A 72,089-nucleotide genomic window follows, 5' to 3' on the forward strand; every position below is an offset into this window, starting at 1 on the left:
GATAAGGCATTTGAGACTGTTGTTTCACCATATTGACAATGTTGTTACTTGGCTTGAGTCCCCCAGCTACAAGACCCTGAGTTCCACATCCTAGAAGTTGACTTTACATTGTCACTATATCCCCCACCACCAGCATCCATCTTTTGTTTCTCGTCCACACTCCGTATTGTCTCCTTTGGTGGATGCCGCCTCCCAGATATCATGGTCAATCAGCTCCAGTTCCCCAACCTCCAGCAGCTTACACTATTTGATGCTATTATATCTGAAGAGACCCTGCATGCCATGCTTGAGAGTTGCCCCAAACTTGAGATCTTGCTGATGAAACGCAATGAAGGTTTTCGCTATGTTCAGATCAATTCCCGATCCCTTAAGAGCATAGGTGTTCATACTGATTCGTTTTGAGAAGGTCCCACTATAGAGGAGCTCATTATTGAGGATGCGCCAATACTTGAGAGGCTTATCAGTTTTGAGCGATATAGTAGGTTGCACATATCAGTGATCTCAGCACCAAAGCTGGAAACCCTAGGCTGTACTTTTGATAATAATGACAAGACAATGCTCACTCTTGGATCTACGACTTTTCTGGTAACAGAGCCCTCTCCCAAGTCCCAATGTTCACACACTACTAGAGAATAGGCCTTTGGTCACTTGCCCAAAATGAACAATAATCTTGGCCCAATCACCGTCCGGGACAAAAACATAATTAGTCCCGGTTGGTGAGACCAACCGGGACTAAAAGTCCTCTGCCCAACGGCTATGGTGCCAGAGATCGGCAGAAGGGACCTTTTAGTCCCGGTTGGTCTTCCCAACCGGAACAAAAGCCCAACCTTTAGTCCCGGTTGGTAACACCAACCGGGACTAAAAGTTGTTGTCCCGGTTCGTCTCACCGGCCGGGACTAATGTTGGACTTTAGACCCGGTTTTTAAATGGAACCAGGACTAAATTTCCTTCCCCATATTTGAACTCTTCTTCTTCCCCTGGCCGAGCCCATCGATCTTCACTCTTTTGCTGTGTTCTTCATTTGGAGTTGCTTGTTCTTGCACTCATCTCCGGCTATTGATTCATTTCATCATTTCTACGCCGTCATCGACTTGTTATAGGTGCGCGTTCCATAAACTACCAGCAAACAATACGCATTCGAAAATAACAATAACATAATTGTAAACCCTAAATGGAAAACCAAATGAAAAGAAAAAGAAAAAAGAAAAAGTCTTTAGTCCTGGTTGGTAGCAACAACCGAGACTAAAAGTGGAGACCATGTGGCACACCCTGGCGCACCTTTTAGTCCCGGTTTATGTTACCAACCGGGACTAAAGATGGGACATTTAGTCCCGAAACCTTAGCCCCGGTTCCGTAGCCGGGACTAAAGGCCTTCACTGTACTAGTGACTTACATGTTACTCAAGTTATTTTTGAAAATAATTATGAGCTCCCCCATTGATTTTTATTTAGAGTATTTTATTTTATAACTTTTTGTTTTGATTCACTAACAAAATGTTTTATTTGACCAAGGGAATACATTCTATTGACATGAGAGCAATGGTGCCAATGCATACTGTCAAGGTCTTATCTGTGTTCCCTTTGTCTCTCTGTCTGGATAATGTTCTCAATTTCATTAGATGTTTTCCGTGCCTAGAGAAGCTGTACATCCAGCTGGTAATGTCTCTTACTTCAATATACACAAAGAAAGTTAATTTTGCTCTCCATAATGTCATGGCTAACCTTGTCTGATTTCTTGATCTGAACTAATATTTCACACTCATTTTAACTTGCAGTCTTGTGCACAAGGGCACACGAACCAGTGGCCCCGTAAACACAGGAATCTTATCAAATCGCTTGACCTTTGCCTGAAAACAATAGTGATGATAAATTATCAGGGCACAGCAGAACAATCAGAATTTGTGACATTCTTTGTGGAGAATGCAAGAATGCTTGAGTCTATGAGGTTTGTGGTCCCGAGTTGTTTCTATCATGACAAGAACTGGATAAGAAGCCAGAATAGACAGCTCAAGCTGGACAAGAGCTCTTACAGAGGTGTTTCATTTACTTTCACTGAGAATCAATTCCACCACAATATGATACATGTTTTGCGGGCCAGTGATCTGTCAGCAGCTGATCCGTTTCACTGTAACTGCTGAATCTGGCATTCATATGAAAATTGTCATACACCTAAAATAATCTTGATTGTTACTTTGCTTAAAAACCGCATTGTATTCCTTTTCAGAAAGACACCTTGTAATCTCCTATGCAATTTGCATAAATGATGCTTCAAACTTGTTGTGTTTTCAATGTCAATGCTGTATCTGCATTCAGTCAGTCTGAAATTGGAATTAATTTTGTTATGAAGAAATAGTGTGCCTTGCAATGGTATGTGATGATCTTTGCTTGAGTTGCATATTGTCTCCTACTTTATTTTTCTGTGATGCAAATGGCATGGAGGTGGTACCAGCCTGACTACCAGGCTGGTATCAATATATATCTTAGTTTGTTACTGGCCTTTGCATGTCAAGTGGTTTTACTGGAATTGACATCTTTTAATTTGGAAGTGTGCGTTTACATAGTCTTTATGCACATTTAAAGCTACCACTTTTAAAGTGTGTTCCAGGTGATTTCTTAGCAACCCCATGTGCATGGAAAGCTGATAAGCTTCCATGTATATTTGCTTGAATTGATATTACACATTTCTTGGTATAAGATGTGCTGATATGACTTTTGCTTGCTTTGTTTTGATTTTTTTTCCTTTCTTTATCTTGTTTCTTTAGTTAAATGTGTACTTTGGTTCTTATTCCGTTTAATGCAACCAGCTCTTGTTTTCTAAAAAAATTGCCACTCCATCCAAGCCATGGCAATTGCAATTAATTGGGTTGGCCTCAACAAAGCTAGCTCTTTCCCTTGGAAAATAACTAAAACATACCCTAAAGCCACCAGACTGCGCCTTCTCTCTTGAGAAAGAAAACTAGAAGAGAGTGTCGATCTCATTTTGATTATGAAAGTACCTAGGCTTTCCTTTTCCTTTCTCAAGCTTCAAGTAGTCTCCTCTGTCTCCACTATGCTAGTACATTATTTTCCTTCCATTCCTGGATTAATCTTTTGGATGATACTTTAGAGGCGTTTGGTTCAGGTGAGATGCACTGCTTCTCTGTGACCTGTTCTCTTCTTTTAGACACTAGGTTCTTCGCAAGTTTAGCACGACTTTGTACTGGAATTAGGACGCAGCTCATCACTTTGGTATGTTCTTTTACTGCTTCCTTCTTTGAACTATGATATGATGTAGTTCTCTTCATGTGAGGCTTTTTTGCTTCAACTTTACTTCATTTTATTTGGATGCCAAGCTTGAGATAAACCTTTCCCTTTGTGATGCATGGACTGCAGCAACATTGCCAAGTTGTATGAGTTTTATTGCGACACAAATATATACGCTCATGATATGGCAATTGAGATTTGTACAATATGGAAGTCTATGAAAGAATCCTTGTCTTTCGTGGACTGCAAGAATCTGAATGCACATCTAATTAACGCTGTAAAGCACAGGAGTACAACCGAATAATAGAAACACTTCACTTCCGCTTGATGATCTTCAGTGACTTGTTGATGTTGTTGCTTCCATCATCTTCAATAATTCCTGACAGCCTACAAAATTATCGACATGCCTGGTGGGTCGTGGGCAGCAGGACAAGACTTCAACCTTGAAATAGGTCCTTTTCTGTGGGTTGGTGAAAGAATGTGAATACCGGTATGAATGCTTGTCTTGCATTGGGATCCTTGTCGGTACATATAGAGTGTCTGCCTGCTTACATGCTAGTATGAATGGCTGAGAGCAACCTAACCTATCTATAGCACTAAGACCAAGTACACTAGCCTAACCATAGCACTAAGACTAGGTACACTCTAACATCACCCTGCAGTCACAGCGGGAGCACCACAGACCGTGAGACTAGAGAAGAAGTCAATGGACATCTCCCCGTAGTCACAACTTGGCGCAATGCAGACCCTAGGATGTTCAAGGAATTTCAATGGGGCCTGGTGTTGTATGCACATGTTTGATAACTGTGTATATTAATGGTTTTATGCATTGGATGAGGTTTTCCAAGATAGTTGCTGTTGATATGTAGGAAAAGACATGGAGGAAAATTCATAGGCCATATGGTAAAACAACAATCTCCATCCATGAAACTCAGGGTCAGTTGTGTGCATATACTACTGCTATGTATCGGAGGTATTAGCTTTCCTTCTGGGTCCGAGAAGACTAACAACATTGAAGCATACGATGACCATGCTTGAGATATTTGGACAGAGCACAAATGAGTTTTGTTAGGATCTTTGCGATGTGGAGTATAGAGTGATTGCAGTTCACCTGAAATGGAATTTGATTTTCTTAGCTGGCGAGGACAAAAAACTAATTGCATATGACATGAAACTCAGAAAAGTTCTTGTCCTCGCTACCCACTTCACGCGGAATGGTAGACCTAGCTGCTTGCTAAGTCCGGAAGGACCTCATTATCTTGCTTTTGTTCCCGTGTTCATGGAGTAGGTCGGACAATAGTAAAGTTGCATATGGTGTTCTTTGTCAGGTGTGGAGTTGTTTTGATTTTATATAGAATATAGTTTTTCCTTGGTAACTAAAGCAATTTTATGTTGAATATTAGAAATGCTGCTACTTTGTGCAGGTTGTGGAATCCGAGTGCTTCTAAACGATAGATTTTCCTACAATGGCTAAGGGATGAAGAAGAGGGGTTGCATGGTGCACTGGCTAGAAAGCTGAAGGAAACTTTGCCTTACAAGGAGTGGTAATCTGAAGGAGCAGAGCACATCTACCTCGTCTTTGTTATGTAAGTCAGTAGGGAGCAGAACCTTTATTCTCCTATCTATGTACCGCTCCTGTTAATTCTTGAGTTGACACGGTTGTTATGTTAGTGTCACCTCTTATTATAAAAAGTACTCTTATTGTTGTGGACATGATGAATGGCGTTTAATGTTTACATCTGTATGTTGTGTGTTCAGTAAGTTGTTAAGGCCCTATCTGAATTAGTAAATAAACTATGAAACCGGTTGCAATTCTGTCACCATCGGTTTTATGGGACGTCGTCTGTTTTGTCATCATGCCGTAACGCTTGCCGTTAGTGAAGTAGACAGACGTCTCATGTGGTAGGGATCAATAGTGCACCACACATTCAAATCATACTGCAATGCAACAGTGACCACCAGATGGTTTATACGCTGAAACCGATGGTGATGGCTACCTCAAAACAGATGTTCGGGTGCCAAAGCGACGGTGAATGTGCACTGGACACAATCGGATTATTGGTCCAAACGTCAGTGTTAGTGTACACCAACATAGGTGAGTTGAGTAACAACATGATGGAAATAACGACCTAACTGATCATGGATGATGGCTCATAAGCCAACATGGGGGTGTTAGCATACACTAACACGAGCAGATCATAAGACAATGGGACAATGTTGGCGTACACCAACATAGGCGGGTCATGCTTCAATGGAAGGGAAACAACGACGTGATCAAGGATGGATCATAAACTGACACATTGGTGTAGTATATGCAAACAACACCGGATCGTGCTTCAATGTGACTGAAGTAAGTTTCTTATCACAGACGGATCATAAGCCAAAATAGCGGTGCCGCCTAGTCGGTCCGTGGCTGCATCGCTGATAGCTACGACTTTCACAGCCGCTAAATCACCATCGAGGGCAAAAAGTGACCGCAATGTGGGTTGCAAAATGACCATGAAGGTTGCGAGTATAGTAGTGTGTTTCCTTGGAGGTTATCAACCCTCAAGAAAATTAATTTACTTAGTGGCTGTTGACCCTCAAGAAAACTACCTTCCTTAGTGGTTGCAATATTTCCTTGGCCCTTTAGCAAATTGAGTCTGGTTCTAATTTCGTTGGCGGTTAGCCGAAAAAAAATCATCCTTGAGTGCCAGAGTCGTCAAGGAAACTTATTTTCCTTAGCTTTCTATCCTTGAGTGTGTTTACTTGACAGTTTGTGGTCAAGGATCGTTTTCTTGGTGGTTTAACCTCTTTCAAACGTGTGCTTAGATGTGAAGGTATAACTATATATAGATGCTGCATGTACACGTCGTCCACTAATTTTGTTAAAAAAATTAGTATCTCAAGTTTGTTGAAAACATCCTATTGTCCACACGATTTAATCAGGGCATATAGAAAACATTATATTTTAGATGCTATAATCTAAAATTTCTTTATTAATTATACCGTTCAAACTAGAACATTTATTTTAAGACGACTGGAGTATATATCGGCACCTAGCATTGGCCTGAACCTATGGAGACGAACGAATGTTTAGCATCACTGTCCAACTGTGAGATTTCTATGGACATAGATCTTTGTCTCCTCTTTGGCCTTGCATGCACATAACTTAGACGACGAAGTCACTTGGTGGATACAAGGTGACCAACACTATATATATTATAGTAGTGTGTGCTCAACACCACACACCACCTAGCTTCTCTTTCCAAAACCATGGCGTGCACTGTCCTTTCATTGCTAGACCACATCTTGATCACTGTATTGCTCGTCCTCGCTCGCGACATTATCATAGCCGGTGTTGGCATAGCTCCACCTCCCACTCCTCTACCTCTTCCACGGCTACGTGCACCCTCTCTGACACCTCATCCTCCCAGTCTTGGGTCTCCTCCTCGCACTCCTCTTCATCCTCCCCCTCGGACAAGCGCTCCACCTCTAAATCCTCTTCCTCGTCCATGGTTGAGGGCACCTTCGCCAGGTCCTATTCCTCCACGGCTAGGAGCTCCAACTCGTACTCCTATTCTTCCTTCTCCTAAGGTAGGTGCTCCACCACCTACACCTATTCCTCCTATTCCTCGTTTTGGGGCTCCCTCCCGTGGTCCTATCCTTCCACCCCCTCGAAAGGGTGTTCCACCTTCTACTACTCCACTTCCAGCACCACGATTAGGGGCACCTCTCCCATCCCGTCGTCCTTGTCGTCCACCTAGCGCTCCTATACTTCCTCCTCGTCAGAAAGGCGCTCCACCTTCCACTCCTCCACTTCCTACACCAAAATTAGGGGCACCCCTCCCATCCGCTCCACTTCCTCCACCTCGTGCTCCTGTACTTCCTCCTCGTCAGATGGGCACCCCACCTTCCCCTCCTCCACTACCTGCACCAAGATTAGGGGCACCTCTCCCATCCCCTCTTAAACCTCCATCTCGTGCTCCTGTAGTTCCTCCCCGCCGAAAGCGCAAGCCACCTCCTACACCACGTTCTAAGGCACCCATTCCATCTCCTGTTATTCCGCCCCCTCGAAAGGGCGCTCCACCTTCCCCTCTTCCACGACCCGCACCAAGATTAGGGGCACCCCTCCCATCCCCTCTTAAAGCTCCATCTCGTGCTCCGGTACTTCCTCCCCGGCGAAAGCGCACCCCACCTCCTGCACGACGTTCTAAGGCACCCATTCCACCTCCTGTTGTTCCTCGCCCTCGAAAGGGCAGTCCACCTTCCAGTCCAATTCCTGCACCACGGTTGGGGGTACCCCTTCCATCTCGTCCTCTTCTTCCCCCTCGCGGACCTACTTTTCCTTCACCTCGGAGGGGCACTCCGCCTTCCACTCCTCCACTTCCTACACCTCTTCTTCCTCTAGCTCGTGCTCCTTTATAGAAAATCTTTTGTCTAAGCAATCGTGAAGGCAGCACCAATCTCTTCTGAAACAATAAGATAGCAACAACAACAATATCTTCATTGAACTCGTCAAAATAGTTCTAGAAGCCAAAGATTGAATCTCAGCTGGATGGGTTTGCGTTTGCTACAGTGCCATAGGGTCCCATCGGCCACAAGAAAATCATGTAATAAATACAACTATTTTGTTTGTGGGGTGTGTAATAAATTGGTAAGCCTAGGCTTACCACTCCTATGTATTTCAACACTCCTTGCAATAGGGATTTGATTTGCTCAATTAGCCATCATGGATCTGTTTGCAACTCATCATCCTTCTCTATTTGTCATTGTTTGTTCCTTCCTCGGTGTGTTTTTATTTTAACACATGGGCACACAAAGAAGCTGTCCATTTCTTTTAAAGCAAGAAGAATTTGCAAAACAGCCCCTTAGTTGGAAAAACTTGTACATGACTAAAGTAGTGTAGAGAGATGTTGGAAGATATATTTGTTGGTTCTTTTCCATCAAAATTTTAGTTTCCCATAAAATTAGAAGTATATATGATGTGAATTGTGACTGTGGATTCTTTCTTGGGAGCGCCAAATAACATCCACCTCTCAAACTAATTAACGCAAAGATGTGCTCCAGCCAACGGTGGATTTTTGCCCTAGGCTTGACACAAAACATCTGTTTGCCCTAGCCATCATGCTTGCAATAATCATATCCCGCCACCTGCCCAACAATTAATTAACCATCCGTCTACCCCAATATACAATGCTTGAAGTAATCCCCTAGTGCCGCCAAATTAAGGAACCAAATTGATCAATCGAGGAGTAGAGCGGCGAAATCAAAGGTTGACACCGGCAATAATGTAATTGAAGGGGAGGCTGTCAGTAGGCAGCCTACCAGGTAGTACCGTACCAGCCAATGTTGCCACGTTGCCCACTTATTCGGGAGGCAAGCAGGACAGGTACGGTGCAACATAAGAGCACTCTCAACGCAGAAACCATTGTGGTTTCTATAGATATTAATTGCAGTGTCACCTATGCATTTTGCTGATGTGGCAATGTAGTTATTGAAGAGAGAGAGTAAAAATCATAGAAACTGAGTCTAAGTTAGAAACCATGTCTACACAAAATCCATGACATGAAGTGATATGATTGGCTAAGAATGGAGAGAGAATGAATGTGATTGGACATAAAAATATTCTATATAAACTATCCATTGGGACTATAGTTTCTATATATAGTGTCTATAAAAATTAATAGATATAGAACTATATGTAGTTTCTAGTATTGGGAGTGCCCTAATAGAAATAGGCATGGTACGTGCACGGCTACAACCAGGTTCCTAGAAGGTTACTTATATGGTTTTGTTTATTAATTATGCTGTTAATTGCTATATTTTTCATGTTGTATTTATGCAGTAATTTTGTGGAATTTTAAATTTCACACAATAAACTATACAGCATTGGCTCTAGCGTACAAATTGATCGGCTCTGCCACCATGCGCTGGCTGCAACTGGGCATGCTTGCTAGTGAAGGCACAAATTCCTACTCATGCTCGTTACTGCCGCAGCCATTAATTTACGGTTTAGAGCGACTCTACCGAAATGAAAAAAACTTAATTCTTCCCTATATTTCTTTTATCGGGTATATTTTGAACGCACATAACTCATACACTCTAGACTCACATACACGCGTGCGCCTCTGTATGCATGCAAAGAAAAAACATTTAGTACGACTAAACAAGCAAGCGTGTTTATACCCTAAATTTTCTAGAAAAAAATTAAGAAAAAGGTGCGACACTAGCGTAGCGTCCAACTAGACAGTCCTATGACACGATTACTGGCCCATGCTTTGGTTACGTTCAGGTTTAAAAATAGGCTCGTTGAAGCAGATTCAGAAAATCTTCATCCTTTACTTTAGGCTGTACTGTTTGCTAGTTTATTGTAAGATAAAAATATTGTTAAATTATTAATAGTAGATTGGGCTGATAAGCTCAAGTGACCAATGAATAGGTCATAAGAATTCTCTCTATCCTTTTTTCTCCCTCTCTAATCACGCCACCTACTCGCTAGCTCCGTGAGGCCGCATGATCCCCACATGGAATCTTGGTGTGGCGATGAAAACTTGTGCAGACACTCAATGCTATGGTATGGAACCTGGGTACCTGACTTAAGTGACGGCCTGTATGACACTACATATTTAATTGTTCTCAAGCAAAGTCACCAAAAATGTATGTTGATACAAAGAAGCGATCACACATAACATAATAGCGCTAGAGTAGCAGATCAGTGAGCCCTCGTTGAGAATACATGTACTGGTCAATCCAGTATTGACAAAAACATGCATGCATGACAATCCACCACGACATTCCAATAAACCCTCAACAAGAACCCATGCACATGTTGGACCATCCAGTGTTTCATGCTATGAATTGCACACTGGAAACCTATGAACACCTTCTAGAAAGGACATGTGGGGGAATGAACCTAGAGTTGTTGTAGGATTGGCATATCCAGCTAGAACATCCGCAAACTCTGATCCATCGAGAAGCTTGTAGATGACAATGGATATAGACACCGTACCCAACGAGCTAGCATTTGGAAAAGCTAGGTAGTAATATATTGGTTTTATTTTTTTATTGGATCACTCAATCGGATGACCCTTAATATTTAAAGGGTGGGAGGTCTATCCTAGAGGAGTCTGAATACATCATGAAGAAAACTGACCAAAATCAAACATAAAGAAGAAATTGAATCCAACCTAGACTCAACTAGGGTGCCCACACAGGACCCGTCCGATGTGTGCAATCGGCACATGGCTGTCCAATTTGACTACCAACAGCTAGTAAGCTAGACATTTCATCAACAACATCCTCTAGAATAGTTGTGAATCTAAGAATCAGACCACAGTGCAAATGAGAACTATGCAGGTGGGCTGCCATGGTACAAAAGATGCACTACTACAGAATGACGCATTGGTCGATGCCCAAAATCGCCAAAAGCCTCGGCCCTTTTGCGACCCGAAGCTAAAGACCCCTTTAACAACGGTTTGTAACACGGGCCGATGATAAAGGGGCCTACCCAACGGCTACTGATCAGTGCTGTCGGAGCAGAGACCCTTTAGCACTGATTCGTGTTACCAACCGATGCTAAAGGGTTTATTCATTTGGCCATAGACTAGAGCTACCTTTGATTCCTCAATATTTCTTTCATTAATTACTCCGGATTCCTTCATTTCCATATAAAGATCATTTCCTTCACGAGTCCGTTCCCCTACTCCGCCAAATACGCATACGCCTTTAGCACCGGTCAGTGCCACAGGCCGGGTCAAACCCTTTAGCACCGGTTCAAGGCACAAACCGGTGCTAAAGGGTCACCTTTAGACTGGATTTGTACCTTGAACCGATGCTAAAGGGTCTCGTTTATAGGCCACGACTATCTATCCTCCCCTCTGCAAGGGACATTTAAAATCACCATTGTTGTTGCTAGAGCTTGCATTTGTTCTTCTTGCTTGTTCTTCATCTCCGGCGCCCATCGTTGATCTTCTTGGACTCCGTCATCGTCTCTTCATGCTTGGAGGTGACTATCTTCATCATTCCTTGTCTTTTTCATGTTGTTTTTGGCTTGTGATTTTCCCATCATTTTTTATCTCAAATCCACTTGTTATTTTGAATCCTTCGCTTGAACTAGTATCCATATATATATATATCATATTTCATGGTTGACCTAGTATCTTTTTAAATCTTTTTTCCTTCATATTAGAACATGAGAGGATTGGAATTTAGTTAATGTATATAGTTTACAATAATGATCTTAGATAGTTGGATAGTTCAAATTAATTGGTTTGTTAATATCACTTGATAGGTTTTTATTAGTACATAATATCCATTGTATAATTTCGAAAATTTGTTGAAGTAGCTAGACAAATAAAGGATATTATTAGGTTCTTCTTTTATCATACTTGTTTACTAGAAAATGTGGAATTTGTAATTATTTAAAAATTGAGTATGGATAGTAGATGGCAACCGTGACCGGATCGTCGGTCTCTCAACGGGTTCAAAAGCAATACCGGCTAGAACTCCCTCTCATTACTTGCGGTAAGTGTGGGCAGAAGATTGTGATGGAGTACAAAATGTCGAAGAGGGAGTAAACAAGGGTCTTATATTCTACAAGTGTCCAGATCGTAATGTGAGTTCTTTCCAGACATTTGCTTATATATGTGCCTATTTTTTAATGATGTTACTTAAACTTTTGATTCTCTCTTCTAATTTTAGTGAGACGGTACCGACAGATGTACATGTTAGTACTGGGAGGAAGAATACATTCAACACATCAAGAAATCTTTTGCACAGGCGGTTGAGGCTGAAGGTGATGAGGTAGTCAGCCGGCGAAAGGAGTCCATCGATGTTGATCAAGCTAATGATCTGTCTATTATAGTTGGGATCGGATGTGAACTAATTATGTTGCTTAAGTGCATTTTAGTTTTAGTTTTTTTAGTGCTAGTTGCAATTGTCTTTGTTGTAGCCAGGATTGCTTAAATTATCAACTATGTGTGTTAGACATGTTGTGCAATAAGATGAGAAACTATATGTGCATGGTTTTCATAATATATATGTTATGTATAATGCCGATCGGCGCTCCGAAGAGTTCATTAATGGTGTGCACTATTTCTTAAGTGTGGCCGAGACAAACAAGAGGGACGATTTCATGTGTTGTCCATATGCCGTGTGCAAGAATTTGACGGAATATTCTAACTCAAGGACTCTTTATTCGCACTTATTAAAGATTGGTTTTGTACCAAACTATATTTGTTGGACCAAGCATGGAGAAAGCAGGATTATAATTGATGAAGGTGAAAAAGAAGAAGAAGAATTAGACCTCGCCGACATTATTGCTTAGTATGGTGGCTTCGATGATGTTGCAATGGGGAGAGATGATGAAGAAGAGGTAGCGGCAGAAGATGATCGGGCGATGATGCTTTTGGTGATGCCTCCGTGATGCACAAAGAGAATGTGAAAGTGAGAAAGAGAAGGCTAAGTTCAAGTGCATACTAGAGGACCACAGGAAATCGCTATATCCCACCGCTGAAGAGGGGCAAGAAAAAGCTGGGAACCACACTGGAATCACTGTAATGGAAGGCAAAGAATGATACATCCGACAAGGCATTTGAGAAGTTATTGAAGATCATAAAAAAGATGCTTTCGAAAGGTAATGAATTGCCCACCAATACGTATGAAGCAAAACAGGTTGTCTACCCTTTGGGATTAGAAATCCAAAAGATACACGCATATCCTAATGACTGCATCCTCTACCATGGGGAGGAATACGAGAATTGGATGCATGTCCGGTATGTAAGGCATCACAGAAGATCAGCCGAGATGATCCTGACAATGTTGAGGGTGAAGAACGTCATAGGAAGAAAATTCCTGCCAAAGTTATGTGGTATGCTCCTATAATAACACGATTAAAACGTCTGTTTAGAAATAAGGACAATGCAAAGTTGTTGCGGTGACATAAAGAAGACCGTAAGATAAACAATATGCTGAGACACCTTGTCGATGGATCCCAGTGGAGAGCGATAGACAAAGAATTCCTAAATTTTGCAGATGATGCTAGAAACTTGCGGTTCGCCTTAAGCAAAAATGACAATAGTATTAGGTTCGTTGACACCTATATTGTTTTCAAGGCTCCGCAGGCAGTGTGGACACCATCTTATGAGACAGAAGTCTACACCAATCTTATGAGGTTGTTCGTGAACCAAAAAGAAAAACAAAAAATAGTCTTCTCCTACAACTTCGAGTGAGTTATATAGTTATTAAGTGCATGCACATTTTATTTTACTTATTATTACTTGATCCGGGTTCTATATAGTTATAGGCCTGACTATATGTATATGTGTGTGTAAACATCTTTCACTGGATACTCATGGTCATTGAAATTCCCAAGAACCGGTTGATAATCTATGACTCACTGAGAAAACTGCAAGAAAATTACCAACAAATGGTAAACATTATTCAAAGGTACGTAATGTCGATCTCAGCTAGAAGAATATCATGATATGACTCTGTAATTATTAATTGATGATCCACAATGGCTGGTGTAGGGTTTGGGAAAGATTTATGACCGTGAACATCTCATTGGTTGTAGAGCGCCGCTTGATATACTCCATCCACAAGTAATAAGTTGTACTAGCTAGCAAACTTTTGCTAACATTTAGCTTTCTTATTGTCGTGGTCGTGAATCTTTTTTATATATCGTACAGTGGTGTTTAAGACAAGAAGGGAGAACAGCCTATATGGATATTACAATCTGCAAATTCTTGATGGTACACGTCCACAGACACCCTCCGAGTACGTTACATGTCTATTTTCATTATCTTCTGAATTATATGGAATAACTTAGATAACTAATACCTTTTTCTTTTTATTTCAAATTAAAGATGGAATGGTTAAGGGAAAAGGTCATGTAAAAATACCACATCAAAGCTATTCAAGAGGCGATAGCAGGATTCCTCCGCGATCAAGTGATCAATCCAAACGGCGAGTTTCACTTCAACGATAACGAGACACTTATTCCAACCAACGATGATCATTTGTATCGGCTCAAGAGATTCGGAGAAGAATACTCTATGTATATATATGTTAGGAATGTTGTACTTATAAAACTATATATAAAGCTTGTTACATATCCATCTATTTGATTATTAATGTTGCCTATTCGCTTTATTATAGGCAAAGCTTAATTATAAAGCTAAGCATATAATAATATTTATGCTTAATATACGTGTAATATATATATATATGCATAAATTATGTATTGACAAACCTATTATTATTATGTATAAACAATAAATAGAAATGAATAAATGAACCGAAAACAAAAAGAAAAAAGGACCCCTTTAACACCGGTTATAACCAACCGGTGTTAAAGGGTGCGACTTTAGCCTCGGTGCCCTGAACCGGGACTAAAGGGTGGGCCTTTAGTCCCGGAAGGGCAGCACAGGCTCAGGAACAGGGACAAAAGGCCCTTCCCGACCGATGCTAATGCCTGAACATGTAGCAGTGATTGCTGATAGGACGTGCTTCACAATAAAGAAAGACTTATTGTGCGATACATCATTGGCACAACATCACTAGTAGTCATGATCCAAAGTGGTATAAAACATGAGAGGATCAAGCTAGCATGACTCAAGTCCTCCAAGGTGGCATAAAACACGAGGGTTGAGATGGGTCAGTTGTTCAGTTGTCACAGTTCTAAATCCTACCTCTAGATGTGCGAGTCCTGTTATGATCCTACTGCTAGAGTTGGTGGTAGGCTTATACAAATGCTGATACTGGTTTTTATATTCAAAAATGTTTAACATGTGGAGAAACTAGATGTGCATTTATCTTTGGATGGAGGAAATACTTGTAAAACATATGGACTCTATCATAGATGGAATGGAGAATGATGAATTATAATCCTACTTTGTTTCTATGTGGGCTCTTCTCAAACACTTAGGCTTTGACAGGACTATGTATATGTGGGAGTGTTATGTTGTAATCTCTAATATTCATAAGAATAAGGAATAATCTACCTACCTTGTGTCTGTGTGTTCTAATTTCATCTACCATGATGTTCATGAGAAACAAGAAAGGAAAGATCCTAACCAGTAATGATGTATTTTATAACACATTATTAGCATAACATGCTCTTCATCGACATCGCCATCGGAGCCGCTGCTGCCACCGACACCAATACTGTTACCGATGTCCTGACGCAACTAGTTCGACAATGTCGACATCCTCGATCCGTCATCATCAAGCAAATAGGTGTGCAACAATGCCAAGTCCCTACGTGATATGTACTTATCTACATAATAGCCTCCACTCTACGCGGTATGTGAAGTAGATCAAACTGACTTCCTTCAAAAGATATGAAAAAAACACATCTCGTAGTTTGTGTTTGTCCTCATGACTATTAATTTTCTTAATCGTAGTACATATATGTAATTTTTTTCTACTTGTAGCAGATATATCTAAAAGCAGTACATATAAATGCACATGTAGTACGAGCAATAAGGTGTGCCATATGGACGCATATATGATAGACTCATATAGAGCTTGTTCATCATATACTAGCAAACATGACTGTACAGTGCAATGGATAAAAGTTGTCAAATATTTATGGGGATGACGATATGAATGATATATATGTGTTATTTATGTTTTATTCTTTCTATAAAATTAACAGTTAACTTATTTTCTGATGGATCTGACATCCATAATGTAAGTTAATGTGTCAATAATATAACAATATAATGTATCAAATCAAAATACAAACTTTATACTGCAAGCGCAGTAATATTTAGACTTAGATACATCATAATTTTTTAATAGAAGACATGCATTACTCAAATGAACTCAACAAGAATACATTCAAACAATCAATATTGTATAGTCTCGAAGTTATCATAAAAACAATCTTTCTCATTTCCATGCTAATTTCTCTTAACTAAGTTATTTTTAGTAAGCATGGCCCCTTTATATAGAAATCAAAGAAAAATTTCACCTTTAAAGGTATCTTAATTTTCTATAAGTATATGTTATATATATTGCATAAAATCCTGATTCATCGTAGCACTATACATTGATGCTACTGACAATCATCTATTCTGATAAAGAGATCATACGAATGTACCTGGTTGATTATATAAATGTATATTTGCAAGTCATAAAACTAAATTATGCTAAGAATCAAAGTTTTGACTTACTAATAAAGCTAATCAAAACAAAATGTTTAAGGCTACAGAACTCATGATATCAGCAACGAGATAGCACTTTTCCTTCTCATTATCACTACTACAGAAAAGCGTACTACTGGCGGTTCCCGACCCATTCCTACAGGCGGATTCCAGCGCCGCCTGTGCATTGGGGCCTTTAGAAATAGAACCAAAGCACAGGTGGTAGCCTTGGAACCATTTGTAGAAAATCATTTTTACGGACGGTTCACTTAGCCAACCGCCTGTGTAAATGGTCTATTTGTACAGATCTTGGTTGGCTAAGTGAACCGCTTGTACAAATGATTTTGGGTTTTAGGGTATTTTATTAATTATTTTACATTACATTATATATTTCAATTGTAATTATTTTTTGTATATTATTAAATATTTACATTTATATTGATGGTGTTCAAAGCTAGCATGAATATAAATATACATGTAACACCCTAAAATTTACTCCTTTTGAAATATAGATAAAATTATTTAATTTTGTATTTTTGTGCTCATGAAAATATAGGAAAAATAATATTTTTCATTAAATTAAAATTTATCATAAGGCTTAGCAATATTATTATGCGTACATGCTGGTGCATATGTTTTGATGTGATGCTTGTTGCTCCTTTATGTGTTGATAGTAAGAAAAATATTTAAAATGCGTTTAGTAGATCGATCTTCCTTGACCACCAGTACGTCTTTATCTTAATCTATAACCAAATTCCTTGTTTCCCAGCTCAATTTTTTATGAGGACCTTCCTAAAATATTTTCTTTGTCACTCAAAGCACTTCTTTTAGTTCCTCGTCCATCAAGCACTCTCTACAAATTTTTCGGGAATTTTTTCAGCTTCTGTTCTCACTTTTCTGTGAGCATGATCTAATTTTCAGATGCTCCAAACAATCTTCTCATGAGCTCCAAAAGCTTTATTCGGGTTCCCCATGTTCTATAATATCTCTGAGAATTTTTTCTGAATTTTCGAAGCTTTCGGAATATTTTTCATGGCTTAAATCATAATTCTGGACTTTTCTAGGATTATTTTATTCGCCAAATTAATTAATTTCGAAAATAATAAAATCTTTCATTTTATCTCAAGCTCAGGCCCATGATCTCAATGGTCAATGTCTTTATTTACAAATGGACTTTAATAATTAATTAGACCTATTAGTAAAGATGAAGGTTGCAAATCAATTAGTACCATATCGCTAGTTGACGTGGAGGTGGGGAGTTTTTCTCCCTATATATATGTACCAATCCCTTAGGCAAAGCACATCAAAGACTATTATATGGGAAGTCTCTAATTTGAGAATTCTTAAGGTAGTAAAATAAAATTTATTTTCTTCTCTACAACGTGATCGCCATCGTCTCGCCTACACACGACATCTACGAACGGTCGGTTGCTCCGGCGTTGCTGTAGCTCCAAGAAAGCGTCACTGTCGGTGAACCCACTCCCTGTCCACCAATGTAAGTCCCAATCACTTTATCTTTCAGTTTGGAAAATACAAACAGCTTGGTTTTAGATTAAAAATCAGTTTGAAAAATACAAACAGCTTGGTTTTAGACTTTCTTTTGGCCATAAAATATTCATTTTAACTCCGATTTGACCCATTCAAATTGCGTTAGGTTCGTTTTAATGAGCTATACATGTTAGTAACATTGTTTTCTCAGTTTAAAACTTTTTATTTCTAATTAATTAATTATTTTTCTAAAGGAAATCTTAGAAAATTCATAACTTTTCCATTTTAGCTCCGATTTTTGTGATCTTTACGTCTATAAAATCGTAGCGATGCGTAGAATCATTTTATAAACTTTTCATACTGTTTTCACATGTTTGGTGTAATGTTCTAATTGTAGTCTTGTTTGCTTCGTGTATGTTTTCTTCGATTGTTTGTGTGATCGATGATCGAGATTAGACGATGAGCAATCCTTGGTGAACCAAAGTGCTTCAGCGATCAAGATCAGAGCCTTGGACAACTAGTAAGACCAGCAAGATCAGCAAGAGCAATTGGATTAAGGCAAGTATAGCATTTAGATTTTATTTCTGTGACCATGATCCTGTGACTAGATTAATGTTAAGTAATAAATAATAAAAATGACTTTTTAACAACTTGATTTATCTGTACGTGATCACCCGGGATAACAGTACAACCATGAGGGCTATAATGGCTCTGGCTTTAGCTCAGTATGAGGATCTTTTTCTAGCTTGTTAGCGGTTACCTTAAATGGCGTAAGAATGGCTAGACACGTTGGGTATAGTGTGGCCTCTGTCCATGTGTATAGGCTGCGGGTTATGTGCCATGGAAGGGGGCTCTATATCTGCCTGCCGAGTGAATCTAATGGCCCTAACTTGTTAGACGAAACCTTTGAAAGGCTTCATAGTGATCCCTGCCGACCTTCCTTGGAAGTGGGTTAAGAGGCTGATCACCTCAGGCGAAAGGGTAAATCATGACTCATGGATAAAGATGTACAACCTCTGCAGAGTGTAAAACTGGTATACTAGCCGAGCTCACGGTCAGTAGCGGCCTTGGGGACATCTACATTAAGGGTGATGAATCTTGTGTGTTAAATATGCTCACTGTTTATTGTTTAATACTCTACATTATCTTTATCACATTGATCATGACATTGTGGGATCTATACAATCTAGTTGCTATACTTGTGGAGTTCGACATGGACTCACTCTTGCTATTCCACACACCCCTCAGGAGAAGTTTTGGGCTTGTGATCAACCAGTCAGTTGGATCCTATAGAGTGAAGTTAATACCCGAAGTTGGAGTTGTCTATCCGCTGTTTGCTGCTTAAGGTTATCTCTGATTTATTATTACGTTATATAACTTATGCATTGTCTTTTGATATTACCCTTTATTTGTAGCTATATGTGAGATTTGGCCTCTAAAACTCACATATGGTGCATATCTGATTTTGTCCTTAAAATCGGGTATTACAATACATCACACATTGTATATAATAAATTTAATTACAAGTGTATATACATCACACACTGTTTAGATCAAAGTTTGTTGCTCTAATAACCCTTCCTAGTAAGGCCTAGCCTACTAATCTCTGTTAGGATCTGGTACTGCAGCAAGGATAATACACTAGTATTATCATGATATTTCCCTTGGCATGGAATGACATGTTTCAAGAGGAATGTGCACATGTCCTCAACCATTTCGTATGAAGTATTTTCGGTGATGTTAGCCGCAATGGGTTCCTTATATTCCTGCAAAGAAAGTTTATAAGCATCATATACTTAAAATATCCGCCTTTAATGTTAGAAGGGAAAGCATCATATACTAATTACCTCGGAAGGGTTGCTGGCGAATCGTCTGGTCTCCCTCATGTGGTGGCACACATAGTATCCACAGAGGACACTTCCGGGTGGTTGCTTGAGGCACTATATAAAGAGAAAGTGATTATTTATAGATGCCACTACGGTCCTATGTTTTGTATTCATAAGAGTAAATTTTCATACGTAACGGCCAGTTATACATTACATCCAATGGCTGCCCATTTTTCTTGGACTCACACTTCCCACATGATAGCTTATACCACCTGTATGCCCTCAGATCTCGAATAGAACGACCATGTTATCTCCAAACACTAATAATGCAAAAAATTATGCATGCATATCTCGACTTACAGCTCTAAGAGTTCAATGAATTTTGCATAACTATTTGGAGGGTAGTCTGAGGAGTCTTGTACTGTACCCGTCCTTGCTTGGGAAAAACACTGAAGCAGATCCAGTGGTCGCTGCACGATTCAAATTCCTGATTCATTTGTGCATTGGAATTATTTAGTTTGATGTATATACACTTGTAATTTACACTTACTCAAAGTTGTATGGAATGACTACCGATTCCCTGTGTTGATACTTTAGCAGGCACTTTCCAATGTCATGGGCAAAGTTAGATTCAAACTTCATCTTCAACTGTTTGAGTTTTGCCGCCAGTTCTTCACCTTCTCAGCCCTGTATTTCTTTGTTGTCCTTCCCGGTTCTGAATGTGTGCCGTTCTTGGCATACTTCCAGTGGGCTCAGATAGGCAACCCTTTGGTTGGGACAATAATCCAAATCAAGACCATAATACATCTTGCTGCTCATATAGCATCCTGTGAGGCACATGCATGTTAGGTATTGAACACTGATGCAACTATATACAATATATGTGTAACTTATATAACTCTTACAATGTGAAGGTCGTTACGATCTGCACATCAAGTCTCTTGAAGTTCATCATCAAACCACACATATTCGAAGTTAAGCATGACTTTATCATATGTACTCTAAAATACCTTGTATTGTATAGATACGTTGATGGTGTCGATGCCAACTGATGAGGCTCTCATGTACCAGTCATGCAGCCTTTTTATATTGGTTGGGACCCTTAAGAGTTTCTCCCACGTGAGTAGAGGCCTTCCAACCAAAAATTCTGCAGGGATGTTCGTGTAATCTTCTTTAGTTGGCACCTTGATCTGGCAGGGAATGGGCTCAGCAAAAGGCCGGCTTCGATAACTTCGAGAGCTCCGACAACTCTTGCACTTCTACTGTGCGTTTTAGTCCAATGCCTTTTAAAAACCTGGCCGTGCCAGCTGATTTTTTCTTTGGCTCATATTCAGAAACCAACTTGGGAACCGAAAATTCCTTCTTCCTTGGCTTTTTAGGTGGCTCGCTTGTTTTCTCAGGATCTTTGGGCTGTGGGGAAGGTGGGGAATTGAGCGGTGCCGGAGATGATGGAGATGGGTTACGAAGAGATTGGGTAGGTGATGGTAGTGGGTTAGGAAGAGGCTAGGAAGGTGATAGTGGTGTTTGAGGAACATGATCGATAGGTGCTGACGACTCCTGAGTGAGTCATATCTCTTGAGAGGATGGTGGTGCCTCCCTTAGCTGAACGTCCCGATGAGGCCAATGGATGAAATTGTTTATAGCCTATCCAAGTTTTTCAATCTCCTTGGGACCGGGGATGACTAGCATCTCGTCCTTGTATCCTAGGACCACTGTCGATACTTGTTGTCAACTGGGTAGTGAGCCTTGTTCCCCGTAGACGTGACACTGCTTGGCATCTCGGTTGGACACGGTGACCTGGCGTGATGACCCAGATGCCAAGAACTTGGTGGTGCAATCCTCGAGTGTTTCCCCATCTAGAATATCCTGCTCCCTTAGCCATGAGGTGAACCGATTCTTGTGTTCCTTCATTATCCATTCGTCTGTGTGCCCATGAATATGTTTTTGAAGCTCTTCAATGTGTAGATTGATCAAAGGCTCCATTATCGAGAGCTGATGTAGGACGTTGTGATGTGCCTCGAGAACTGTATTGTAATATTTTGAGGTTGTAGCTTGCTGCCAAGAGGTGGTACTTCCCATTTTCTAGCCTAGCAGGGTGAAGTTCTTTTTTTATGACTAACTGTACCATGTCCAAGCGTGAATTCAGTCCTTCCTTTGTCTTACCCTTCATGTCCAACAAGGTGCCAATTAGCCTTTCAAACACGTTCTTCTGAACATGCATACCATCGATCGCGTGGCGTACGTCTAACTCTGGCCAGTATTCCAAATACTCGAAGAAAATAGACTTCTTCTTGAATGTAGCCCCTGGAGCTGGTTTGACATTCTTTCTTAGTTTTTCATCTTTTGTCTTCTTCCCAAAAACAAATTTGAGTTTGCTAACTATGCTGAAAACTCTTTTGCCTTTACTGTTACCTGATGGAGCAGTAGACTGTAGTTCACTATTATTGTCAAAGTACTTATCCATTTTTTCTATCGGTACCTGTGTCCTTTTGATAAGAAGCGTTTGTGCCTCATGTACACTATCTTCTTAGATGCAGTAAGGGACACATAAGTGGTGCCATCTATGCATACCACACAACCAAGCTTTCCCTTAAATTATCCTGATAATGTAAAGAGAGCTGGGTAGTCATTGATCGTAACAAAGATAATTGCTCTTAGTGTGAATGATTCTTTGCGGTTCTTGTCCATTTGAACACCTTTTTCCCAAAGTATCTTCATGTCCTACATTAAGGGCTCCAAGAAAACATCCATGTCAACTCCAGGTTGTGTAAGTCCAGAGATAAGAATGGTTAGCAAAAGGTTCTTTCGCTTCTACATCAACCATGGAGGAAGGTTGTAGATGGTGAGGATCACCCCGGCCATGTGCTGTGCTTGCTGCTCCTAACATTCCATCAGTACTCAGTGCAAACCTAACATTCCTTGGTTCCTTAGCAAAGTCCTTGTGGTTTTCATTGAAATCTTTCCACTGTTGGCCATCGGTTGGGTGCTAAAGCTTCCCATCGTCTTTATGCTCATTAGAAGCATGCCAACTCATAAGTTGTGCATCCTCTGGGTTAGCGAACAAACACCTCAATAGATCGACCATAGGAAGGTACCACATCACCAAAGCAGAAATATTTTTCTGCGCATAATAGTCTTTTTCTTCCTTTTCTTTTCTAGTGGGTTTTGAACTACACTTCTAGGTCTTTTGTTGGGTCCTCTTTCTCTTACTTCCCTTAGACACAGAGGCAGCACACTCTTGCTCTCTGTTATCTTTATTCGTCTTGTACCTACTTGCACCACACTTGGGACACCTGAACAAGTCCTTATTATCATCACCTCGATATAAGATACAATAATTTCTACACGCGTGGATCTTCTCAACACCCATTGTTAGTGGACTGATTAGCTTCTTTGCATAGTATGTGATAGCAGGCACTTTGTTCTCTTTTGGAAGCATGTTTGTGAAAATTCTCAAGAAAGCATCAAGGCCAACATCAGAAAGACCATATCTAGCTTTGCACACCAATAACTTTTGCACAGACTGTAGTGTCGTGAACTCCTTGGTGCAACCCTTAGACCCATTGTACAAAGGCTCTTCTGCTACCTTCATCAGTGCCTCCATACCTTTCATGAAGAACATTGATGGATCTTCTGCATGATGACACAACATTGCCTCTAGGAATTCTGCATCATCCGCAGCCATATTAGTTCTGCCGCCTTCATTTCCTCCGGTGGAACCATGATCCAGAACATTTGGCACAACATGTTCAACTTCTACACCATTGGCTTCAGGTTGTTGTGTCTCGTGTATAAACTCAAACCCTTCAAAAACCATATCTGGACCATCGGTGTCGATGTTTGTAGGGTTTACAGTTGCATAAGACGCAGAGCTACCCTCTTCATGCTTTGTTCTAATCAAGTAATCCATCATAAATCCTTGGCGTAGCAGATGAGAAATGATTTGTTGAGTGTCAACAAATAGAACCACATTTTTGCAGTCTACGCATGGACAATGTATGTGTGTCATCTTCTTTGTTCTCGAAGCGTGGTTCTTAGCAGCATCAATAAACTTCTAGACCTCGAGTATGTATGATGGATCTAGTCTTGATAAATCATACATCCCGACTGACCTCTCCATTACTATTTGTAAAAAAATACATTGAATTGATTGTTAAATAATGCAAAACATGTTACCATGCATATCTAGGGATTATTAATTAGCTAGGGTTTAGGGTTCAAGTGGGGTTTTAGCAATGGTTTAGGTAGGGTTTAGCTAGGGATTAAAGTATATAACTTAAATAGCATAATTAAAAAACCTAATAACCGTAATTAAAAACATTGCATTCATGAAACATACATACATGTGGATAAATAAATTGACAAATTTATAAAGAGAGATATAAATTAAAAAACCTAAGTATAGCATAGCTATATAAACACAACATTCATTAGAAATAGATAGATGATGTGGAAGGTGATAATAAAAAACCTAACATATAATTAAAAAATAAAAAATCAACAAATCTCTCTCTACATAAATATACAAGAACACACAATTGGTTTAATCTTGTAAAAACTAGCTAAATTGAGAAGGAAAGCAAGTAAAGGGAGAGAAGAGAGGCATTATCCAACCATTTTGAGCAACCCCATCTAACCATATCATCAAATAAAGACAAGAAGCTAGCTATTCTTCTCTCTCACTTATGGTGAAACCCTATATCCAAAAAGTGGCTCAAATTGAGCTAGAATGAGCAAATTGAGGCAATAGGGACATAAACTAACCTTTTTAGCAACCTCCTTCCCATAAATGAAGATCAAAACCTCCCCCCTTGTATTTTGAGAAATCTGGACCTCCAAAATCACCGTGGGTGCGAGATACTATTCTGGTCAGAGAGGAAGAAGGAGTATTTATATAGAAGATACCACAGGCGGTTGCTTAAGTCAACCGCCTGTGGGAACCGTTTTCCACAGGCGGCTGGCTTAACTCAACCGCCTGTGTAAATGCTCCATTTACACGAGCGGTTGACTTAAGCCAGCCGCCTGTGCAAACGGATTATCACAGGCGGTTGGCTTATAAGTCAACCACCTGTGTAAATGGAGCATTTACACTGGCGGTTGGCTTAAGCCAACTGCCTGTGACAATCCATTTGCACAGGCGGCTGGGAGCTCTGACACCGCCCCTTTTATACCACAGGCACGTTGTAACTAGAACCGCATGTGGTATAAAAAGGGGGCGCCAGCTATGAGCCCAATTCTACTAGTGTACTATATAAATTTAGATATTGCTCTTTTAAGGTAGACATGCCTAACCACTTATCTTCTTAGAATCTAACTGTTGGTATTTGTTAGCGTCACTTAGAGGGGTTATCAGTCCCCACACTAAAAATACATGACGACGGTTTTGCAGAGTAGGAGGGATTCCACAAGCGCACAAAACTATTGTGTAGCACTTCACCTAGGAGTACCAGGTGTCAAATTTATTTGATTCCCACAAGAAGGCAAGGTAGGTGGATCCTTGGGATGAATGTGACGTATTAGTGGGTGAAAGGTATACATATAGTAAAAGGGATAACTAAAGATAACTAAGATAATTAAAGGGATGAGATCACTGCACAGCTCTAGAGGGAGAGAAGGCTGTAATCTAGGTAATTAAGATAGGTGAGTAAATAGAAAGACCTTATCTCGTAAATATGTGTGCACACTCCTGATTTAACTAGACACAACGCACAATGAGCCTTATGATTTAATAACTAAATCCAACATGGTGGAATACATAGGGCTGTCACCACCAGCCACTACCACACTATCTGCGGGCCTAGCCGTAACTGAAGGTAAGTTATAGCCTAAGCACCTCACTTAATCTATAAGTGTACTATCTCTACTTGAGTTAGAAGAAAAGACACTTTAACCATACCATGGAGCAATACTAGATATGAGTGAACTAATACAAAGATGACTTAAAGAACCTATACCTATAACAAGAGTCAAGTCTCACTACTAATAAATAGAAGTAAGAATAAGACTGGAATGTAGAGGCGTAAAGCAAATACTTAGTAAGTACTAGAAGTAAAGTACTTGTATTAAGTAAGAACTGTATTATTACAAAGGAGCTATACCAGACTTGAAGATTCAGGAAGACTCTTCCAGACTTCGAGGCAGAATCTCCACCCGACTCTTCTCCTCTTGCTAAGGTAGAAAGAGCTTCTAAGGGCACTCACAATGTAGACTCTATCATAGAGTCTAAAGTTATTTATTACCTCGAACAATGTGGACTTAGATTCTAAATAAGACTTGGAGTCTTATTTTTTCTACCTTTTTCTTCAATAAATATGCTGCCACATTAGAAAAATACCATAAATAATATGTAATTAATTGTCTTGGACTCTGGGATAGAGTTTTGCATTGTGAGTTCCCTAAGCTAGGCTAGAGCTGGAGCTAGCACGCTAGAGCAAAAGAGTAATTGAACTACTGAGCTTCTCTAGTGTCTACTCTTGTATATCTTGTGTGATCTGTATTTTCGAGGGCCAAAATACTGCTTTTATAACAGCAGGGGCACCAGGGGATACTTGTAGGTGTCGAGGGTGGTTGGCAGCCGTCGAGAGGTGGCGGATGCTGTGGTGGGGCGACGGCCGCTGCCCAATTCCACTGCCTTAGCATCCTACGATGATGGATGGCTCCCCTAAGTCGGTCGCGTGGTAGGTAAGTCAGTTTTGCATGTTGAAAAGTCGGTTTAGGTGCTCCAAGTGGATGATGGTGGACCCATGGATCCATGACACTTCCATCGAGCGTCATTGGATCAAACCAACTTTGCTGGATGGTGTGGAGGCCATGGGGAGTCATTCCCACGGATCACTGATGTGGCAGGCCATAGGGGGGCAGCGAGTGCCACCAAGTGGCGGCGAGCGCCGTGCCACTTGGCCTCCCCGCTGCCCTATCATAGCCCACGTGTCACATATGTTCCATTTTTGCCTGTTTTTACTATTTTTCCTACATACAAATAAAATTCCAAGTACAAGTGGAACTAGGTAAAATTCAAAGCATATTTATATTATTTTTTATTGAATTACCTTACTTTTGGGTGAAATATTGATGGTCAAATAGGTTGTTAGTGACCATCAACAATCCCCCAAGCTACCCTTTTGCTTGTCCTCGAGCAAAACATGTGGGTTGAGCATGGAGATTGTCAGATTAGAAGCATCTTCAATGTAACACTCCGCAAAAACTTATATACAACCCAATGCTATCCTCAAATTGAACATAATTAGAAATCTATCTTAAGTCTACTTTATGGGGCTTATTGGCTTTTTCACCTTGTAATATGCATAAGATAATGTAACAAGTATAAAATTTGTCCCTCGCTTTGGGTTAGCTAAGACTTTGTCTAGAGTGTTTTAGAGTTTTGAATTGAAAATATTCCATTAGGTTCCTCAGATGGTACACTCAACCTCACGATGGTGTTTAGAAAACATCTCCAATGCTGAGGATTAACAGCCTGCTTGAATCTCATACTAAGGCTTAATTCATAGGTGGGGAAAACATGAGCAGACTTGTGTTGCATATGTTGCCAAGCTAGACACTTAGATCAAATGGAGTAACAAGTCATGTAGAAGGTCAAGAAATGCAAGTGTGTGGGTATTTGGTGGAACTCCTTAAGACTTACTGCTAGTAAGTGGAGGGAGCATGGCTACTTGTATATTATATATATATACACACACACACACAAGTAGCAATCCTCCCACTTACAAGAAGTCTCAAGGAGTCATTATATACTCAATCCATCCCAAATTATATGATGTTTGACTTTTTGACACCAAGTTTGACCACTAGTCGTCTTATTCAAAAATTTATGCAAAATATTACTTCTTTTGTCATGGCTTGGTTTATAATTAAAATTCTTCAAGAATGACTTAAATTTGACTATGTTTGCATAAATTTTTTGAATAAGATGAGTGGTCAAACTTGGGGTCAAAAAAGTCAAACATCTTATAATTTAGGATGTAAGGAGTATATATATAATATATATATAATAATATATAATGTATAATGTATAATGTATAATATATATCTATATATATATACACACACACACATCAACGTACTCATTGCATGTTTTCTCTCACAAAGGGAATGATTATCCCCCCTTTATTTAGAAGTAAACCATTCCCTTCTCTTCGTAGGAAAACTCTCTATATACAAAAGTCTCTTTGATTGATGGAGCTTGTTGCTTATGTCCGTTGTGGAAATAGCAAGGGGATGCATGAGGTATTTATTGGTTGCATACTTCTAGTGTAGAAGTAGCAAAGGGGTGCATGTGTATCAGTGTATGTGATATTTCTTGCATATTTTTATTGGTTGTTTATGTTTGTTTTTTCTTTTGATTAAAAAGACTTACCCTAAATGCACAAAAATATATGAGTATTTTACTATTTAAATTAAATATAATCCTATCTACTAATGATGCATGCTTGAAAGTGGGAAATATGCTAATTTATAAAATGTATTAAATTCATACCTTGAGATTCACTATTTCTCTTCCTTGTGCGGGAGTTATTCCTTCTTTAGAATTTCTTTATCTTCCTTCTTTATCAGCTTTTCTCACTACTTCCGTCGGTTTTCGTGATGATGTAGTGGATGACAGCTCTCCTTTCTTGTGCCATGTTGTTGGCTCTTGCTTTTCTTGGTCAGGTTTCTTCGTGTCCTCAACTACTTTCGGCTTCCTCACTCCTTTCTTCCTGAGTCGTCTCTTATTTGCCTATATTGCATTCGAAGGGGGCGATCCACAAGAAAAAGCGAATCTCTCTTTCTTTCCAGCAAAGTGGAAATGAATTTGTCCAGAATCCACAAATATACAAGCATCAAGAGTAGGAAAGGACGGGCTAGAATGAGGGCCGTATCTTCTCTATTTCCTGTGTCTAGAATCATGAATTTTGTAGGCACAAAGTGTAACATCTTTGATGTTATGGACACTAAAACATGCCATGTCATCATGTGCACTGCAAAGCATACATGTGTAGTACACTAAGATGCATCAACTAAAATAGGTTTATTATCTTAGTTTGTTTGTGCTTAAATGGTTAGTGTGTGGTTTAACTCTTGGAATGATGCTTGTGATGGTTAAGTGATCCCTAAATATGGTGGGATGCAAATTAAGTGCTTATGTGTTAAGGTAAACCCTAATTTAAACCCACTACACCACAACCTTTAAACAGCGATGGACAATCCGTTGTTATAAGGGGTGTGCACCAATGGACAGTCCGTTGCTAAAGGCTATAGCGATGGAGCGCTGCCGTTGCTATTGAAGCCGTCGTTGTATGTATACAGCGACGGACATCATATTTAGCGACGGACAGTTCGACAGTCCAACCTTTAGCAACAGACAGTCTGTTAGAGCTTTTAGCAACAGACAATCCATCGCAATAAGAACTTTTAGCAACGGACAATCCATCGAGCTCAATTAAATAGGTAAAAAAATAAAAGCTGCTCTAAACGTATAGCCGATGATCAAACATTAGCCATACCTTGGTTCACATACACAAAAGTGATGACATTCAAAAGTGATCAAATTATCCATACATTGATTCTTGTATCGACCTAGTACATTATATATGTAATGTCACTTAATATGGAACTAGTCAAAACATGATGAGTATCAATCTGCAGCAACAAGAGGCAAAGGTGATATGCCAGGGTCTTATATACATGTCACTTGCTAATTATATATAATAGTCACTTGCTAATTACCAATTTCATATTACATGTAAACCATAGCTGCCCACAACACTCATCAACCATATAAGATAAGTTATCTCAAGTTTTCATTCAAGCCAACATTACCAAGTCTGCTTGCACAATTCATGACAAGTCACCATTATACAAGGAACAACACACATACAATCTAGCTAAGTCAAATGGCAGGCACAGGTCATATGTTGGCGTGCACAATCTAACTAGTTAGATTCACTACAAAATGCCTCATCTCCATCTTATCAAAAGCAAAATGTCATATGTTTCCTTCCTCCAAGGCCTCCCTCAACCTGTAACATCAAGATGGCATAGAAAAAATTTTAGCAACAAAATGAATACACATGTATCTATATTTGTGTATCCCTGAAAACAGCTAGCTGAAAATTAGACTAGCGAAATGATTTGCATACAATACACCACAATTTGCATACTAATTGTTCCTATTTTTGCATTCACTGACAATTGCAGTTTATTTACTCAAAAAATTAGAATCCATAACAAATTTTCTAAGGATCAATCTAAGTTTCATGTAAGACATCAGGCAGATTTCAATATGAAATAAAAAAATATATCATAAGCAACGACTAGGGAAACAGAAATCTACCAATACAAACAAGTAGAGCTGCTGCCAAGAGCACATTCAAATGCCTTTCCAAGGTGTCCAATTACACGTAGAGCAGCTGCAATTACAATATGATGATGTCAAACTTGGCTGGTATATATCAACAAGTTCAGAGAAAATTGGTACACGACATAGTATATAAGTCTCTAGACTGTAGTCTCTTTGAGTCTCCCAACTTCAATTTATAAGTCACTCTATCAATTAGATTCTCCCAACTTCAGCAGCAACAATCATCACTATTCACACTGATTCACACTAGTAGCAAGCATCAGGCCATTTCAACAGAAAACAGACCGTGAGCATCAGACCATGAGCAACAGGCCGTGAGCAACAGGCCATGAGCAACAAGCATCAGACTTTTCACAAGCATGAGACTTTTCACAACAAAACTGAAATGTGGTCATTTCTCACAAGCATCAGACTTAAGATAGAAAATAATTCAGGTCACAACAATGTATATTTGAAAACTTTGCATCTTGTAACTGAAAACTTTGCATATTGTAACTGAAAACTTTGCATCTTAATGATTTGCATATAATACACCGCAATTGAAATATAAAGACAATGAGACTGATTTTACTAATGCATTACATCTCATAACTATAACTTTGTGCACGAGTGGTGGGCTAGGTCAGACAGACCCTGGAGCCTCTGCGCTAGAGCCCGGAGTTTCCACGCTGGCCAGATCAGAAAAGAATTCAGCACAGCTGGCTATTTGTGGCTGGGATAATTTGAGATGAGTAAGGTAGAATGAGCACTTGGTCGCACCCCAAACCACTATTAGTATCATGAGATCTCCCATGTTAATTCCAGCCTCAGGAACCCCTAAAACTGATGACAGTATCTGATGGAAAGCACAAGATCCAGGCCAAGACCAGCCAGCAGAAAACGGATCTTAACTAGCGCCGTGCACTCGGCAGCTAAAAACCATGCCAAAACCACGACGAAGATCCCATCCCAATCTGCTCGTAGGTATAACTAGACGAGCGATGGGGATTAGAGCAGAATCCAACCCAACCGAGTCTGGATCTCGGAGAGAGGAGGTAGCAAGGATCATCACCCAACCAAATCTTAGCTCTGCCGCCGGTTAATTATTTCCATGTATGTATGCGAAGAGGAAATAGTAGCAGTAGCAGGCAAATCAATCGCGGGAGGAGGGCAAGAGGAGATTTGGGTTGTTGTTACCATGTGAAGAGGAAGAGGATGAGCGCGCAGGCACGAGAGCCTCCTGGCTTGAGCCCGCGGCCGCAGCAGAAGCAGCGGCTGGCGACCATGAGCACGACCTGCCCAACGGCTAGGAGGAGCAGCGTGCCGACGTCGTAGCCCGTGGCGATGTTGGAATCGTAGACGCAGAAGTCATACTCCTTACCGCTAGTGAGGGAGCGGACTCGGCGGACTGGATCTGTGCGCTGGTGATGGCTTCCCTCTCGGCGAGGATGGCGACAGCGAGGAGGGCACCTACGGTGGCGATGATGGCAGTGGCTGTGGGCAGCCGTGGCGGCAAGGACGGCAACCACGATAGCAACTCAGCCCCCAGCGAGCAGCAATGGTGGAGATCGGGAGAGTCATGAGTTTTGTCTTGGAGAAACCTTGGAGCCTGGCGGCGGCGGCTGGGGGATGGGTGGTTGGTGTCCTCACTGCTTAGGATAGGGTTTCAGATGTTATGTATGACAGGTGGGCCACAAAAATTACTTTGTGCAAGAGTGGGCTGGGTCAGACAGACATTGGAGCCTCGCTGGTCAGATTGTAATGCTTCAAAAAATTTAATAAAATATTTTATGACTTCTCACAATATACCATTTGTTATATGATAATAGTAAATTGCTTATTATGACATGGTAAATAATGTCACGATATTCCATTACACTAGCATTAAGACATTTTTATGACATAAATTAATTAAAGTCACTAAGCTAAGTTGGCTCCACAAAAAAAGTCATGAATATCAATGTCCAAGACTTATCTAAGGTTTATCTTAATTAATTTAAGCCACTGCTTGGAATTTAATCATACACATAAATTAAACCCATAATTTGTGACACTGTTTAATCATTCATCACAAATTATTATCAGCTAAGGTACAAAATGTCACAGAATAGGGCCTTGTTTAGTTCCAAAAAATTTTGCAAAATAGGAATAGTACCATTTTCGTTTGTATTTGACAAATATTATCCAATCATGTACTAACTAGACTCAAAAGATTCGTCTCGTCAATTTCGACCAAACTGTGTAATTAGTTTTTATTTTCATCTATATTTAATATTTCATGCATGCGTCTAAAGATTTGATGTGATGAGGAATCTGAAAAATTTTTGCAAATTTTTTTAGGAACTAAACAAGGCCTACAGCTTTTCCGATTGTTTCTTATAGCGTCACTTAGGGTATTCCTGCGGTAACTTAGGTTTACAGGTCGTTTTGGGCCAAAATTTTTGAGGGGGTAGCCAAAAAACATTGCATAAATGCTATAATTTGTTTAGCAACGGACATTCTGACTCTGTTATTGATATATAGCAACTGATCGTTCAATGCAAAATCAAAATATGTTTAGCAACAGACCATCCATCGTTGTATTTGATTTTAGCGACGGACAGTCTATGGATAATCTTTAGCAACAGACCATTCAACGCTAATTTTTAACTTTAGCAACAGACGTCAGTTGCTGTTTTAGTGTTGTGGTGTAGTGACCCTAGAAATTACCCCTTTGTGCAATTCAAAACCTAAGCGAAATCTAGAGTTGAGCCTAAAAGCAAAGTTGTAGATCTAGTTGAGATGTACAACTTTAGTGCTTTGAGTTTTTAAAGTTTCTATGCAAAGTTCAAAGTAATTTTGAAAATACAGATTTCTAGAAAGTGTCCCCCTTTGATTTTAAACTTGTATTTCAAAATTTGTTTAGAACTTTGAAATGTTGTCAAAAGCGAAGTTGTAGAACTTTTCAAAATAAACAACTTTTATTTTGGGAATTTTTAAGTTGTTGAGTAAATTTGAAACTAATTTTGAAATTCAGAACAGTCCCCAATTTAAATTGACTTGCCCCTAAATTTGAATTTGAATTCTTATGATGTTTCACTCAAACTCACCTTCTTCCAGTCCAAACTAGCTTTGGGTACTTAAATATGTTTTGTAGAACTTTTTATGATGAACAAATCATATTTTGGCCAAAATTCATGTTATATTTGAATTTTTGAACTAATTTTAAAAATGAGAAGGAGGGATAAGTCTGAGCTATAGTGCCATGACCAATGGGCCACCGCCAGTGCCGTCTGCCGCTCGCCGTCGACGCCTCCCGCATGTGCTCCACACAGCTGCAAGCCTGCTTAGCTCCACGCGCTCATGCTGATCCTCTCGCGGTGCTCTCCTCCTGGCCTATAAAGGCCGGAGCCGGCAGCCATCCCTCTCTTTCCCCCAACCTCAGGTGCCACGCCAGCAACCACGTGGCAGCCACGTCAGCTGCCAGCGTGGCAAATGCCGTTTGGCAGCCTAACGGGACGACGTACTATGACAAAAAAGTACACACCGATGACGAAAACAATACGTCATAGATTGAATCCACTGTTCTGTGACGATAACATGTTTCGTCATAGAATGAATGCACATCTATGACGAAAATGTCCATTTCGTCACTGTAGGCAAAATGTGACGCGCGTTCCATGACAAAAGCCGTTTCGTCACAAAAACATCACAAAATATTTTATGTGACGTTTCTGGAATCTTCAGTGACGAAAGAGTAGCGTCATTGTTGAGCACATCCCTACTAGTGCTCGCCATTGGTCGCCACCACCCGTCGCTCAAATTCGCCTCCACCACTCCACTGGCAGCCTCCTGCTTCTGCTTATAGTTTCATTGTGTCCTTGTGCCTCTAGTGACCTCGCTCACATGACCCCGGAGTGTCCCAACCACTGGTAAAGTCGTCTTCCTCCTCGCTGTCTAGAGCACCGTCGTGGCCCAGTTAATCAGGGATTTAAAACTTTTTGCTATCCTTATGGAGGCCACTCCTTCAATTGCCAGCTTTATACGCGCCCGTACGTTTTTGCCCCACGTAACAGTAAGTGTCCTAAGTTTTTGCCTTTTTTGCTGATCTACCATGCTAGATGAGCATGACAGCGTGGATCCGAGCCTAGAAGCCCTAACTGGTCGAGGCAAATGACCATCCTACTCCTCCTTCATTTCTTTGCCCCCAACCGGCCTTGTTCTGGGGAAAGACCCATCCAGCCGCAATCCACTCCCATCCCGAGCCATGCCCCTCTTCGCTCCCACTGTCTTCCACAGCGACGGCGACGGCCACTATGACTGCGACAGCGGCTGCCCCTCTCCCGTGTGCACTGGCCCCCATGACTCAGAGAATGGAGCCAAGGTACTGCCTGCACTCTCTCTGAACCCTATTCCCCAGCTTCCTTCCCAAATCTCGTATACTAGGGTTTCGATTTCACTGGTGGTTTCGTCGATTTGATTGTAGTTCCGCTCTGCGGTATCCATTGTTGTTGATGCTTATGCGCTAAGATGAAGTCGAGTGACTGCCATCCTTGGTAAGTTTGTGTGCTGCAGTTTGGTAACCAGTAGTGTTTTGGAGTTGGATGTCTGCCTAACTCCTCGTTCATGTGTTTATGATTATGTCAGGATGATCTTGGCAATGCTTTTAGAATCCATGTTAGTGTTGATAAGTACACAGTCAAATCTGATTATGATGGTTGTGTCGAAATGGCTAGCCAGGAGCATGATGTTTGGCTTGATCTTACTGGTAGTTGCTCTCTCTCTCTAAGTTTCTTGATGAAATGTCTAGAAAGATCATTTGGGGTAGCGAGCAGCAGGTAATTGTTTGGGGTCTTGACAAAGATAGTGGGACAGAATGGAAGGTGACTAGTGATGAGCAATTTGGGGAAATGATAGAGGCTAGATGGGATGAGAAGGAAATGGATGTCAGCTGTGAAGTGATTGACAAGGACAAGGACTCATCCAGACAGGCTAGATGGGATGCAGGAAAGGCAAATGTAACAAATGAGCAAACTGTTCATGGCACATCAGGTGTAACAGCTGAGCAGTCAAATTTTGAATGCATAGATGATGCTTGTAGCAGTCCTGAACATTCTAAGTCAGATGATGTTGTCATTGATTGGTCAGCTTACACAATATAGCTTCCTTATTCGTAGACAAAGCGGATTCGGAATTGTCTTTCCTACCTAATGAAGATTTAGATGGTGATGCTACTGTGCTATTGGATGAGGAACAAATATATGAAACCATGGGCTTCAAAGCTGCAGATGAGGGCACAAATGGTGGTGAAGGTACAAAGGAGATTCCAGTCCTAGAGATTTCACCTGAATTGCAAGCAGAAATGGATGCAGCAGCTATCCCTGTCAATAACAATCCTGACATGGCGGTAGGCACATTGTATCCATCAATGCCTGAATTCAGGTTGGCAGTCAAGCAGCATGCTATAGTCAAAGAGTTTGAGCTGGGCACAGAGAAATCTGACAAGCAAAGGTTTAGGGGTTTCTATAAATCAGAAGGATGCAAATGGATTATTAGAGCTAGAACACTAAGGGATAACAGTGTCAGGGTATATTACTAACTTTTTTTGTGTAGAACATGGCACTATTTGGTTTAGCTAACTTGTAGTCATTGTATGTGATACTTCTTAGTTAAATGGACTCTAATTCTTGCTGTTTGTTTTGTATCATTACAGATACAAATAAACTCTTATGTCCATACTTGTGCCTCAAGGAGAAGAGTGCTTAATAAGATGGCATCCCAAGGTTGGATAGCAGAGAGAGCAGTGCCTCTGCTAAAAGACACTACTACAAAAAAAAATTTGGGGGCAAAGGAGATCAGAAAAGAGCTAGAGAAGCAATACAAGATCAAGATAAATTACCAGACTTGCTGGTATGGTAGGCAGAGGGCTGCCGATAAGCTTTTTGGTAAGTGGGATGATTCATTTGATTGGTTATTTAGATTCAAAGCAAAGGTAGAGCTTAGGTCACCTGGTAGTGTTGTTGAGGTAGACACTGTCAAAGTAGGAAACAAGGTTCATTTCAGTAGATTCTTCTGTGCATTCAAGGGTAGTATAGATGGCTTCTTAGAGGGCTGCAGGCCATACATTAGTATAGATTCCACGGCTCTCAATGGGCAGTGGAATGGATACATGCCTATAGCTAATGCTATAGATCGGCACAATTGGATCTTCCCAATAGCAGTTGGTTTCTTTGATTTTGAGACCAAAGAGAATTGGATTTGGTTCATGGAGCAGTTAGGCAAGGCTCTTGGTCGATTAGATAAACTGGAAGTGTGCACAGATGCCTGCAAAGGCCTAGAGGCTGCAGTTAAAGAAGTTTTCCCAATGGCAGAGCAGAGGGAATGCTTTAGACATTTGATGGACAACTTGAAGAAAAGTTTTAATCAAGGGAAAAGCAGTGGTAGCTTACTTGGTCAGTACATGTGGCCTGCAGCTAGAGCTTACACAGAGGAGAAGTACCAGAGGCTCATGGACAAGGTGATTGTAGGATCTGCAGATATCTTACCTTGGCTAAATGAGCATCACAAACTGCTCTGGGCTAGAAGCAAGTTCAGTCCAGACATAAAGTGTGATTATATCAACAACAATCTAGTAGATAGTTGGAATGCTTGGATCAAAGAGCTGAAAGACCTACCACTGGACCCCCTTGCAGATGCAATTAGGATCAAGACATTGGTCTTCTGGGAGAAGAGAAGGAAGATTTCACTAGCTCTATCTAGTGGCATTCCTCCTACTGTCATTCACCAGCTAAATACTGCTAGCAAAGGTCTAGACCATCTGCAGGTGACTAAAGGTAACATGTCTACTGAAGTTACTGTCATGTACAAGGGTGATGAGGTGAGACGGCATGTTGTGTACCTAGAAACAAAAGAATGTACATGTCGGGAATGGTAGGTTAGTGGGAAGCCATGCAGCCATGCCCTTGCGGTCATTACCACTGAAAGGCAGCCTGACATGGAGAAATATGTGCATAAGTATTACTCTGTAAAGAAGTTGCAAGCAGCTTATGCAGGTGAGATACCCAATATAACAGACAAACAACAATGGCCTGTTGTTGACAAGGGCTTCAAAGTGTATCCACCAGTGGCCAAGAAAAAGAAAGGATCTGGGAGACAGAAGAAGAACAGGATTCTCAGCTGTCCGGAAAGAACAGGGAAGGCAACCAGGCAAGTGACATGTAAGACTTGTGGTGAGCTAGGCCATAGGGCAACTAGTTGGAGGTGTCCTGTAACAAGGACCAAAAAAAGGTATGTTTAGTATGCAATTTCTTTTTTTTTTGTAACTAGACTTGTGTATTTTAGTTACTAAGTAACTCATGTATAGAAAAAGGACCAAGAAGGTAGGAAGAAAGAAGCAGGCTGGGACGAAGGAAGAACCAACACCTGCCAACACTAATGCAGCAACCAAAAAACCAGCAAGGAAAAAAAAGAATACGGCCGAAGAACAACCACCAGAGGGAGTAGCACCGATGGAGGCAACAACTCCAACGACCCCAAGACCCAGGGCTGCAGCATCAATAGAGGCAACAACTCCAAAGACCCCAAGAACCAGGTCTGTAGTAAGAAAGGAGGCAGCAGCAGTGCAAGCATAGGCAGCAGCACAGGAAGCAGAGGCTGCAGCACCAAGTAGCAAGAGGTTTGTTGCAACCTTTTACTTAAACCCATTTGCCCCTCTAGAAAGTAACACAATGTATTTTTTGAGATGCAGGAGGTTGGATTTAGAGGAACCACAACCACTAGAGGTTATACCAGCAGAGGAAGCAGAAGCAAGACCACCTAAAAAAATGACCCCAAGGAAGAAGCAACTTGCAACCAAAGTGAAAAAGACCACACCGACAAAGGATGGGAACTAAAGCATTCTGCAGTTCTGAGTGACTGTTTTTCTAGGATGTAATTCTTTTGTGTATGGACCAGTATTATGTATGAACTTGTATGTGGCCTGACCGGCTATTATGTATGGACCAGTTTGTAGGAGCGGTGTTTTTTATGGAACTGATGGAACTGATGGTTGTGTGGGATTATGTATGGAACAACCCTTTTATTTCTAAGAACTCATGGTTGTGTTATGGTAATTTGTGCCAAATTCAAGTTATGTGATTGTGCTGCTTTTCTAGCATTCAAAACATACATTTTGCTACCAAAATGTTCAACATGCATTTCCATAGCATTAATAAAACATCTCATCCATTCTATCATTACATGTTTATCATACACTTCGTACAGACAATCAACATCTTCAGTAGAGGGGAGAGCAGCGCATGTAGCTTCTTCTCCATGTCGATGGGACTAGACTGTGGATGGATCTTACCCGAACAAGGTTGGCTGGAGGCAAAGAAATGATGGAGGGGTAGGATGGTCATTTGCCTCGCCCAGTTAGGGCTTCCAGGCTCAGGATCCACGCTGTCATGCTCGTCTAGCATGCCAGATCAGCAAAAATGGAAAAAACATAGGACGCTTACTGTTACATGGGGCAAAAACGTAAGGACGCGTATAAAGCTGGCAATTGAAGGAATGGCCTCCATAAGGATGGCAAAAAGTCAAAAATCCTGGTTCACCGTGGCCAAGGCTCTCTAGAGCGTCTTCTTCCTCACTGATTTGCGCTACAGCTCCACTTTGAGTCGCTGATGCTCATCGGCTCTTTTGCTCTATACTACACAAGATGTGACGAGACGTGGTCTCGCCGCCGGTTCACGTCACCGTTGTTGCGCTCGACGTCGATAGTTCTGTCCCGCTGAAGCTCTAACTCGTCCAAGCTACGCCCCTTCATCTGGGTGAGCTCCTAACGCTCTTCGACCTCTTAGTTCATGCTCTACTAGCTCCTAGTGGCCGGCGTTGAGCTCGCAGCACCGCGCCGTGCCAGCCATGGTCGTGGATAGGGGTAGAGGAGTGCCGTAGAGGGTCAGATAGTCAGTGTGATCGATGCACCTAGTCTCCAGGGTGTCGTTCGGCCAGCACCTCACCATCGGCGAACCAAGGCGTTGTCAACGCCGGTGGCCTTAGGTCAACAACGGAGGTGAGGGATGACAAGTAGGGTCTCCCTATCAGCGACGTAGAGAGAGGGGGAGTCACACGCGGGGCAGTGGGCCGAGGAAACAGGCCGGCCAGTGCACAATGTTGTTTCTCTTTTTCCAAAATATTTCAAAATGAATTTTGTATATAAATTGGTAGCAAAATAATGGCAAGTCCAAAAATTATGAAAAGTTTTGGATATGCTCCGAGTACTGAGTAGAACATAGAAAAATATGAGATGTCAATTTAGAGTACTTTTTCTTCATGTTTTCAAAATATGCCTTTTAATTATTAAATGAAGTTTCCTTGATTTTTGTGAATTATTTCAGTTATCCACAAATCCCAATTTTTTGTGGGGAGCCACTATGAGTCATAACCTTTGTGCACAAAAATTTTGGTGTAGTTTGGACAAAGTTTAATTCATTCTTTAATTCATGCTTAATTATTAATTTATAAATAATTACTTAATTATTAATCTAAATTCAAATTTAGGAGTTGAGTGACTTTGAGAACATGTGATGACCTAAGGACATTAATGACATTTGGCACTTTACTTATTGTTTGAGCATAATCTTTAATTATTTTTTATTCTTAATTAAGAATTAATTATAATAAGTAAAATCAAGTTATTTATTTAATTAATAATAACCCAAGTTTACGAAAAAACCCTAAGGGTTGTTGATGCAACCTCTTAGGCAAGGAAAGACTTAGTGATAAATGATCTATGTTTACTTTAGTAGCTTGCAATTGTACCACAAAGGAAAGTTATACTCAACTAAACCCTTCTCATGTTTTGTCATGAGCATCTCATAAGCATGAATCATTTTCGCATATAGTGCACGTTTCTGAAGAAGTGATCGTTGAGTCCGACCCTAAGGCCAGTGCCGCATTAGAGGAAATCGAGACCGAAACTTGGGAAGTCCTTGAGGAACTCACTTACCCCGACAACCAAGGCAAGCCCCAGATGCATTAAACCCTTCCTTGTGTTTCAAAAAGCTTTACTACACTTTATGATGATATGTTGCATTAGGTGTTAGCAAGTGATTGATAACCTACTTGATGCATTACCATCCTTGATATTCGTTATCACCCTTGGTACCTGTTTTAGTTGAAAATGTGTAGTATGCTTAGCCCTGCTAAATAAAAGAACAACTTTAAAGGTTTTATAAAGTTTGAAGGGTTGTTGTGGAATAAAGGATTAAAAAGAAGGTATTATGTGAACTTGAGGCATGACAAAACATGGAATGTCAACACCTCTTGTGTTTGGCACGGTCAGGTTTCCCTCCTACGCTAGTTTCGTCTGTGCCGGTTAAGGACTGTTTGTTGTAGACCTATTTTTGTGGTCAAAACCTTAAACTATCTGCATACTTTGTAAGCCTAACATATCGAATATTCTATAATGAGAGCGGACAAATGCGCACTAGGAGTGGAGAGATAGCGAGAGTAGCGTGTACACACCTGGCGGTACCGTCGTGTAGTCTCTAGGAGGTGGAGTACTGTACTCTCGGGTGGCATTGGACCCGCTCATGTTATGGAGGATCTGGGTGAAGGTTGATATCTGCAAGATTTGCTTCTAATATGTCATGTGGATTAGAGATTCCCAGTTGGGTATAATTGTGTTGAATCTTGCTAAACCTCACCTTGTACACCTTAAGCCTGCATCCTTGAGTTTACTTCTCCTTTTCCGCCAAGTAAGTCTTGCAGAGTACTTTGTACTTAGGGTTTGTTAACCCCTGTTGCAGGTGAGGGTCATGAACAGGTGTGCTTTGGAGCATGTTGCATGACTGTGGTGGAGGTTGACGACGAGGAGTAGCTGTGTGACCCGTGGGCAGGGTGTCACATTGTGTGTGCTTCTTATGTTTAATTATTGCTAATCCACAGCTATGGTTTGTAATAATACTAAACTTATGGTTTGTAAGGTTTGAACCACTAGTTTGTAAACTTAAGGTTATGTAACACTTTCGCACTTTTTCCGATGTACTTTATATGAAAAATTGTTGTAATGTTGTAGTCTGTCTGTAATGACAAGTCCTGGTGAGTCATGGCTAGTCCTAGTGAGAAGCCCATAATTGACGTACTTGGCTTCGCCGACAAGCCAACGATCGAGATATTAGGTTCTACGGACAAGCCAATGATCGTGGTGCTATCGGGTGCATTGACACACCTGATAGGACATTGGGGTTACGTGGGACTCTTGCAAAGCGGTCAGAGGTCTATGAGAGAACGACCGAGCATGTAGACCCTAGGAGGTTCTGCCTCACAAAGTTGTTTCTAACTTTTACCAAAATATCACAAGCTACTCCCTCTACATATCATGTGGATTGATCAGCTAGTTACACACATAAACAGAGGTGGGAGCTAGGTGTTGGTAGAATATTTCATCATTTTTTTCATTAGATATGATGTTTATGTTGGATCCAAGATCACGGATGGCATTTTGAAAAACATGGTTGCCAATTGAGCAAGTAATGGTAGGACTACCTAGATCAACTTTCTTAATTATAGCTGAATTATCTAATAATGGAGTTCCTCTAGAATATAATATAGTATTGTACCTTGCTCCATAGTCATTTTAGACTTGCCTGGTATTCTTCCTTTTTCAAAAGATAGGATTGGGACTGCTAGTTGTGCTAACTAGGTTTCTAACATCTTGTTGAAACTAAGTTGATTTTTCATAGTAGAAGAGAAATATTCCCATTTAGCATTAATGTTTTCTAGCATCTTATCATTAGCATGAAGTCTTTTATTTATGGTTTCTATCATTCTTCATTGACTATAAACAAGATCTTTAAGGAAAGGATAACCATTACCTTGGTTATTTGGGTGCTGTGAATAATTAATATTAAAATTATTAACTTGAGTATTGGAGCGCTGATTCCATCCTTTATTTTGACGATGAAATCCATTGTCATTGTTGACAAAGTTGAGATGTTTATGGGTCTTAGGACAATGCTATCCAGAATGGCTAGATTCTCCACAAACTTCACAAGTCATGTGGGACTCCAAAGCTTGAATGGTTTCTTGGGTGCTCATCTTCTCACAATTTTCTAGCCTCTTGGCTAGCAAGTCCATCTTGGCTACAATCATGTCAGCTTCCTTAAGATAATGCATACCTCTCTTGTGGGGTTGTAGATGTTCATCATTCCATCCTTGGATGCACACCATCTTTTCTATCAATGCCTGTTGACACCGTTTTTTGACGTAAGTCAAAGTAAACTAATCGGCAGACACGAAGATACGATGTTGAGTTGATAAGAAGATCACCGATGGTCAATGGTGCCGATGGCAGGGTAATGGGTGAAGGAAGATGTTGCTAAGCTTGACGGTAGCCGCTGATCATTGCTGATTGGTTGCCGATGTTGATGATTGTCGATGCCGATGAGGAAAGGTATGGGAGTTGGTAAGGATACAGGGAGTATGTCGATGGTGATGAAAGGATATAGGGAGTATGCTGATGATGATAAAGGGAGACGTGGGAGTTGCTAGGAAGGCAATGGTGATATGCCGATCACTAGGATAGATAGGTGGTTATTTTCCATATTTGTTAGAGTTTGCCTTATGTAAGAGTCCTGTTTGGTTTAGAATTAAATCCTAGTCGTATACGGTTGTAACTCTTTAGGAGAGAGTATAAATATAGGCCTAGTAGCAATGTAAGAGGACCCAATCAATATCATACACAAGTTTTACATCTACTGTTACATCTACTTTTTCGACGACTTCGTCAACTTGCACGTTTTCTTTTATCTATGAGTTCTTAAGGATTCATCGAGCAATACTCGACGAATTCTCGAGTTCCGCATGAATACCTCTTGGCCGTGGCATCTGGGCGCATCGCTATTGTCGAGACCAAAGTATTTGAGTTATCACCTTTGTCGATTGTTAGGTCAAATCGGCTGGCACGCCTCATTGTTTGAATCGGGTATTAGCCCTTTGTGTTTGCAGATCTATTTTTGCATCAACACATCTTTTGGTACGCCTGGTGGTACAAATCTATCAACAAAATCAACATAGCTACTGCTGATCTCGACACGGAGAACGTCATTGTTGTGACAGAATCTGATCTCAGGGACGAGCAGAAGTAGGCTATGGAGAGGGCTATGGAGGAATACAGGCAGCTTTGCTTGAAATCCTTCAGCGTCAACACTAGTGGGGAAGTTATCCAGAAGCAAGATCTGCCGATGCCGCGGCAAGTTACTTTTGATCCCAATCCTGGTAAATTGCAAGACATGGTTGACATTGCTATTAATCATGCCTTGATTAATCACTCCAATGTGTTATCCAATACTGTTTATAATGTTGTGGCTAGAACTTTTAAAGAAGGACAGACACCACCACTATATGTTGGCCCGACCTATCATCAGCCAGGATTGTCATCAGTTATGGCTCCATCGGCTCCTCCGGCCGTTGCGGGTACAGAAGCTACTTCTCCTCCAAGCACATTAGGGTTGACTAATGAGCAATCTACACCGATGAGACCTAATCCAACGACATTAGGGGGACGGGTTCAGCTCAACACAAATCTATCAGCATCGGCAATGTCAGGATCTATGTTTTAGAGTTGTCAAGTTCCTCCTAATTGGTGGGATATGGTATGCCTCCAGACTTTTGTACAAATAGTTCTGGAACATCTCAGATAACTGACTTAGCAGGGAAGGCTCCTACGACATCGGCACCTCCAGTTTCGCCGATGACTCAAATTCCTCAGTATTCAACAACTACTACTACAAGACCTGTTACAGGGAACTTTCAAATGCCGACGTTCCAGATGCCTAATGCAAATTCATCGGCTAATCCATTGCCAACTCAACAGAGGTTTGTGACTCAATCAGGTTATGCCAACCCAGCAATGACAATTAATTATCAACCATCGGCAGGACCTATGCCGATGAACGCCAATAATGGTTGGACAGAACAGTCATTTTTTCGACATGTGACACAGCAGAATCACCAGGTTGCGGGATTCCAGCAAGGACAGATGCAGGCCGGTTTTCAGAATCAAGGATTGGTAAATTAGCCGATGAATCTCGCTCAACAGATTGGTGGTCAGCAAGCTATGGCCAATGTGATATTTCCTGGAGACCGTGTACCCCAGAGACATGTGGAAGCTTATCAGTAGGTGCCAGAAATTCAACCCGCACATCGGCAGGATGCAGATGCCTATTGCGCCGATAAGATAGCAGAAGTTATGAGAGACCAGTTTGGAATAAAACCTAAGGTAGACACTTAGTCTTATCAGACACTGTATCCTCCTGCATATGATTTGATTTCGCTTCCCAATCGGTACAAGGTACCAGATTTCACTAAATTCTCTAGACAAGATGACACATCAACCATGGAACATGTTAATCGGTTCATCATTCAGTGTAGAGAAGCTACTAATAGAGATGAGTTAAGAGTTCATCTGTTTTCATCAACTCTGTCGGGATCAGCATTTACCTAGTTTATTTCGTTGCCTCCAAACTCAGTCATTACATGGGCTGATCTAGAAAAGCAGTTTCACAAGTATTTCTGTTCTGGAGTTCATGAAAAGAAGATTACCGATTTAGTAAGACTGAGACAACGTAATGATGAATCGATGGAAAGCTTTGTGCAGAGGCTGAGAGATGTAAAAAACAAGTGTTACAGCCTGGTTCTGGACGATCGGCAGTTAGCCGATTTGGCTTTTCAGGGGTTGTTGCCACATATCAAAGATAAATATGCTTCTCAAGAGTTTGAGTCATTTGGTGCAGAGGATTTCTGATCAGGATATCAAGGCTTATGATCCTACAAAACCCTGGAATAAGAAAGTGTCATTTGTTGATGAGGCAATGAGTTCTGATTATGATGAAGAACCCGTCATCGGCTTGGCAGAGTGGGTAAAAAACAAAAAGCCGATGTCTTGTCCTTTTGGTTAAAAAGAACCAGAAAAGTTTGCTTTTGATATCACCAAGGCCGATAGGATATTTGATTTCTTGCTTCAGGAGGGGCAGATTAAATTGTCACCTAATCATGTGATCCCATCGGTAGAGGAGTTAAAGAAAACCAAGTATTGCAAGTGGCATAATGCAACATCGCACAGCACAAATGAGTGCAAAGTGTTTAGACAACAATTGCAATCAGCTATAGAATCTGGGAGAATCAAGTTTGATAATTCCAAAGCTCAGAAGCCGATGAAAATTGATCAACACCCTTTCCCTGCAAATATGTTGGATGCCAAAGGTAAGACTAAGGTCTTAACGTCAGAAACAGCTGAAAAGAACACATCGGTGGATCCTCAGCATCAAGTAACCACCAATGATGCCAAAGGCAAAGGCTTGGTCAAGGTGGGTAGCAGCTCTGGACAGCCTCCCCGCTCTGGCATTGTGATTACTCATAGGCGGCATCGGGAGACTTGGCAGCAGCATGAGGATCGGTATCGGCGTCAAAAAGAGGAGAGGGAGCGAGAAGAATGGAATGGGCATAAAGATCACTAGAATTGCCCGTTCTTCATTCATTGTTGGGAACAAAATATTAAATTGCCAACTAACAGAGACTGTCTTGAGTGCAATGGTTATCATTGGTATGATCGGTCAGATCAGAGATTCCAGAACAACGATCGACGTTTCGATGGGCTGTTTAGGGGGAGAATGTCAGTTCATGATCGGCTTGGGGGCAGGCTTAGTGTGCATGACAGGCTTGGTGAACTTGTTGGTCATTTTCCAAGGAACCAAGAGGAACTTGAAGAAATGGCAGATGCACGGGTTCCCAATGAATTTATATTTTGCAGAGATGCCAATATTCATCGGGTAGAATCAAGGGAAGTTCGCTATCAGCCAGTGTGGAAGACAAAGCTTCCCCAATGCTGCTCAGAAGGATTAACGAGGACGCAGAGAAGGAGGATGCAGCGAGAACGCCAAGAAGATCTGTATAGAGAGGAGAATTCTTCCAAGTCTAAGGATCGGCAATAGTTGGACCGCAAGGGGAAAGGACCATCGGCAGATGTTAACATGGTATTTGTGTTGCTCATGGAGTTTCTTGCGCCCTTACTGATGATGAGGAAATAAGTATCCCTGATCGGATAGCTCAGTTGGCACTAGATCCAATGACAGCTATTTTTGAGAAGCCTTCCGATGATGAAAGACAGCATCTTAAAGCTTTGTTTGTCAAAGGCCGGGTTGATGGGCAGCCGATTTCCAAAATACTTATTGATGGGGGAGCTACAATTAACATTATGCCGTATGTGATGTATCGGAAGCTTGGCAAAGGATATCAGGATTTAACCGAGACTGATATGATGTTGAAGGATTTTGAAGGAAATGTGTCTCGAGTTAAGGGAGCTATATGCGTTGAATTAACCATTGGCAGTAAGACTTTGCCGATGACCTTCTTTGTTATCAATGGAAAAGGTGACAAAATTGAAGTTGTCCTGGGAGATTCTTCATATGTCATTGCATCGGCAGAATCAGACACCTATGAGCGGACCAGATGCATATGAGGAGAAGTTTGGGAGAAATATTTCCTCAAGGTTGCCGATTATGAAATTCCACCAATCCAAGCAGTCGGTTCTGATGAAGAGTTTTAATGGATAGATTCGCCGATGATGGAATGTTAGGACAGAGATTTACATCGGCTCATGATTTAATAGAAGTAGATATAGGAAGAGGTGATAGGCCAAAGCCTACGTTTATTAGTGCTAAGTTAGATTCTGAATGTAAGCAGCAATTAACCGATTTGTTAAAAGAATATAAAGATTGCTTTGCTTGGGATTATACCGAGATGCCTGGTTTAGACCGATCAATTGTTGAACATCGGTTGCCTATTAAGTCTGGATTTCTGCCACATCAGCAGCCAGCACGCCGATGTAACCCTAAAATTCTTCCTGATATTAAGGCCGAAATAACCAAACTCATTGAGGCTAAGATTATTCGGCAGTGTCGGTATGCCGAGTGGATTTCTAATGTTGTTCCTGTCTACAAAAAGAATGGAAAGCTTCACGTTTGCATCGACTTTAGGAATCTCAGTAAAGCTATGCCGATTGATGGTTATCCAATGCCAGTCGCCGATTTGTTAGTTGATGCTGCAGCTGGACATCGAATTATTAGTTTCATGGATGGCAATGCAGGGTATAATCAAATAATCATGGCTAAGGAGGATATTCCCAAAACTGCATTTAGATGTCCTGGTCATGTTGGGTTGTTTGAGTGGATAGTCATGACTTTTGGCTTGAAAAATGCTGGTGCTCCTTATCAGAGGGCCATGAATTTCATTTTCCATGAGTTCATCGGCAAGTTGGTAGAAATATATATTGATGATGTGGTGGTTAAATCTGAAGATTTCATAAAACATCTAGCCGATTTCGGAAAAGTACTCGAGTGCACAAGGAAACACGGTTTAAAGATGAACCCTAATAAATGTGCATTTGGTGTATCGGCAGGTCAGTTTCTGCGTTTCCTGGTGTATCAGAAAGGAATTGAAATTAGCAGGAGATCCATTGATGCAATCAGCAAAGTAGTTGCTCCTACCAACAAAACTAAACTTCAATCATTGATCGGCAAGATTAATTTTATCAGACGATTTATATCCAATCTGTCAGGTAAGATCCGAGCCTTCAGCCCTTTGCTTAAATTAAAGGCCGATCAGGAATTTGTAAAGGGAAAAGAGCAACAATTAGCCTTGGATGAAATTAAGAATTATTTGGCAAATCCTCCAATCTTGGTTCCACCTCAGCATGGAAAGCAATTCAGATTATATTTATTCACCGATGATGCGGTCATCGGTTCAGCCCTCATTCAAGAATTTGAAGGGATAGAACGTGTAATTTATTACCTAAGTAGAAGATTGGTGGATGCTGAGACAAGGTATTCGGCAGTTGAGAAATTATGCTTATGTTTGTACTTTTCTTGTGTCAAGTTAAGACATTACTTATTATTGGGCAATATGTACTATCATATGCATGGATGACATAGTCAGATACATGTTGTCGATGCCGATTATGAGTGGTAGAATCGGCAAATGGATACTAGCATTATCAGAATTTGACTTACGTTATAAATCGGCTAAGGCAGTTAACGGGCAAATCATGGTCGATTTTATGACTCAGCATTGTGGTGTGGTGGATACTTTGGAGATTGTTCCTTGGACACTCTTCTTTGATGGATCTACATGTGATCGAGGGGCAGGTATCAGTATAATATTGATTTCTCCTCAAGTTAAGAAATATGAGTTTTCTTTACCGATTGTTACTATATCAACAAATAATCAAGCTGAGTACCTAGCCCTAATCAAAGGGTTAGAATTATTAAAAGAAGCTCATGCCGATGTTGTCGAAATCTTTGGTGATTCTATGCTTGTTATAAACCAGTTGGCTGGGATTTATGAATGCCAAAGTGAAGTTTTGATAGCATATTATGATAGGTGTATACAATTATTGAAAGAATTTAGAGATTTTCGATTAGAGCATATTCCTCGGTTGCATAATGAAGAAGCTAACTGGTTGGCTCAACATGCCTCGGGATATCAACCCATCTTGGAAGTATTATCGACAGTCAGTGCCGATGATTGGAGAAAAGAAATTATTGATTATTTAAAATATCCATCTAGAAAAGTTGAGAGACGTGTTAGGTTTCAAGCTACAAAGTATGTACTCCTTGATGAGGAATTATATTATCATACAATAGATGGAGTTTTTCTTAGATGTTTAAGTGATGATGAGTCCAGAAGCTTGATGGGTGAAATTCATGAGGGAGTATGTGGGGCACATCAATCAGCTTTTAAAATGAAGTGGATGATTAGAAGGAATGGATACTATTGGCCGACTATACTTGAGGATTGTTTCAAGTATTTCAAAAGGTGTCAAGGATGTCAGAAGTTTGGCAATATTCAAAGGGCACCCGCATCGGCTATGAATCCTATTATGAAACCTTAGCCGTTCCGGGGTTGGGCTATTGATCTCATCGGTCAAATTTATCCGCCATTGAGTAAAGGGCATAAGTTTATCCTTGTTGCCATTGATTATTTCACTAAATGGGTTGAAGCTGTTCCTTTGAAAAAAGTGACATCGGCCAACATGATTGATTTTGTAAAGGAGCATATTGTTTACTGATCTGGTATTCCCCAAACAATCACTACCGATCAGGGCACTATGTTTACGTCAGGGGAGTTTCATGAATTTGCAATCAGTTTGGGGATTGAAGTGTTGAATTCTTCTCCTTACTATGCTCAAGCCAATGGACAGGCCGAAGCTTCCAATAATTGAATTATTAGGCTCATTAAATGAAAGATTGAGGAAAATCTCAGACGATGTCATACTCTGTTAAATGAAGCCTTATGGTCGTATCGGATGGCATGTCATGGTTCAACCAAAGTTTCACCTTATCAACTGGTGTATGGACATGATGCAGTACTACCTTGGAAAATTAAAACTGGTTCTAGGTGAATGCTTTCTGAGGATCAGTTAACTGCCGATGACTATACTACTGTGATGAAAGATGAGTTGGATGATTTAGCAGGGTATCGTTTAAGAGCTTTAATTAGTATAGAAGAGAATAAAAAGAGAGTGGCTAAGTGGTATGATAAAAAGGTAAAGGCCAAGGAGTTTGCTGATGGGGATTTGGTTTGGAAATTAATTTTACCAATTGGAACTAAAAGTTCAAAATTTTGAAAATGGTCTCCTAATTAGGAAGGTCCTTATAGGATAAATCGGTCTGCCCCAGGCAACACCTATATTTTAGAAACTCTCGAAGGAGCTGAATTTCCCAGGGCGTTAAATGGAAACTACTTAAAAAGATACTACACCAGTATCTGGGTTGATGCATAAAAGTATATATGCCGATAACAGTCCTATCAGCTGGACGAAATGACAGTGTGTATGGAGCAACACATAAGAATTTTAGGTGCCGATAACAATCCTATCGGCTGGATCGAATGTTGGTGTTTTCAAAAACCGATGAGACATACTGCCGATGAAAAAATTACAAATTTAATAAAGTCTGGATAGCCGATATCGCACGCAGGCGAATCTGATTGGCTTCCTCTATTTCTTTGGCATCTTCATCGGCTGAGCCTTCCACTGGTTTCAACTTTTTCTTCATTTGCAATGCCTTGCGAGCTTGTGCATCCCTCTCTTTTTGAAGATTCTTGAGCGCATCGGGCAGTTGACTTTCCTCCTGTTGAGCCTGGGACAAAGCTTCCTCCACTTGTTTAAGCTCAGTAAGCAAGGCTTCTCTTCTTGCCGATAGATTAGAAATATTCTGTTTTAATTCATCACCTGAAGATTGCAGAATGCCGATGCTCTTATGCTTCTCATCGGCAACGTGCTTCACTTGCAGCATCTCCTCTTTAAGCCGGGTGTGAGTGGCTCTATCGGCAAGGCGCTGGACGGCCTTTTGGTATTGAAGGTGGCGACTCTCCAGGTGAGCCGCTTGGAAGAGCATCTCCTCAACATTAGCAGGAATTTGACCATGGGGAGTCTTGAATATGACTTTGGCTGGGTCAGAATCATCCACCAGCTGAGCTGTGTGTTGCTACAACAGGGCCAGTAAATCTTCCAGCTTGGACTTGATCTCTGCCGATGTGATTCCAAGCGCCAATGAGGATTATGCCTCTTCACCTTCATTATCAGAGATGTCGATGGCAAAGGAGAACAAACTATTGGGAGAGTCTTGCTCCTGAAAGAAGGAGAGAATAGGTTAACCAGGATTAAGCATCAATAATGCAAAGTCTGATGGATCCGGTGATTTACTTGTTTTAGAGCAATTTCTTGTCTCTGGCGTGGAGATATAGCTTGCACTATAATTTGATCGGTTGGGGCTACCGATGGAATATCTTCAACTGAAAATTACCAAGGGTGACGATGGTATTTATAAAAGAAATCATCGGTAATGATTCTATGATCGGTACTTTACCTTGAGGAGGGATAGCAACTGTCTGTTTAGGGGGAACGGCTGATGATGTGCCTAGGTCAATTGGATCGGTAATATGCTCAGATACATCGGCTGGGTCCGCTTGCGTCTGGGGTGCTAGATGTGGCGGAGAAGAGGGCATTGCTTGAATCTGGGTTGCTGGATGAGGTGCAGAAGATGGTGCTGTTTTCTACCGGTTTGGCTGGGTCTTGGTGCTTTCTGGGGCTTTCCTCTTAGGTGGAGCTTGATTGGACTGGGGGGCATCGGCACCCGATGATTGAGCGCTTTTGGTCTCTGCCAATGCGCTGGTCTGCTATCACAAAAATCAAAGTTCTATAGGTTAGATATAAAAGCAGAGAAAAATTGTTGGAATTTGAAAGAATAGAATGCTTGGTACAAAACAAAGTTACCGATGACGTTCCAGTCGTAGCTGATGCACCCTGAAAGAATAATGTGAATATGAGATGAAATCGGCATAATAAATAGGAAATTTGAACATTTTACCTTGAAAGCCTGTGCTAGCGTAGCGGCAGCTACCGATGGGAAAGTTTTTGACCGTTTGGTGGTTTTCTTGAAGCGGATGTTTCGGTGCATCAGGACTGCTAAGCTCGGGGCGTTGTGGCCGATCAGAGAAACTGGGGATGATGGGAGAAGGTCGATCGGCCTCCCACTTCTGCTTACTATCGGTGCTGGGTCATCAACCTGTTGAAATAAAAGGGGGTAAGTTACTGATAAAGTTAAAGTTAACAAAAAGGACTGAAGTATCGGAAAGGGACTTACAACGTCATTGGGGACTTCATGTTCGGGATCGACCATGTTGCGATACATATGAGCCGATACCTTGAACAGATGCTCTTTCCATTCTTCCCACCACCGTTTGTATGACTGAGTAATGAAAAGGGCTGGAACCCAAGCCGATAGATCAATATATGTCGTATCGGCATCTGTCTGGAGTTGATCTATTCTGATCCACTCAAGTCCACTGGTTATTATCTCCCTCGGCTTGACTACGGCATAACAAAGTTTAATGGGTAGCTGACCAAAAGCTAGCTGATGAGCTAGTGCCGATGGGTTGTAGAACTCGTAGGTTGTGTTGGTGTTATTTCCGCTGCCGAAGTTGTTTACTGGGATTGCTCTTGGGGTAATGGTTGCCATCATCAAATCATTGTTCTTGTTAAGTGCGTCATCAGCAGGGTGGAAAGTGAGTGGAAATCTAGACTCTGCATTTTCATAAGGCATCCTGGCTCGCTGATCTTTGGAAAGGCCGTCATACAGTGTTTGAAAGAATCGGCCGATGTGGTTCTCGTTTGCATCGGTACCGGGGAGAACTATGATGGCTTCACCATAATTGAGGGGCGAGCGTGTTGCCGATTCATCCTCTGCTAGTTCATGATCCTCAGTGATGTCTCGTGGGAACTGTTGTACGAAGAAATCCCACCGAAGGCGCTTGTGCATGTGGGCATTAAGCCACATGTTAGTAAACCACTAGGGGCCTCCCAGATTGCCGATCGGTTCTCCTAGCAGGAGTTTCTGAGTTACTTGATGGAGGAGGTGATAGACAAAAACCAGGAGGTATCGGCCAAGGGGGAATCGGTTACCATTGGCTAGTCGCTCTGCTGCCAATAAGTAAACAAAGGTTGGCCCTATTAATCGGCCACATAAGATGAACTTGTCTAACCACATATTCAGAAAGATGGTGTGCTCTCTCTGGCCGATGATCTAGTTTGCCGATATTTCTAGACATATCCTGACCAACCGCTGATGTTGCAGATTTCTACTTTATATTTGGTTTTGCGGTTAAAAATACCACCATCATCAGTAGTTGCAATATCCAAGCCAGTAAGCATGACAACATTGGCAAGTGTGGGGGAAGCTGGGCCGTGACCAAAGATAAAAGCATTGAAGGTGTCTGACCAAAAATATGAAGCTGCTATCATCATCGACTCGTTCTTCTCCATATCGGCAATGGAGAGTCTAATACATTGGTCTAATTTGCATTCCCCCAGTACGTTTCATTTGTTTTACTCACTCTCAGGAACCAATCTTTCCATCCTTTAGTGGGTTTTGGCCAGGATCAGAAAGTGTCCTTCCATAGATCTAAGGAGAAGTTCTCGGCTCTAAAAGGAATCCTATTGGTTTCTGCGTTGATCAGATCGGTGGGGTCTGGAATACCCATTGGACCGAGACATTGGAGGTGGGGTTGTTCAGTAGGAATAACAATTTTCTCACTCAGATCCTAGAGTTTGGAGATCAAAAGAACAGGGAAAAATGGGGAGAAAATGCTAAGTAAATAAACTTGCATAAAGTAAAGGATTGTAGTAAAGGAAAGAGAGGATGGGACTAGATTAACCTTAGGGACAACAAAGTTGATGCCATTTCCTTCTGAAGAGAAGAACAGAAGATTTGAAGATTCTAGGAGAGCTTTGCCGTAGGAGAGCTTTTTCACTGCCAAAGTTCTTAAGCTCCTCGTCAATGTCGCCACCGGGAAGGTGAACTTGGGGATGGAGAATGGCAGGGTAAAGAATGAGTACTAGGGAAGGAGGTATTTATAGGTTGAAATGAGCAGGGGTATTTTTGACATCTCTTTGCTGTGTCCGTGAAATTCGAGGTTGTTCAGATGGATATGGTAACTTTTCGCACGATAATCAAGGGATTATACAGGTGATTTGACAGCAAGTAATCATGATTTTAGGAGATATTCCACTGTACACGATCTTTTGGTCGGTCCATCGGCAGTCAACCTTAATAGAACAGTTGCCGATGCGCGTGTTTCTATGAGATTCAGTTCGGATGGTTAAGGGATGTGAGATATTCACTGAGATATGGAAGTCGGGATTAAAGCCGTTTGGATTTGGTAATAAATTCTTGCCAGAAGGGGAGTAATTGTGAAAAGGGCGTCATTATCCGGAAAGAATTTTGGAGCATTAATGGTTTTATACTCCAAAATTGGGAGGCATGTGTTGACACCATTTTTTGACGTAAGTCAAAGTAAACTAATCGGCAGACAGGAAGATACACTGTTGAGTTGATAAGAAGATCACCAATGGTCGATGGTGCCAATGGCAGGGTAATGGGTGAAGGAAGATGTTGCTAAGCTTGACGGTAGCCGCTGATCATTGCTGATTGGTTGCCGATGTTGATGATTGCCGATGCCGATGAGGAAAGTTATGAGAGTTGGTAAGGATACAGGGAGTATGCCGATGATGATGAAAGGATACATGGAGTATGCCGATGATGATGAAGGGAGACGTGAGAGTTGCTAGGAAGGCAACGGTGATATGCCGATCACCAGGATAGATAGGTAGTTATTATCCATATTTGTTAGAGTTTGCCTTATGTAAGAGTCCTGTTTGGTTTAGAATTAAATCCTAGTCGTATACGGTTGTAACTCTTTTGGACAGATTATAAATATAGTCCTAGTAGCAATTTAAGAGGACCCAATCAATATCATACACACGTTTTACATCTATTGTTACATCTACTTTTTCGACGACTTCGTCAACTTGCACGTTTTCTTTTATCTACGAGTTCTTAAGGATTCATCGTGCAATACTCGACGAATTCTCGAGTTCTGCGTGAATACCTCTTGGCCATGGCATCCGGGCGCATCGCTGTTGTCGGGACCAAAGTATTCAAGTTATCACTTGTGTCAATTGTTAGGTCAAATTGGCTGGCACGCCTCAACGTTTGAATCGGGTATTAGACCTTTGTGTTTGCAGATCTATTTTTGCATCAACAATGCCTTGGCACATGTAACATTAAGAGAAAAGAATGCTTCACATGCGGCAGCATCTGGGTGACTCCTATTGGGGGGAACTAAACCGTGATAGAAGTTCTAGATCAATAGCCAGTCTTCCATGCCATGGTGTGGGCTTGCATCTACGTACTCTTGCATACATTTCCACACTTCGGGAATTGACTCATTAGCTTGTTGCTGAAAGATAGAGATCTTGTTGCGCAAAGCATCGGTCTTACCCATAGGAAAGAGCTTAACTAGGAAAGCGTTGGAACAATTGTCCTAAGTATTTAGGACTTTGCGATTAGAGTAAAACTATTGCTTCGCTTTTCCCAACAAGGAGAATGGGAAGAGGCGAAGGCAAATAGCATTTGGGGTCACCTCATTAATGGTGAATGTGCTATAAATCTCCAAAAAGTATTAGAGATGCACATTAGCATCTTCATGATCCAAGCCATGGAAAGGGTTATCTTGCACCATCATGATTAATGCGGGCTTCAACTCAAAATAGGTGTCCGCATTAATGATGCTAGGACCGATGGCTCCATTAGCAGCAGAAGGGGTAGAAAATTCATGGATGGTCTCATTGGCCATGATTGTGAATATAAAAGAGAATGATGAGAAAAAGGAAAGAAGAGAATAGAATTCCCTAAGCTAAAAAGCTAAATGCGAACTAATTCTACAGGCTCAGTCACATGCACCAGTTGCCTTCCCCAACAACGGTGCCAGAAATGCTTGTTGGTATTTGTTAGCATCACTTAGTAGGGTTGTCAATTCCAACACTAAAAATATGAGACACTACAAATGCATAGAACTATCATGTAGCACTTTCCTTGGGAGTACCAGGTGTCAAATTTATTTGTTTCCTATAGGAAAAGGCGAGGTAGGTGGATCCTTGGGATGAGTGTGATGAATTAGTGGGTGAAAGGTATAGGTATAGTAAAAGGGATAACTAAGATATCTAAAGGGATAAGATCACTGCACAACTCTAGAGGGAGAGAAAGGTGTGATCTAGGTAAATAAGATAGCTGAGTAAATAGAAAGACGTTATCTAGTAAAGAGGCATACACGCTCTTGATTTAACTGGACAATGCACAATGAGCCTTATGATTTAATAACTAAACCCAACATGGTGAAATACACAAGTGACAGGGTTGTCACCACTTGCCAGCGCCACACTATCCAGGGGCCTAGCCATATTAGAAGGTAAGTTATATCCTAAACACCTCGCTTAATCTATAAACCTATAGTCTCTACTTGAGCTCAAAGAAGAGACACCTTAACTAGATGACAGGTCAATACTCAATATGAGCGAACTATTACAAAGATAACTTAACAACCTATACTTATAACAAGAGCCTAGTCTCACCACTAATAAATAGAAGTAAGAGTAAGACTTGATTGTAGAGGCATAAAGTAAATACTTAATAAGTAAGTACTATAAGTAAAGCACTTGTATTAAGTAAGAGCTGCAAGATTAGAAAGGAGCTATACCAGACTCGAAGACTCGGGGAAGACTCTTCTAGACTCCGAGGCAGAAGCTCCACCTGACCCTTTTCCTCTTGCTAGCTAGCTAGAGATTCTAGGCTATGCTATAGATAGAGCTGGCACGCTAGAGCAAAAGAGCAACTGAACTACTGAGCTTCTCTAGTGTCTATTGATTTCTATCTTGTGTGATCTGCCTTTCCAAGGGCTGAATTTCTCCTTTCATAGTACCAAGGGCACCAGAGGATACTTGTAGGCGTCGAGGGTGGCCAATAGCCGCCAAGAGGTGGCAGGTGCCTTGGTGGGGTGACGGGCGCCGCCCAATTCTATCGCCTCAGCATACTATGATGTTGCATTGGATGGCTCCCCCAAGTTGGTTGCATGGCAGGTAAGTTGGTTTTGCATGTTGGAAAGTCAGTTTAGGTGCTCCAAGTGGATGATGTTGAACCCATGGATCCATGACACTTCCATCAAGCGCCATTGCATCAAACCAACCTTGCTGGATGGTCTGGAGTGTGTGGGTAGTCATTCCCACGGATCACTGACATGGCAGTCCATAGGGGGCAGTGGGCGCTGCTAAGTGGCGGCGGGCGCCATGCCCCTTGGCCTCCCTGCTGCCCTATCACGTCCCACATGTCACATATGTTCCATTTTCCCTATTTTTACTATTTTTCGTGCATACAAATAAAATTCCATGTACAAGTGGAACTAGGTAAAATTCAAAGCATATTTATATTATTTCTTATTGGATTAACTTACTTTTGGGTGTAGGACACCGTCGCTCTAAGGTCCTAGCTGGAGGAGACTGCCGCTCATACACTCTAGTGCTTTCACGCACGTTGCTTGCTATTCGAGCTGGTTGTCGGTCATGGGAATAAGGTAGCGACCCCGTCGTGGATACAGTCGATGAGGTCTCAATATATTGGCCAAGATGGAGAAGAAGAGGGTGGGGAGCGGGCAAGGGAGAGGAGGGATGGGGCGGCGGAGTTCAAGGAGACCTAGTGAGAGAGCCACGAGGAGTAAGAGAATTGAAGAGATGGGCCTATAGTGAACTAGGGTTTTGGCTCAGGATGGGCCTATAGTGAGCTGCCACATGGATGCATGGATGCTGGACCTCGGGGCTATTAACACTTGGAATTTTTTTTAGAAATTTAGGCAAAATTAGGTATTCCTTAATCTAGAAAATGATTAACAACGTATTTGTAACATTAGGAATGTGCATGTGTGATCTAATTGCAAACGTGAATCACAGAAAATAAAAGATAGGTCGCTATAGTAGCATACCCAGTGACAGTGCTTGTTGACGTAGTGTTTCTTGGTGTAGTCATTCCGTAAGATACAGTGCAAATAGGCCACACCGCTAATCACCAACTAGATGAACGCTTATTTGCATCCTAGGGTGACCCCATATCTTTGGGATTACAAACTAAGTTTAAAATTGTCTTCTAGGACTGTTAAATTTTGTAAGTGATTGTGTCACGTAATAAATTTGTTCTCATTCCTGTGGGATGAAGCCGGATATTCTTTTATTTAGCCTCAAAATGTTGAATTTCTTAAAAAACGCATAGCTTTGATAGTTTGATTACTTAGGATTGTTGCTCCTAAAAAGTTTGGATAGATGTGTTCATGAGTCTTTCATTCAACGATTCTTTGCTCAAAGTTTTGACAAAATTTTTCATTCCTATACAAAGATGGGTACCACACAATGCAAATGCATGTTTCGTCATGCACTTTTTATGCTTGTTGCTAACAAGAAATGTAGCCTATGTTCATGCGCTAAACCGATACAGCCATGAACTTATTTTTTATAGGATTTAAATATTTCAAATACATAATATGCAATCATCCTTCACATGGCATAACAGAGACTAACTTCCAACATGTGCTTTCATGTGAAGGTATAACTATATATAGATGCCACACATATAAGTCCACTAATTTTTTTAAAAAACATACTATCTCAAGTTTGTTGGAAACACCTTATTGTCCACACGATTTAATCGGGGCCTATGAAAAAAATATATTCTAAGATGCTAGAATATATATATATTTTTTAATTATACCGTTCAAACTAGCACAGTTATTTTAAGACAATCAGAGTATATATCGGCACATAGCATTGGCATAAACCTATGGTGAGGACCAGATGTTTCGCATCACTGTCCAGTTGTGTGATTTCCATGGACATGGATCTGGGTCTCCTCTTTGGCCATGCATGCACAGAGCTGACTACAATTTAGACGACGAAGTCACTTGGTGGATATGAGGTGACCAACACTATATATATTTATAGTAGTGTGTGCCTAACATCACACACCACAGGCCTAGCTTCTCTTTCCAAAAGCATGGCGTGCACTACCCTTTCATTGCTAGCCCACCTCTTGATCCCTGTATTGCTCATCCTTGCTCACGACATTTCTACAACCGGTGTTGTCATAGCTCCACCTCCCACTGCTCTACCACTTCCACGGCTACGTGCACCCTCACCGACTCCTCGTCCTCCAGGTCTTGGGGCCCCTCCTCGCACTCCTCTTCTTCCTCCCCCTCGGACAGGAGCTCCACCTCTAACTCCTCTTCCTCGTCCATGGTTGAGGGCACCTTCACCAGCTCCTATTCCTCCACGGCTAGGAGCACCCGCTCGTACTCCTATTCTTCCTTCTCCTAAGATAGGTGCTCCACCTCCTACACCTGTTCCTCCTACTCCTCGGTTGGGGGCTCCCTCCCGCAGTCCTATCCTTCCTCCCCCTCGAAAGGGTGTTCCACCTTCTACTACTCCACTTCCAGCACCACGATTAGGAGCACCCCTCCCGTCCCGTCGTCCTTGTCCTCCGCCAAGTGCCTCTATACTTCCTCCCCGTCGAACGGGTGCTCCACCTTCCACTCCTCCACTGCCTACACCACAATTAGGGGCACCCCTCCCATCCCGTCCTCTTCCACCGTCTCGTGGTCCTGTAGTTCCTCCACGTCGGATTGGCGCTCCACCTTCCCCTCCACCACTACCTGCACCAAGATTAGGTGCACCTCTCCCGTCCCCTGTTAAACCTCCATCTCGTGCTCCTGTAGTTCCTCCCCGCCGAAAGCGCAAGCCACCACCTACACCACGTTCTAAGGCACCCATTCCATCTCCTATTATTCCTCCCCCTCGAAAGGCCGCTCCACCTTCCCCTCTTAAACCTCCATCTCGTGCTCCTGTACTTCCTCCACGCCGAAAGCGCACCCCACCTCCAGCACGACGTTCTAAGGCACCCATTCCATCTCCTATTATTCCTCGCCCTCCAAAGGGCACTCCACCTTCCAATCCAATTCCTGCACCACGGTTAGGGGTACCCCTTCCATCTCGTCCTCTTCTTCCCCCTCGTGGACCTACTTTTCCTTCCCCTCGGAGGGGCACTCCGCCTTCCACTCCTCCACTTCCTACACCTCTTCTTCCTCCAGCTCGTCCTCCTTTATAAGAATTCTTTTTGTCTAAGCAATCGTGAAGGCAGCACCAATCTCTTTTCAAACAATAAGTCTTCACACAGCAACAATAGTAATATCTTCATTGAACCTCGTCAATGGAATAGTGCTAGAAGTGGAAGATTGAATCTCAGTTGGATGGGTTTGTGTTTGGTACAGTGCCATAGGGTCCCAACGTCCATAAGAAAATCATGTAATAGAAACAAATATATTGTTTTTGGATGTTTCATAAATTGGTAAGTCTAGGCTTACCACTCCTCTGTATAATTTCTCTACATTTATATTATAACGTATTGTAATAACCTTGCAATAGCGATTCGATTTGCTCAATTAACTCATCCTTCTCTATTTGTCATTGTTTGTTCCTTCCTCCCTCGGTGTGTTTTTAATTTAACACATGGCACACAAGAAGTTGTCCATTTCTTTGAAGCAATAAGATTTTGCAAAACAGCCTCCTAAGTTGAGAAAACTTGTACAAGACAAAAATAGTCTAGATTTTCCCATAAAATTATGATCAAGCTAACATGACCCCAAGTCCTCCAATGTGGCATAAAACACGAGGGTTGTGATGGCTCGGTTGTCACGGTTCTAAATCATACCTCTTGATGCGTGAGTCTTGTTATGATCCTACTGCTAGAGATGGTGGTAGGCATGTACAAATGTTGATACTGGTTTTTATATTCAAAAAAATGTTTAACATGTGGATAAACTATATGTGCATTTATCTTGGGATGGAGGAAATACTTGTTGTGGGCTCCTCCCAAACACTTAGGCCTTGAAAGGACTATACATACGTCGAAGCGCTATGTTGTAATCTCCAATATTCAGAGAAATAAAGAATAGTCTATACCTACCTTTTGTCTTTGTGTTCTAATTTCATCTACTATGTTGCTCATGAGAAACTGGGAGGGAAAGATTATAACCGCTGGTGACGTATTTTACAACACATTATCAGCATAACATGCTCTTCGTAGACATCACCATCGAAGCCGCTGCTGCCCTCGACACCAATACTAGTACCGCTGTCTCGATGCAACTACTTTGACATCCTCGGTGCTCTTAGCAGAACAAATCTGCTACCTTTATCTACCACTAATTGCACTGCATCAACATGCACCATGCATTGTCATCATCAAGCAAACAGATCTGTAACAATGCCAAGTGCACTACGTGATATGTATGTATCTACTGGCCACTGCCATATGTGGTATTTGAAGTAGATCAAACTGACATTCTTCAAAACATAGGAAAGGATCACATCTCATAGGTTGCGTTTGTCCTGATGTGACTATTCAGTCAGGCTAATTTTTTGACATGTTGTAGATATATGTAAAAGCAGTACATATACATGCACATGTACGAGAAATAACGTGTGCAATCATATATGCTGCACACATATATGATAGATTCACATGACATGTCAGCCTTTTTATCATATACTAGCAAACATGCTTTGCAATGGAGAAAAGATATCAAATATTTATGGGGATGACAATAGGAATGGTATATGTTATTTATGTTTTACTCTTTCTATAAAATTAAAAGTTAATTCATTTTACGATGAATCTGTGACATCCACAATATAAGTTAATGTGTCAGTAATATAACAATGTATCAAATCAAAATAAAAACTTGATAATTTTGTCCTATTGCAAAGCACAGTAATATTTAGACTTAGATACATCATAATTTAGAAGACATGCATTACACAACAAGCTAGACCTAAATAACCTGCATAAAAGATGAAGTGGATATGTTAAAAAACAATTTCATTCCACCTTAACCATATGGCCCAGCACATTGTGCCTGCCCCTAATAGAACTAGGAGTTCATTAATTATCATGATATTATCTACCAAAAGTTGAATATATAGTCTCAAATGAATTCAAAATGAATACAATCAAAAAATTAGTATTGTATACTCTCGAGGTTATTACAAAAACAACATTTCTCATTTCCATGCTAATTTCACTTAACTTATTTTTAGTAAGCATGACCCCTTTTTATAGATGTCACACCCATATTTTAAGAACAAAATAGGATGCATAAAAGACTCATATGTGCCACACAAATAGTTGCACACATAAGTAGACAAATCTCAAATGTACCATTGCAGTGTTTATTACATAGCGGAACATAATAAATCACATAGTCTTATACAAAAATGATAATAAGAAATAAACAACGCTCTCGACGGAAGCTTCACACAGGGACAAACGTTGACTGGTTGACTTCAAACCTAATACTCATAGCGATAGTCCTCATTCCAATCATCATCATTAGCATAACCTGGGGTGTTGGGAAATTGCAAGAGTGAGCACATATCGTACTCAACAAGTATAACAAGGGGTTCATGAGGCTCAAATAGCTGACACTGGTTTAACTGCATTTAGCTTTTAATAGTAGATAACATATTCATAATTAAATTGCAATTGTCAAGGTAGCATAAATAATCCAATAATCACATGATCAATTGTAAGCATAATTAACTCATAGCATAAACTATAATCCAATGAACATAATAACATAACAAGTTCATTATTGTCCCAAGGCCGCTCCTAACCGTGAGCTCGGCTAGTATACTAGTTTTAAACACTCTGCTGAGGTTATACATCTTTACCCATGAGTCATGATTTACCCTTTCGCCCGAGGTAGCTAGTCTCTTAACCCCCTTCCTAGGGAGGTCAGCAGAGATCACTATGAAGCCTTTCAAAAGTATGTCTAACATGTTAGGGCCACAAGGTTTCCCGGGCATGCAGATATAGAGCCCCCCTTCCAATGGCACAATGACTCGCAGCCTATACACATAAAGACAGAGGCGACACTATACCCAAAACGCCAAGCCCCTTTAGCGCCCTTTTGGGTAACCTCTAACAAGCTAAAAAAGGTCTCCATACTAAGCTAAAGCCAGAGCCATTATAGCCCTCATGGTTACACTATTATCCCGGGTGATCACGTACAGACAAGATCTCATACAGCTATTTGTCTTCGTTTTATGTTCATTGCATAGCTATTAATCATCTTACAAGATTATTGATTCTATCAAGCACTAGCAAAGCTATACCAAATGCATATCAAGTAGGTAGCAAGGAATCCAGGATAACAAACATCTATGATTTGGGTAAGGTCGACAAGGTGGAAACATGCATATGATATATATGTGTATTTATAAGTGTATAGGTAACAAGTATGATCCAAAGTTATACTTGCCTTGATCAAAGCTCTCCTGAGCCTGCTGCTGGTCGTCAAAAGCTTGGTCTTGGTCACCAATGTACGGCTCACCATCTATTCCCAAACATCAATCAACAACACGCAATCCAATGTAGACAATCATACACAAAGCAAACAAGCTATAATTAGAACATTACACCAACAGTGGTAAATCAAAGATAAAAGTTTGTAAAAATATTCTACGCAGCGCTACGATCACACAAATGTAAAGTTCACGAAAATTAGAATTAAAACGTAGAAGATATGAATTTTCTAAGATTTCCTATAGATAAATAAATAAATAAATGTTACTACGAAATTAAAAAGTTTCAAAACAGTGAAATAATACTTCTAACATATAGAGTTCGTAAATACGAATCTAACAAAATTTGAATGGACAAAAACGGAGTTAAAACAAATATTTTATGAGCAAAATACTGTTAATGACAATTCTGTAAATATCATAAAACACATATTGAACTCAGCCGGCTAGGATTACGCTTTCGCAGTTGGAAAGCGAAGTCTTGCTCAGGGCGCCAAGGACTACGGAGCAATTACTAAAACATTCCAGGGACTCTATACGAAGTTTTACAGCCGAAAGGGTATCTTCTTTTGGTGTCTATTGGATCGCCATTCGACAGCTGAGATCGATCCAAGCGAAAACAGTGGCCGGCGGCCGGCCGGCTCCTTTACTCCGGCGCGGTGGCAGCCATTGGGCGCCGCCCCGGAGCTCGCCGGCGCCTACGTTTTCTTGCTTCTAAGCACCAAACGGCAATCCGAGACCACGGGGAGGTGGTGAAGCACCTCGCGAACTCACATGGACAGTTTACTCGAGGCGAAGAGGAGCAGAGAGGGCTCGCCGCGGTGGAGGTTTTCGGCGAGATCCAAAACTCCAAAACGGGGACGGCTAGAGCTCAGTTTGGCAACCTAGAAGCAAAGAGGGGCCGCGGGGTTGACCTAGGGGCTTTATAGGGGTTTGATTCGCGCAAAACGGCAGGAAATCGTGGCTTCCTGGGATTGGGTTCGGTTTTTCTCCCGGGAGTCCTGCTCGGTTACGAACAGGAAAGAGGAAGGGGAGGGCGCCGCCTCGGCGGGTCCTGTGCGGCAACGAGAGAAGGGGTGGGGCCCGGCTGTGAGCTGCAGAAAGGAGGGAGGGGAGGGAGTGTGCGCGCCTGGGCTGATTGGGCCGCCTGCGAGCGGGCTGGGGGCGGGGAAAGGAGGCCAGGAGGGGGAAGGGGGAGGCTGGGCCTCGGTCGGATCCAAGGGGCTGTCCCCTTTTCTTTTCTTTTTTTATTTTCTTTTTCAATTCTATTTTCCAAAGGAGTTTTTGAGTGAAAACAATTAAAATGAAAACAGAAACATCAGCACAAAAATACCATGGTCCCGCATGAATGCATAAACAAGTTCCTAGCCTTATGATCATTTTTAATTCCAACAAAGATTATTTATTTACTAGATTAAATGCCCACAAAATAATCAAATTAATTCCTATTAAATAAAAAACTAGATTTTGGGTGTTACAATAGAAATCAAAGGAAAATTTCACCTCTAAAGGTATCTAAATTTTCTATAAGTATCTGTAATATGGCATAAATCTGGATTCAATGTAGAACTATACATTCATGCCACCAAAAATCTGCCTATTTGATAAAGTGATCATATGAATGTACTTGGTTGATCGTATAAATGTATATTTCCATGTCGTCAAACCAAGTTATGCCAAGAATCAAAGTTTTGACTTACTAATAAAGCTCTCATCGAAACAAAACGTTTAAGGCTACAGTACTCATGATATCAGCAGCATAGCACTTTTCCTTCTCACTATATTATATAAATTTGGATATTGCTCTTTTAAGGTAGACATGCCTAGCCATTTATCTTCCTGGAATCTAACTTATTTGCCATCTTGTAATCTAAGATCGGCACACATTCCGAATCAGGGATGGCAACATAGAGTTACAGGGTTTGGAAGGTGTAGAACAAGATGAGAAACTCCGACAGTTGAAACTTAATTTTGAAGCCAAATACGCCTTCTATATTGGACATTCACTGAAAAAGTTTCAAGATAGGAAAGCGGTGGTGGCCTCATACCACTTTGGGTAAGTGTGAGTTTGCATTTATCTATTTAAACTATTCCAATGCACAAATGCATCATGAATTTGATTCGAGCAAGAACCACTGGATATGCTTCATCATTTATCCCAAGGAGGGAAGAGTGTTGGTACTAGACTCCACAGATTACCCGAAAGAAAGCTATGCTCCATTCATCAAACTGCTAGAGCTGTAAGTCGAGCTATGCATGCATACTTAAGCATAATGAGAGTTTGAGAATAATATGGTGATTCTTTTTGAGATCATAGGGCATAAATCATGGAAAGTGTGAGTCCAACAGACCAGGCAGCCATTGGAGGTTATACATAACTAGCTGGTATGTATGAAAATTTACTCTTATGAATACAAATCATACACATTGGACCATGGTTGCAACTATAAATAACCACTCTCCTGTTATACAGAGCATGAAGCAATCACCCTTATCTGTCCTCTATGGCTACTACGTGTGCGAGAACATGAGAGAGAACAGACGATATGAAAGGAACCCTGCTAAGGTAATATAAGTAATAGTTCTATATACAGTTCAGACATTAAAGTTAGAAGACATAAAATATTAAAGGGACGGCGGAGCGCATGGACGAACGTGCTTTAGACAACATAGTTGAGGACATCTCCTCGTTGCTCATGAAGCATGTAATTTCACGTGAAGGCAAATATCATAATGATGAAAGCCAATTATCCATGCATGCTATAGTACCGGGTGCTAACATAGATTAGTAAGCTCAAACTTACTAAAGAGGTTTATTAGAGGATAAAAACAAACTTTGATGTATATATAATGTGTGATTATGTATATACTCTTGTAATTAACTTTATGTCTTTGAGCACCAAACCTTGATGTATATAAATGTATGTATGAAATGAAATATTTAAATTGCATGTTGCTATGTTTGAACACCAACCAATATCAATATATTTGAATAGTAACAATATAAATAAAATAAATGTATAATAATACAATTTTAAAATATGTTTCCACATGTGGCTCTCTTAGGAAACCGCCTGTGCAAATGTCAAATTTATACGGGCGGTTTCCTCAAAGAGCCGTCTGTGTAAATGTTTTCTACAGGCGCCTCACAAGGAACCGCCTGTGGCATTGGCCCATTTCTACTGGCCTCCAGCACAGGCGGTACTGGAAAACGCCACTAGAAATAGGTTAGCAACCGCCTATATAGTATGCCCCTGTACTAGTGGATATACCTCTGTGTTATAGAGCTTCCACGAGAGAGTTATATTTATTATTCTGTTCTATTTATAGAAAGACTCTGTGATATTATTTGGTATGTAATAAACATTTGTGATGATACACTCTATAATTTTTTGGCTTATATGTGATTCATCTCTGGACACACATAACATATTGCATTTAGTTTTTCCTTAAAATTGGTGTGACTTTTATCCACTTGAGTAATTGATTTGTTGCTCATGTATATAATTCAGTGTTTGTACCCAAAATAATAATTCTTCGCATGCTTATCCAAAATAATGTACGATAACTAAGTTACCTAGTAAAGGCATGAATATAAACCACAACTTTTACTAATGAGTGGTGAGTCAAATATTCCACAAGTCATGTCAACTTCAGGAAACAAAAGGAACATATAAGGCAGAAGAAAATATACAAAACTCAACTAATCTTACATGGGCACGGTGTCCAATTAAGTATTTTAGTTCAACTAGCACTACCACAATAAGCATTTTTCAGAGTCGTCCAAAACTCATTACCAGAAGCAGGCAGCTACCCCGCCTCTGTGTAGTCATCACCATTAATCACAAAGAACTTAGGCAGTGCAAGAGGTGGGGAATTTTTTAGAAAGTTAGGCAAATTTAGGTATTCCTTAATCTAGAAAACGACCAACATATTTGTAACATCAGAAATGTGCATGTGTGATCTATTTGCAAACATGTTAATGATCATAATAATATTGATCATGATTTCAATCACAGAAAATAAAAGATGCGTGACTATAGTAGCATACCCAGTGACACTGCTAGTTTACGTAGCATCTGTCGTTGTAGATCCAGCTAGATGTAGTGCAAAGAGGTCACAGCGCTGATCACCAACCAGAGACTTCGCCATAATCGTGGTCGCGCCTGAGGAAAAGAGAAAGTCATGGATTAAGCAGCCGTGTCGTCCTTTTGTCTAAAAGACACTCCAGAGAATTCTTAGCTTTCATCCGAGCAGATGAACGCTTCTTTGCATCCTAGGTCGTGACCTCATATCTTTGGGATTACAAACTAAGTATTTTGGCTTCTAGGACAGTTAAATTTTGTAAGTGATTGTTTCACGTAATAAATTTGTTTTGATTCCTATGGATGAAGCTTGTTTCAAGTAATAAATTTGTTTTGATTCCTATGGATGAAGCCGGATATTCTTTTATTTATCTTCAAAATGTTGAATTTCTAAAAAAAACCCATAGTTTTGTTATTTCTTAGGATTGTTGCTTCTCAAAAGTTTGGATAAATGTGTTCATGAGTCTTCATTCAATGATTCTTTCCTCAAAGTTTTAACATAATTTTTCATTCCTATAGAAACATCGGTACCACACAAATGCATGTTTCGTCAAGCAATTTTTATGCTTGTTGCTAACAATAAATGTAGCCTATGTTCATGCGCTAGACCGAAACAGCCATGCACTTTTTTATACGATTTGACTTTTTCTATATACATAATATGTAGTCATCCTTCTTCACTTGGTATATCACAGAGACTAACTTCCAACGTATGCTTAGATGTGAAGTATAGCTATATATAGATGCCGCACGTGTATATATATATATATATATATATATGTCAAGTTTGTTGAAAACATCTTATTGTCCGCTCAATTTAATCAGGGCATATAAAAAACATTATATTTTAAGATGCTATAATCTAAAAATTCTATTTTTTTAATTACACCGTTTAAACTAGCACATTTATTTTAAGACAGTTGGAGTATATATCGGCACCTAGCATTAGCCTAAACCAATGGTGAGGACCAGATGTTTCGCATCACTGTCCAGTTGTGAGATTTCCATGGACATGGATCTGGCTCCTCTTTGACCTTGCATGCACGGAGCTAACTGCTATTTAGACGACGAAATCACATGGTGGATATGAGGTGACCATCACTATATATATTTATAGTAGTGTGTACCCAATATCACACACCACAGGCCTAGCTTCTCATTCAAAAAGCATGGCGTGCAATACGCTTTCATTGCAAGACCACCTATTGATCACTGTATTGCTCATCCTCGCTCGTGACATTATCACAGCAAGTGTTGTTGTAGCTCCACCTCCCACTCTACCTCCTACGTGCACCCTCTCTGACTCCTCGTCCTCCAGGTCTTGGGGCACCTCCTCGCACTCCTCTTCTTCCTCCCCCTCGGACAGGCGCTCCACCTAAAACTCCTTTGCCTCGTCCATGGTTGAGGGCACCTTCGCCAGCTCCTATTCCTCCATGGCTCGGAGCACCCGCTCGTACTCCTATTCTTCCTCCTAAGATAGGTGCTCCACCTCCTACACCTGTTCCTCCTACTCCTCGGTTGGGGGCTCCCTCTCGCAGTCCTATCCTTCCTCCCCCTCGAAAGGGTGTTCCACCTTCTACCACACCACTTCCAGCACCAAGATTAGGAGCACCCCTCCCATCCCGTCGTCCTTGTCCTCCACCAAGTGCTCCTATACTTCCTCCCCGCCGGAAGGGTGCTCCACCTTCCACTCCTCCACTTCCTACACCACAATTAGGGGCACCCCTCCCGTCCCGTCCACTTCCACCGTCTTGTGGTCCTATACTTCCTCCCCGTCGGATGGGCGCTCCACCTTCCCCTCCACCACTACCTGCACCAAGATTAGGTGCACCCCTCCCGTCCCCTGTTAAACCTCCATCTCGTGCTCCTGTAGTTCCTCCCCGTCGAAAGCGCAAGCCACCTCCTACACCACGTTCTAAGGCACCCATTTCATCTCTTGTTATTCCTCCCCCTCAAAAGGGCGCTCCACCTACCCCTCCACCACTACCTGCACCAAGATTAGGTGCACCCCTCCCGTCCCCTGTTAAACCTCCATCTCGTGCTCCTGTAGTTCCTCCCCGCCGAAAGCACAAGCCACCTCCTACACCACGTTCTAAGGCACCCATTTCATCTCCTGTTATTCCTCCCCCTCAAAAGGGCGCTCCACCTTCCCCTCTTCCACTACCTGCACCAAGATTAGGGGCACCTCTCCCATCTTCTCTTAAACCTCCATCTCGTGCTCCTGTACTTCCTCCCCGCCGGAAGCGCACCCCACCTCCTGCACGACGTTCTAAGGCACCAATTCCATCTCCCGTTATTCCTCGCCCTCCAAAGGGCACTCCACCTTCCAGTCCAATTCCTGCACCACGGTTAGGGGTACCCATTCCATCTCGTCCTCTTCTTCCCCCTCGCGGACCACTTTTCCTTCCCCTCGTAGGGGCACTCCACCTTCCACTCCTCCACTTCCTACACCTCTTATTCCTCCAGCTCGTGCTCCTTTATAAAAAATCTTTTTGTCTAAGCAATAGTGAAGGCAGCACCAATCTCTTTTCAGACAAAAAGTCTTCACACAGCAACAACAGCAATATCTTCACTGAACCTCGTCAAAGGAATAGTGCTAGAAGCTGAACATTGAATCTCAGCTGGATGGGTTGCTATTGGCTACAGTGCCATAGGGTCCCATCGGCCACAAGAAAATCATGTAATAAATATAACTATTTTTGTTTGTGGGGTGTATAATAAATTGTTAGGCTTACAACTCCTCTGTATTTCAAAAATTATTTCTCTACATTTACATTATAATGTATTGTAATAACTTTGCAATAGCGATTCGATTTGCTCAATTTGTCGTCTTGGATCCGTTTGCATTTCATCATTCTCTATTTTTCATTGTTTGTTCCTTCCTCCCACGGTGTATTTTTATTTTCACTCATGCGCACACAAGAATCTGTCCATTTCTTTGAAGGAAGAAGAATTTACAAAATAGCCCCTAAGTTGGAAAAACTTGTACAAGACTAAAACAATCTAGATAGATGTTGGAAGATTTGTTGGTTCGCTTCTATCCAAATTTTAGTTTCCCATAAAATTAGGAGGACATATGTGTGACTCTCTGGAGCGCCAAAATAACGTCCACCGCTCTCAAACTAACACAAAGACATGCTCTAACAAACGGTGGATTTTTGCACTAGCCATGACGCAAAACATCTGATTGCTCCACTGGTTTTTTCTTTGGCCTAATCCGTAATAGCCCTAGCCATCATGGCACCATGCCAGCAATAATCAGCTCCCGCACCAACCCAACAACCATCCATCTAACCCAACAATGCTTGAAGTAATCTCTACTATAATTCAGGGCCTTGTTTAGTTCCGAAAAGTGAAAAGTTTTTGGTACTGTAGCACTTTCGTTTGTTTGTGATAGATATTATTCAATCATGGACTAATTAAGATCAAAAGATTCGTCTCTTGATTTATAGCTAAACTGTGTAATTAGTTTTTGTTTTCGTCTATATTTAATGTTTCATGCATGTGCCACAAGATTCGATGTGACAGAGAATCTTGAAAGCTTTTTAGTTTTCAGGGTGAACTAAACAAGGCTCTAACAGAATTATACTTTGTCCACCCGAAAAAAACCACCCCCGTTAAGGGCCTCGACCATTGTGTACCTAGAAAAACGCATACAAGATTTTGTCTCTATTAAAATCAAGGGCTAATAAACTATCCGAACTCAATCCAATGGCTCCTGATGAAAGTTTGATGTAGAAACGCGGTATGCAGTAGCGTTCCCTGTCCCGGGATCATGGATCATTCGTTTCGGATCGGGATCGGGTACGAAATGGATCGCATGCTGGATCGATGCTCGGTTCGTCTGCTGGGACGTCGTCCCGATGTCCACTAGATCGTGAGCCTCTTATGCATGCACGCGACGCTAGGGCTAGTGCCGAGCGCTGGGAGGCTAGCGGCAGCGTATGCCTCCGATGTATTTGTGTCAGTCAAATGGACCTGTGGGCCTGTAGCCCAAACGGTGCAGCGAAAATTGATTCATATTCTTTTTATCATATCTAAGCGATCTAGAATTATATAGCATACGTTTATATTGATAATCATCTTATACTTGCGATTGTTCTATAAATTATTTTATGCCACACTTAAAAATTTCTTTTCTATGAACTCAAATATCTCAGTATCACGATTCTCGTTTCATAGCTACGTTCTGGGTATATCATCCCAATTATGTAGGGACCACATTCCTCGTTACGAACCAATCGTCTCAAAGAGGTATACCTAGGAACTTAAAATTATTGATCCACGTCACACGTCACACGTCACACGTTCCTTGTACCTATATATGTACCAGGAACTTTTGTGATTGTGCTTCTTTTATTTCGAATGTAGTTATCTTGCAGTACATGCTGTAGGAAATTTTCAAAATTCTTTGAAACTTCTTGCGTTGATGTATAGACGACAAAATACAAATGTATTTTATAATCTTCTTTACTCACAACACAGCCATTCTTGTTTCTGTGGCTAAATGTATTTTGATTAATCTCTTCTCCTCATCACTGATGATGTCTAATTGTGTGATGCACATGCTAAGTGGCTAACAATTTAGTTCAGGAAAACATGCCATATTTCTTGACGTTTAGATTGTGTGCTTATCTGCAATAGGTTATTAGAAGAATATTGAAATGACCATTAAAATATATTTTAGAAATGATTAAAAGAACCTAGCTATGTGAATTTTATTGACAAGACTAAACATGTGTATATGTATATAACCTAGCTATGTGATTTCTGGGAAAGGCAAAGAAAGTTGTTAAAGCTTGGGCCCTCTGGTTTGATATTTTTAAGGCATATTCTCTTTGGATTTGTATCAAATTTTGACTTGGTTCATATTTGTCCTCTGATGAAGTGGCCACTTTTGGCCGCTAAAAAGTCTAATACAAACATTTTGATTAATCAATACTATACTGTGAAATTAAATTTTCTTTTACACACAGTCTGGAAATTCAAATTTCTGAAATACTATAATTCAAACTATGATATTGCAACTTGGAAGGTTGTTGTTGAGCTTTCCTATATAACTACGATATTGCAAATTAAATATTGTTTTACACACAGTCTGGAAATAGATTTTTGCTGCTATGTTTCAGATGGATCCTCATGTGGCAAGAAGTTCACTGCATGGTGG

This window comes from Sorghum bicolor, chromosome 1 (genome assembly GCF_000003195.3).
Source record: "Sorghum bicolor cultivar BTx623 chromosome 1, Sorghum_bicolor_NCBIv3, whole genome shotgun sequence".
Taxonomy (NCBI): Eukaryota; Viridiplantae; Streptophyta; class Magnoliopsida; order Poales; family Poaceae; genus Sorghum; species Sorghum bicolor.